General features: G+C 47.1%; 2 protein-coding genes and 1 long non-coding RNA gene across 4 annotated transcripts; 2 read left to right on the top strand and 1 right to left on the bottom strand.

Annotated features, from left to right (window-relative positions):
• The first annotated feature begins 7,129 nt into the window (after positions 1 to 7,129).
• On the top strand, positions 7,130 to 8,959 carry LOC123095915 (uncharacterized). Its single transcript, XM_044517487.1, has 2 exons — positions 7,130 to 8,593; positions 8,711 to 8,959. The coding sequence occupies exon 1, from the start codon at positions 7,343 to 7,345 to the stop codon at positions 8,591 to 8,593; it is 1,251 nt and encodes a 416-aa protein (XP_044373422.1). The 5' UTR covers positions 7,130 to 7,342; the 3' UTR covers positions 8,711 to 8,959.
• A 1,989-nt stretch (positions 8,960 to 10,948) lies between these two features.
• On the top strand, positions 10,949 to 16,092 carry LOC123095916 (uncharacterized). Of its 2 annotated transcripts, XR_006446375.1 has the most exons (3): positions 10,949 to 13,564; positions 15,440 to 15,638; positions 15,756 to 16,092. It is a non-coding gene; the product is annotated as an uncharacterized lncRNA (long non-coding RNA). The 2 variants fall into 2 exon arrangements; XR_006446374.1 differs by lacking the exon at positions 10,949 to 13,564 and having other exon boundaries at positions 13,571 to 15,638.
• Positions 16,093 to 22,419: 6,327 nt separating this feature from the next.
• On the bottom strand, positions 22,420 to 25,602 carry LOC123095914 (monoacylglycerol lipase). The gene is made up of 7 exons (XM_044517486.1): positions 24,724 to 25,602; positions 24,574 to 24,612; positions 24,397 to 24,467; positions 23,763 to 23,827; positions 23,587 to 23,676; positions 23,404 to 23,496; positions 22,420 to 23,318 (listed from the first exon to the last, which is right to left on the bottom strand). Exons 1-7 carry the CDS (start codon positions 25,113 to 25,115, stop codon positions 22,917 to 22,919), a joined length of 1,152 nt encoding a protein of 383 aa, XP_044373421.1. The 5' UTR covers positions 25,116 to 25,602; the 3' UTR covers positions 22,420 to 22,916.
• Between the last annotated feature and the right edge of the window lie 46,177 nt (positions 25,603 to 71,779).

Raw genomic sequence — 71,779 nt, 5'->3', positions numbered from 1 at the left:
CCAGGTGCGGGCCGACCCCTGGAGCATGAGGGGCGCGTAGCGCACGGCGAGGCGGTGGTTACTGCCGGCGATGCCGATGGCGGTGGTGTGGTCGGTGAGCCAGTCCTCCGGCTTCACGGTGCCGTTGTAATTGGGGGTGTCGCGGGGGAGCGTGAACCCTTTAGTAAAGGGCTCGCCTCGGATGCGTGGCCCGAAGCACACCGGCCCGACCGGGCCGGTCTCCTCCAGCTCCTAGGAGAGAGCGAGTCGGTCGAGGCGGTGATGGGCGTCGGTGCCGTCGATGGCGCGCGGGCCCAGGCGATCAGTGACCGCGCCGCGGGGGGGGGGGTCGACCGTAGTCGGACGTCGCCGGGTTGAAGCAGGGGGGTCGAGGCGGCACCGGACCTCGGAGGCCGGCTCGTCGCCCAAGCCGCCGGCAGCCGTCGGGGCGGGGTTGCGCCGGGTCCGGGTGCGGCCGGAGTGCGCCTCGCCAGGTGGTGAAGACGCCGTGTGCTGGTTGTCGTCGGGTCCAACGACGCGGACGGAGCCGGATCCGGCCGGTCTAGCGAGCTGGTTGAGGCGGTCCTGCTACGCGTTGGCCACAGCGAGGAGGTCGTTCACCCTCTTGAGGCAGTCCAGCAGTTACTCGCCCGCGAGCTGGTCCAGGCCGACCGCGGCCGCCTGGGCAGCGCGCATGTTTTTCATGGGAGTCTCGTAGATGGGAGGGAGAGCGCCGAAGGCACGCCCGATCGTGCCGCCCCGGGCCCGCACGTCGGTGACCCGGCTTGGCTCGGGTGCGTCTGGTATGAAGCCGTAGGCGGCGTTGCGCTCCAGCTGAGCGGAGTCGAGGCGGCGCTGTATGGCAGCAAGCGTCTCGGTGACGTCCAGCAGGCGCTGGCGATCCTCGTTGAGACAAGTCCGGTCTTCAACGATGTTGGAGGCGTCGATGTCGGTGCCGATGGGAATGCGGAGGCTCTGCATCATGGTGCGCAGCAGGTTGGGCGAGCCGGCCCTATCCGCCGCGGCCTTAGCTTCGGCGGCCTTCCTTACCGCACTCGACGAGGAGGAGGCGCCGGTGTCGGTGACAAAAACCTCCACTCAGAGGTCCATCGCTCCGGCGGGAGCGCCGTCGTTGATGGAGAGCGGGGAGTCTGAAAAGCTAAGTACCTCGCTGGGGTACTCGTCGGCCGTAGGCGCATCGGAGATGTGCAGCGTGGCGAAGGAAGCGGCGAGTGCGTCGATGACGTCGTCCGCCAGCGTGACGGGTTCGTCAGAGTCGGAGAAGAGCCCCGTCTGAAGCATGCTCCCGGCCAGGACCTCGAGCTGCCCCACGGTGGGCGCCAACTGTCATGGTGGGCGCACGACAGATGCCAAGGGATGGCTAAAGATAGGAGGAGGCTCGAGGGCACTGGTGGGCTCCAGAGGCGAGGTCGGCATGAGCGAGCGCGGGACGCAAGACATACCCAGGTTCGGGGCTCTCCGGAGAGATAACACCCCTAGTCCTGCCGAGTGTAGTTGATATGTATGGGTACAGAGATGCCCCTAGAGCTGTATGGAGGAAGAAGGAAGGCGGGCCAAGGCTCGGGCTGCTCCCTCTCCTCGGGTGTTGCTTGCTAGGTGTGTGAGTGGGTGGATGGGTAAGTGCATTGCCCGTATGCATGAGGGCTTCTGGGGGGTTTTATAGGTCAACCCCCGGGGTACAATGATAATGTTACAAGGCCGTAGTGCCGGGTTGTCAGTGTCCAGGGAACCCGGTGCTGGGACCCGCCGGGTACTAGGCCTCGCCGGGTTCCCCGGGCGCGGGCCCCATGCGCCTAGGGACGCTATGCGCTGTCTTGTCGATCGTCAGGGCATGGCCGAGTCGAGTCGGCTACAGTGGCGCTCCGTCAGATCACCGCTTGCCGGCGTCATGGGTGACGATCATTGCACTGTTGCCGCGCCAGCCTGGTTAACGAGTAGGTGGGGGCATTGTTGCCTCGTCCGGCTGACCAGAGGCATGGGCGGATCACTGTGGCTTCGGTCATCAGTTGGTGGAGACTCGTCCCATCGTACGGCTGGGATGGGACGGCCGCTGACCCTCGACCGGGTTGGAGAACACGCCAAGGGTGGATCTGGCTTGTTGGGGAAGTCTGGAGCTTGGTTGTTGGGTCCGAGTTGAGGAGTCTGGCCGGGTCGAAGGACTTGGCCGGGTTGAGCGACCCGGCCAAGTGCAAGCCGGATTGAGGGGCGATGCTGGCCCCATTGTTTTTGAAAAGGATCCGGGTTCCGTTGCCTGCCCGGGGTTCATCCCCCCGACATTGCATGTCCATGCTTTCCGAATATGGTCACTCAAGAGGGCCCACGGAATATCTCTCGGTATAGGAGGGGCAAATCCCATCTTGGTTAACCATGTATTGCGGCATGCCTCACGATCACCCGGAAGCTAACTTTATAACTACCCAACTACGGAGTAGCGTTTGATAGACCCTAAGTGAGCCATCCTCATCTCGAGAACATGCAAGTACCTCTGGTCTAGGACCTGGCATATAAATCGCACATGTGACCAACAGATGACAATATCTCATTATGTCTCAAAAGTGGGTCTGTCCGACTCAGTGATCTCCATCTCCGAGTCCATGCTATCGATTTAGCATCTCTATGCCCATGACTAGTGAAGCATAGTCATCAACTAAATAGTATACTAGTGGGTATGTGCCAACATAAACTTATCAATTAGGGGCCATTAGAACATCATCATACAATATATAGTTTCACAAAAAAGTCACATACTTATTGGTACATATCATTGGTGATGTTCAAGGACAATACATATGACTCATGAATACACGGGGAAATATCATCATCACATGATTGCCTCTGGGGCATATCTCCAACGGTAACTGGCCAAGCCTGTAGAGGGAGGACGCGACACTCCACCCACGTCCTCAAAATGTGCCCTCCCTTCAACTTACTACTCTTCAAATGAGTTGTGGCATCGGCCATAGGCTGGCATAGGAAGATAAGCGATCAAGTGGATCCTAGGAGCGTAGTTTCTTCGAGGGATCATTCACGAAGGCCGGCAAATTGTCACCAAGCCGGAAACGTAGAACTAGAACTTGTGCCACTCTCGGACAGACTTCGGGAGGTCCATCACGAAGAACTTGGTCTTGGGACAGAGCTGCATGCTAGCTCCCCCGAGGTTGCAGACGTCATTACCGTCCAGCTGAACCTGAACCTGGAAGAAATAGCGGAACAACTCGAAGTGGGGAGCCATCCCAAGGAAGCATTCACAGAAAGTCATGAATTTTCTATATGAAGGACTCTGTTTGGAGGGATGTGATGCAGCTGGCAGCCATAGAGCCGAAGTAGCCCACGCATGGAGAATCTGAGCCCTCTTCTAAATAATTATTGATGAATCACGTGCTCACCGTCGCGAGGGGCCGGTGGGATCTCCTTGTATGGAATGCGACACTTCAGATCCACGACCATTGACCCTTCCTTGATGAGCAAGTCGAGGTCTTCAGAGGAGGTTCGGAGGGAAACCACTTCCCCGTGGTCTTGTTGGCCACCCGTGGCTGGTTCTTCTTGGCGGAGGCCCTCTTCCTCTTTCTCTCCGTCGTGGCGGTGGGAGGTTCTTTGCTTGGGGCAGGTGCCCTGTCCCTCGCTCCTAGACTCCTAGTCTTGGCCATGACAGCGGCACGCAGCGGATCAAGGACTAAAAAGGCGGGATGTGAAACCTAGGTGACGGCAGCGCAAGCGAAGGAGCAAAGCACAATGGTAGAAATGGAGAAGACGAGGAAGCAGACTCAAAAAATCGTATAAAAATCTAGCAAGAAAACGGATGCGCTAACGCGCAACGGCTTTCGCGCTAGTTGCTCAATCCGTTGCTTGCTTCTCCTCTGTCTTGGAAAAGTGAGGATTTCCTATCTGATCCAAGGGAAGGAAGAGAGGTGGAAAGTGTTGGTTGTGTCTGAAGGAAATATGCCCTATAGGCAATAATAAAGTTATTATTTATTTCCTTATATCATGATAAATGTTTATTATTCATGCTAGAATTGTATTAACCGGAAACATAATACATGTGTGAATACATAGACAAACAGAGTGTCACTAGTATGCCTCTACTTGACTAGCTCGTTAATCAAAGATGGTTATGTTTCCTAGCCATAGACATAAGTTGTCATTTGATTAACGAGATCACCTCATTAGGAGAATGACGTGATTGACTTGACCCATTCCGTTAGCTTAGCACCCGATCGTTTAGTATGTTGCTATTGCTTTCATCATGACTTATACATGTTCCTCTGACTATGAGATTATGCAACTCCCGTTTACCGGAGGAACACTTTGTGTGCTACCAAACGTCACAACGTAAATGGGTGATTATAAAGGTGCTCTACAGGTGTCTCCAAAGGTACTTGTTGGGTTGGCGTATTTCGAGATTAGGATTTGTCACTCCGATTGTCGGAGAGGTATCTCTGGGCCCACTCGGTAATGCACATCACTATAAGCCTTGCAAGCATTGTGACTAATAAGTTAGTTGCGGGATGATGTGTTACGGAACGAGTAAAGAGACTTGCCGGTAACGAGATTGAACTAGGTATCGAGATACCGACGATCGAATCTCGGGCAAGTAACATACTGATGACAAAGGGAACAATGTATGTTGTTATGCGGTCTGACCGATAAAGATCTTCGTAGAATATGTGGGAGCCAATATGGGCATCCAGGTCCCGCTATTGGTTATTGACCGGAGACGTGTCTCGGTCATGTCTACATAGTTCTCGAACCCGTAGGGTCCGCACGCTTAAAGTTACGATGACAGTTTTATTATGAGTTTATGTATGTTGATGTACCGAAGGAGTTCGGAGTCTCGGATGAGATCGGGGACATGACGAGGAGTCTCGAAATGGTCGAGACGTAAAAATCGATATATTGGACGACTATATTCGGACTTCGAAAAGGTTCCGAGTGATTCGGGTATTTTTCGGAGTAGCGGAGAGTTACGGGAATACGTATTGGGCCTTATTGGGCCATACGGGAAAGAAGAAAAAGGGCCTCAAGGGTGGCCGCACCCCTCCCCTTGGTCTGGTCCGAATTGGACTAGGGAAGGGGGGCGCCCCCTTCCTTCCTTCTCTTTTTCCCTTCCTCTTTTCCTATTCCATATGGGAGGTGGAATCCTACTAGGACTAGGGAGTCCTAGTAGGACTCCACACTTGGTGCGCCCCCTCCTAGGGCCGGCCTCCTCCTCCCTTGCTCCTTTATATACGGGGGCAGGGGGGCACCCCAGAGACACAACAATTGATCCTTGAGATCTCTTAGCCGTGTGCGGTGCCCCCCTCCACCATATTACACCTCGATAATACCGTTGCGGAGCTTAGGCGAAGCCCTGCGTGGGTAGAACATCATCATCGTCACCACGCCGTCGTGCTGACAAAACTCTCCCTCAACACTCGGCTGGATCGGAGTTCGAGGGACGTCATCGAGCTGAACGTGTGTAGAACTCGGAGGTGCCGTACGTTCGGTACTTGATCGGTCGGATCGTGAAGACGTACGACTACATCAACCGCGTTGTGATAACGCTTCCGCTATCGGTCTACGAGGGTACGTGGACAACACTCTCCCCTCTCGTTGCTATGCATCACCATGATCTTGCGTGTGCGTAGGAATTTTTTTAAAATTACTACGTTCCCCAACAGTGTCAAATCGAGTTCCTCAGTTCTTTTATTTATTGCGTGGCGCGAAATCCATCATTGGCTAAACAATCATTTGGTTATGCCATTTTGGGTTTTGCTCCCACCGAAGCTATTGCATTGTTTGCCCCAATGATGGCCTTTTTGATCTCATCCGTTTTCCGATCGCATACAAAGTCATATAAGATAAAAAAAGAAATAATCTTTCTCCTTCTTCCCTCCTTATAGCCACCCTGAAACTGAACGAGCGTCTCTCCCGGTGTGACACGTGCTCCACGTTTTCTACGGTTTTCCTACTTTACATGGCGTGGGCGCGAGCAATCAAGAATTATCATCAAAGTGGAAGTGCTATTGCCATATTAGCTTCCCTAGGACAATGAGAAAAAATTATAGAAATAAAATTACGAGCTAAGAAAGAGCATTCTTCATAAATTGCTGCTGCCGGTCCAAGCGAATTTCCTCCGTTTTGCATGATTTCAATGACTTACATGCAATTACCTTCTACGCATATCTTGTTGCATCCAGTTTCACTTGCGAGGAGAAGTCCATCTCTTAAGCCTCATGCTTCCGCCGTAGCCGCTTCTTCAGCAAAAGGGATGTTGCTGCAAGATGCCGCCACAAAGAAACCGGAGTGGTCTCGAAGTATAGCACCTGTAGCGCCAGTGCCACTTTCAATGTCGAAACATGCGTCCACATTTAGCTTGATTGTGCCCTCTGGTGGTTTCTCCCAGCCATGTCTCCTAATTCTGTTGTGTTTGAATTTTGCTCTTGAGTAATTTTTTGCGAGTGCCCATATTGCTTGCGCTGATCTGGTAGGCTCGTACAGTTGCTCGCCGTGTGTATATCCGCGTCGTTTCCACCACAAGTACACACAGCCGTGTCAACAAGGTCATTGCGGTGAACACCATTAACCAATGCCTTAGTTGGATTTTTGGACAAGAGGAGGTCAGCCATCACCGAGCCACCCTCTCTTTCCAACATGCATACCTCATTCACCACCGCTGCCATACCTAGTAAACGCCACACCTCCGGTACTCGAGGGCACAAGAATAAAACATGCCGGATGCTTTCACAATCTGAACTGCATAAGGGGCAGTGAGAACTCGAAATTATATGTCTGTTTGCTTAGACTCCTTGACATGGAAGAGCTCCAAGCAAAGTTTTTCACACATGAATTTTCACTTTTGAAGGCACACGTAGTTATATATATATATTTTTCATAATGAACTGGTGAACTTCTTTAAAAGAAACTGGTCGACTCCTGAAGAGGAAAGAAACAATAAGAAGAGGAAAGAAAGAGTACGACCCGAGTCGTGCGGTTCATCGTGCACCTAGTCCAGGTGTTTTCATACCGGTGTGTTTCTCTGAGATACCGATCAACGCTCCAATAGCCCCTCGATCCGCGTCGCCGGCATCCGACGGTAACCCATCATCCGCTCTTCTTTCTTTAGCGCTCTTCTTTCTTTAGATAGAAGAGTCGAGAAACCGTCCCCGGTTGAGATCGTGCTTTGCTTGCCCTTGCCCCCGTCCTCCCCCCCGTCTCCTCATCATCCTCCCCGCCGCCGCCGCCGCCGCCACCGCCGCCGCCGCCGCCGGCGGCGGCTTCTCCATCAATATCCTGCCCCGTCCCCCACCCCCACCCCCACCCCCACGACACACGCACCAACAGATCAGCCGTCGAAACTTCAGTCATGACTCCGCCCTCGCCTTCCCTTTTCCTCCTGGATCCCTTCGTGGGCACGTATCTCCCCGGCGGCGAAACAGCCGACAACAAGAAGACTTTGCTGTCCTCTGGAGCCAAGAGGGCGTTCGGGTTCCCTGCGGACCTCGATTGCGATGCGCTCATGCGGGGCCTGGCGCTAGAAGCAGACCTTGCTGGTGCGCCAGATCTGTCCCGCCTGACCCTCCGAGGCGTCCGCCCGTTCTCCACTTGTATCCATGCCGTCGACAAGAACCTGATTATCATGATAACTTCCTTTCCTCAAGTTTACCCCCGGGGTATCTATCTCATCTACAACGCAATTGACAGATCGCTCCTCATGATCCCGTCTGCGCCCAGCACACCCCCTTCCGTCCTTACGTCCCGTGTTCTTGTGGCGCGCCGCCGGGACGACGACATCAGCTCCTACGCCCTGGTCTTTCCCGGGACCGTCTACGACATAGGCTGTCCTGGACGGCAGCCTGTTCTCTTCGTGTCGGGATCCTCATCTAAGTCTCAGTGGGAGATTGCGAAGTTCACTAATTTCCCCGACCATCTGCTCGCTGAGAAAAGCTCTTTCCTTGCCGAAGATGTGTTCTCCCACCGTGGCCGTGGTTACTGGGTGGATCTCTTGCTTGGTGGCATGTACTGTGACTGCGGTGATGTGTTCTCCAGCCAGCGTTACATGGACGCCCACTCCTTAGACCTCCCTGTGGGGTGCGAGAGATACTTAGGCTGTAGAGATTACATACCAGAGCCGAGGGCCTTTCGAGCTGTGGGCTGTGTTGGGGACTCCATCAAGTTTGTCTCCATCACCGGCTTCCTTGAGCGTGTGGATCTTGTGGATGACCGCATGGTGAGGGTCTGGAGACTCAAGGAAGATATGAGTTGGGATGTAGACTACGAGCTCAAGCTGGGGAGCCTGCGTGAAGAGGGGGCTTTCAAAGGGAACCACCTGCCGACCTCCATGGCACCCATGTACCCCTTCCTCAACATACAGGAAGACCGTGTCATATACTTTGCACTGGGTGAGTACATCTACCAGGACCCGGAGTTCTGCTTTCCATCCACGCCAAGCTTTTGGGTCCGTGTTGATATGAGCAGCAAGACTTTCAACTGCACACCTCTCTCTCTGACGGATGCCAGCATTGGCTGTCTTCTTGCTCTCTCCGGCAATGCTGAGGGCAAGCTTGCTTGGACTTCCCAGCCAAGCCAACTTCTGAAGCCATGTCCTGTTAGTTAGGTGATTTTACTACTTGCTGCTCCCAAATTGTTCATGTTTCACCTATCTTATCTTATTTATTAAGATGATCAACAATACATCCAGTTCAACTAAGTTTTAAATTGGTTTGTTTGGCAGGGAGGGGCAATATGGAAGCACCAGATCAAGTATCAGGAATCATGAAGTTTGGTTATCTTTTTATTTTGCCTATTTTTATTAACAAGATGTTTATCTGGCTCAAGTCAATCCCTTGTTTATTTGCTTTTGTTGGAGTGAGAAACTGTTGTGTTTGGCTGCAACTTGTCCCATGAGATTACTGTTTGATGACATTCTTGTGAGATCCTTATTCTCGTGCTTGTATTATCATGGATATAGTTTCTATCCTTATACCATTTTGTTTGCAAAGTACTGCAGTATTGTTAGTAAATATCATCATCTTATATCATGTACCTTGGACACTCAGGCATAGCCCATCCTTCCAAAAGCAATACACAGCACATTCAGAATATCTCCATCCAGGATGTTTATATCTTCCAAGGACCATACATCTAATCTCAATTCTTGATTCGTTTGCAATGGTGGCCGTAGGATCTTTTCGCTTGACGGCTAGCATCGAAGCGATGGCACCATGAGTGATTTTGTCCCGCTGAAGGGGCATCTCCGTCTTTTTCTAGCCAGCCTATATATTCACACATTGACAAACAGGTTAACCTTTTTCCCTATGTGGTGAAAACCCTAGCCGCCACATCCCTCGCTTGAGCCCCATCCTCTTCCTGCCTGCCGCCGTCGAGGTCCACCTCGGCCGCATCCATGCTCAATGATGCCTCCTCAATGTGTCGCTGCCTCCGGACGTGACGCCGGTCTCCTCTGCGGCCCCTTACTGCCACCATCCTCCTCTTCGCCTCTAGCTGCCCAGATGCCTGACGGCTGCGGTAGCGTGCCTATCATTCATGGGCGGCTAGACGTCCAGGTTCATCTCTCTCTCTCTCTCTCAGCAAACCATGAAGGATTTGGGACTGCTTGGGCGTGGAACAAAAAACCCAGTGTTTTGTTTTGGTGTTCAGCTAAAGGGGGAAGATCTGGATTTACATTGTTTTATCATGGTATGGCGTTCTTTATTTTCGCAGGAAGTGCTCCAGCGGAAACACATCTCAAATTCCAGGTGTGCAACCATCTATTATTGTTGATTTTAAGGTATAATTTGGCCAGCAAAGAGTTCTGAAGATTTTAGTTCATAGATCTTCTACCTCGATTTTCTGATTGATGGAGCTTGTCCATACAGTAATGAGCCATCTTTATTTGCTGAACTGTACTGTAAAATTGGTGTCTACACTCTTTAATTGGTTTATGACTTGCTCATATATTCATGTCTAGCTAGGTTCCTGCAAATTGGATTTAAGAGATGTCTACGTCTAGCTGGGCTCCAAGAAAGGAGATTCTTTGTTGTCCTTTTAGGTTTGTTGGCTACCTCGGTTAAGTTTTTGCATGTGAATTTTTGTTTGTTCCTATCCAATAGATGCTCATATCTAGCTAGATTCGTAGGATGTTTTGTTGCCTTTCTTAGTTTGTTTGGTACTTTCTTCTTTCTTTGGCGATGATGGGGGCAGATTTATCCGGGGTTCTTTTGATATTTGTAGATGAATCTTTTGTTCGTTTCTTGATATAGATAAACTGAAACTGCTCCTTTTAGGCTATCTATGTGTCTGAAGCGACTAACATTGAAATTAGCATATGTAGGCATTTATGCTACAATGCTCCCAATTTTTTCAATGGTAGCTCTTGCTCCAAAATGCACTTTCAAAGAGGTGGTGGAGGAAGATTTCTTCTTTTTGTATTCTTACTATTCCACCTCCCCATTTGAAGCTGCTATGAATCCAGGGTTCTTTTTTGTTTACATTATAAGCTCTTTTGTCATACGCTGATTCCGATTTTTATTTAAGTGTAAGCACTTGGAAGGATGGCTTTATTTTTCTTCTCAGGTGGGGAAATGCAATGATCGGGTGGTCACCTCCCTAGTCATAAGCATCATATAGGGCATCAACTTAAAGAACATCGTACTGTACTGAACTTATTTATATTCGTGTTCAGCCTGACTCATTTTTGTTTTTTTCCTCAATAAAGTGGTGCACCAGAGAGTTTTATTGCTTGGTGTAGTCAGTTAATTTCTTAGATAGTTGCATGCCCTTTCATGGCTTTCAAATAGTATATGTACTCATTCACGTTTTCACTTTGTGTTGCCTACTCACAGATGTCACTCAAAATGTCACGGTTATTTCTAATGCTCACTATTTTCCTGGCTTTCATGGGGTCTGATGTAAATCAGTAAATGGCTATATGACAAGATCCGTTTGCCGAAGAATGTGTTATTTGGTATGTCGACAAACTTCCTAGAACTCAGTTTCACTTTTGTATTACTTCTGCATCTGCTTATTTGATTTCAACCTTGCACGTTCAGTGTTCAGCTCGGAAAAGCTTCTTACATCGTAATTTATTGTCTTCCTTGATGCCAGACAATAGAAAATACTGTCGTTTCTTGTGATGATGAACATTGTATAGTTGTGGTAGGAGCTAGGGCCCTACCGGATCTAGGGCGTAGGTTGTAGGGGAAGGAGGGGGAAGGATGAGGGCTGGTGCGCGGCGGCCGGCGGCGTGGCGCTGTCCTTGCGACGGAAGCAGCGGCGGCGAAGGCAGGAGGCGGCTAGGGTTTAGGTCTCCCGGCTCCTTAAGGGAAGCCGAGCAAATTATGATTGCTTCTTGCTTGATTAGATTGATACATCTCCTCTCCTTATGTAGAGAGGTTTACTTGACTCCTAAGCAAACGATCCTAATACGATAAGATAATTGGGCTAAGCCCCTAATTAAGATACTTGGGCCATAACCCACTGGGCTAAGCCCCTATGCCGGTCATAACACTTCTCCCCGCCTGCACAAACAGCTCGTCCTCGAGCTGTAAGGTGGGGAAGCGCTTGCTGAAATACTTGAGGTGATCAACCAGCGTCAAACACCTTCGCAACAGCTGGGGCGGCAAGGTCGGCGGCGACGGCGTCCTCCGGAATGTAGTCTGCAACCTCGAGGTAGAAGAGTCGTGGGCAGGCGTGGCTGGGCGTGTAGGACTCGTCGCAATTGAAGCACAACCCTTGGCGGCGACGCTTGAGTAGCTCGGCCGAGGTGAGCCGGCGGAACGGGCGCGCCGCTGTCGCGGCGAGGGGTGCCGCGGAAGCCTGAACAGGCCGACACGGAGCGGGATCTGGCCAGGGTAGCGACCCAGTGGCCCGGGACGGTGACTCCTGCTGGACGGCCACCGCGCGGCGCTCGAACGCGCGGGCGTAGTACATGGCCGTCTGGATATCCTGGGGTCTGGGCTGCACCGCGGAGGTGGTAGGATGCCAGCCAAGTGCGCTCGCGTGCGCTGTTCACGGAAAAACTGCTCACACTGGTTGAGCCAGTTAAGCGGGTCCTCCGTGCCGTCATAAGTGGCGAAGTTGATCTTGGCGAACCGTGGCGGCGTCTGGGTCGGCGCGCCATGGCCGACTGGCTCGGCGGTGCAGAGTAGTGATGATGACGGCGCCCGGTCAACGGTGGGGAGACCGTCATAGGCCCCCGCGGAGCCGGACGAGGCCCCAGACTGCAGCATGGGTACCGGTGGGTTCCCGGCCTCCGTGTAAACTGGCGGTGGCGACGTCCCGGTTAGCCAGGCCGGGATCTGGGACAGTGACGGCGGAAACCGGACCTGCTGGATCGGGAGGTCTCCTGGTGTGGACTGGCCCAGTCCGGAGCTGGGCGGCGGCGGTGGGAGCTGGACCGGCGCGGCTGGGGCTAGCACGGGCCAGTGCGGCCACTGTGGCGCTGGGGCGGGCGCGGATGGCGCCGTGAGAACCGGCACGGGCCACTGCGGCGGCTGGAACGACGGATGGGCCCCGGCGATCGCCGCGGGTACTGAGGACCAGGGCAGATGCAGCAGCGGCAGAGGCGGCCCACTGGGGTGCCCCGCCTGGAACGGCGGCAGCGGTGGCCCGCCCAATGCAGGCGCCCCCTGGGACGGCCACGACAGCGTGGGGTGGCCGTAGGCGGCGGTAGTCGCAGCCGGTGGAGGTGCGGGCCCGGCCAGGTACCGATGGATGCCCTGGACGGCCGTCACGAGATCCTGCTGCATCTGCCCTGGTCCTCAGTACCCCCGACAGTGGTCATCGGGGCGGTGGTGATGATGGGCAACGGCGGCGTGGGTGTTGATGACGGCATGATCGAACCCGAGTCTCTGGATACCAAATTGGTAGGAGCTAGGGCCCTACCGGATCTAGGGCGTAGGTTGTAGGGGAAGGAGGGGGAAGGACGAGGGCTGGTGCGCGGCGGCCGGCGGCGTGGCGCCGTCCTTGCGACGGAAGCAGCGGCGGCGAAGGCAGGAGGCGGCTAGGGTTTAGGTCTCCCGGCTCCCTAAGGGAAGCCGAGCAAATTATGATTGCTTCTTGCTTGATTAGATTGATACATCTCCTCTCCTTATATAGAGAGGTTTACTTGACTCCTAAGCAAACGATCCTAATACGATAAGATAATTGGGCTAAGCCCCTAATTAAGATACTTGGGCCATAACCCACTGGGCTAAGCCCCTATGCCGGTCATAACAAGTTGTTTCAGTGGTATTAATTGGATAATGATATTGTTAAATGTTCAACAGATTCAAGGGAATAGCTTCACTTTTTAGTCTGAAGTTCTGCTTTTTTTACTCTATACTCGCTTTTGAAAGCTGCATGTTGTCATCAAAATGTTAGATTGGCATACCAGAGACTTTAGAAATAGTTTACGGGCCACAGTAAAGATTCTGTTTTTAGCCTGTTGTAGTTTTATACCTGTGCACCGATGCTTCCTTATGATTCGTATATGTTTGTCCATATCAGGAACTTTGCATTCAACTACTTCGGTTAAACTGATCAGAGTACCAGTTTGGTTTTAAGAGCCTGAAGTGAATCTTTAATCTAGACCCCTGCGCATGATTAGGTTTGTTTTTGTTTTCAAAAGGCAGATCCTTGCTACTGAAAATGTGGTTCAGGACCTTAAAGATGTTGATATGCTGAAGCAAACAAATAGGTTATTAATGTACTGTTGGTGGTGATAGCATTACAGAAAATGCACTGCTGCGACCATGTGTAGTGTTCAGTATTGAGGTTCATAAATTGAAAGTCAGTGTTGAGGCACCATATCTCCTTTTGTTTTCTTTCTTCTCTTCACATGTTTCTATTCCACACAAATACACAAGGGAGTTGTCCTATCTGCTAGCTCATCTCAAAGTTTGCTCAAGTGTAGGGTAGATGGGAAAGATATTTGCCGAGTAGCTTTGTTTGCCCAACAGTGTATTTTTGTACTGTTTGGTTTTCTTGTAACAAATTGTGTGAGACTCCTACACTGTTTATGCAAAGATTTGCTCAGTAGCTTTGCTCTTATCCAGAGCGGCGTTTCAGTGCCCGGGCAAAATAAAAAATTCATAAAAAATAGGAAAAAATCAAAAAATTCTGAGTTTTTTTTTTGCAAGCAAGATGCTTGTGTGCGCGATGTTTATGCAAAATTTGGTGAAGTTTCGACATTCGAGGAGCGCGCGACAAAAAAGACAAAATTCGGCTCTGTGAGAAAGTTACTGTTCACGCGCTGTTTTGTCCGGTTTTCTCTTTTTTGCCACGAGCTCCACAGATGTTCAAACGGGATGAAATTTTGCACGCACATCCTGCACTCAAACATCTTTTTGAAGCAAAAAAAAAGTTGATTTTTTTGTCATGTTACTGTTCACTGGGTTCATCTAGACCTGGGCACCGAATTGGATTCTCGTGCTCTTATATGCTTATAAGCTACAGTATCATTATGTCCGTCAAATTGTCTCCATGATGATTTCCTTGGTCGTTTGTTTTGGAGTTCGGTTTTGTGACACCCTAAACAAGGTGATGACTAGATGTATAATTTCTCAATGCGTGGCTTAAGATCACATAGCGCAGCTCGAAGGACAAGTATCGGTCGCCATCTTTTATCCCTTGTACCAATAATTCTTGTTTGTGAAAGGTGGATAAAAAATCAAATTTATTTTTAGAATATGTTTGTGTAATGAATTTTGCATTGCATTTATTTACAACAAACGTTTAAAATAAGTTGCATTTGGCCTGACTACTACATATGTAGCTATGCCAAGTCATTGCTCAACTGAAGGTGGAGAATGAAATAAAATCCCATTTAGAAGCTTACGTGAACGCCTTTTTCTTATTTATGTCAAAATAACATCCACATTTTAGTCTTACCAAACTGCTAGATACATCTGTTTTAGTTATTTCTATCAAAATTAGGTATTTTGAACCTAAAACATACAATGCCATGGCATATTTGGTTATTTGTTCCTCAGTAAGGACCTTCCTTCAGTTATAGCTTCCAGTGGCCTCTTTCAGATTTTGTGCGAAGTTGCTTTTTATCCTAAGGTTTCAGTATTTTTCCTGTGAATGACTGCCATTTATCTCTACATCAGTGTAGTTGTTTGTTTCAGATGTACTCCCAGTCTGCTAGCTATGAGCACACAAGTCTTTGGGCCCATGACTTTTTTTGTTCTAGAAGATATGCGACTGGTTTTTGTCCTGCATCGAACATAGTCTCTCTTAAGACAATAAGAGTACCACCGCATAATTCCTAATTTTCTATGAATTTAGTAAAATCATCAAAGTGAGACCAGCTAATGGTAGTGCAGGATCTGATCTCACAATTACATGTTAGGTTATAGTAAAATGATGACAATTACATATGTGCGTATTTAACATACATATAATTGTATTGCCATTTCTCCTCCAGAGTATTACTGTTGCCACCTTATCCATATAACTACTATTTTCCTTGTTCTCGCAGATTCTACTTTGCACTGGGTGAGTACATATACCGGACCCGGAGTTCTGCTTTCCATCCAAGAGCAACTTTCAACTGCACACCTCTCTCTCTGACGGACGCCAGCATTGGCTGTCCTCTTGCTCTCTCCGGCAATGCTCAGGGCAAGCTTGCTTGGACTTCCCAGCCAAGCCAACTTCTGAAGCCATGTCCTATTAGTTAGGTGACTTTACTGCTTGCTGCTCCCAAACTGTTCATTTTCCACCTATCATATCTTATTTATTAAGATAATCAACAATACATGCAGTTCATCTAAGTTTTAAATTGGTTTGTTTGGCAGGGAGGGGCAATATGGAACTACCAGGCCAAGTATCAGGGATCATGAAGTTTGACTATCGTTTTACTTTGCCTATTTTCTGTTAACAAGGTGTTTCTCTGGCTCAAGTCAATCCCTTGTTTATTTGCTACTGTGGGAGTGAGAAATTGTTGTGTTTGACTGCAACTTGTCCCATGAGATTGCTGTTTGAGATCCTTATTCTCATGCTTGTATTATTATGGATACAGTTTTAATTTTGTCTGCAAAGTACTGTAGTAAGTATCATTATCTTATGTCATGTACTCCCTCTGTTCACTTTTGTAAGTCGTTTTAGACAACTCAAAATGGATTGCTTTGCACATTGTCTTTAATGTCTCCAAGGTCATAAAATTGCAAAGAGGGAGTACCTTTTCCATGTATGTATATTTTTAGTGGCTCTCTAGCTCAATCAGTTCTTTTGCAAGGGAACTAGTAATCCCTATGGTTGGAGTTTTGAGCAGCTAGACACGTCCCGAGTCCCGATTGACTTTGGAGATCACTGTCTGACTTCAAGCGTACCGGTGCCTATTCAAACCCGACTAGCCTTGAGCTCTATATAAAATAATGACGGCTCCGCCTCACCGGACCGACCAGTTAGCGCGGGACGGCGGGCCTCGCCGGCCGGTCGACGGGTCCAGTCCAACGCCGGGACGGCCTGATCTATCCCGCTCCGTCCGTCAGCTAGGCACGTGTTCCAGTTCCACTCCATGTAGAACATACGGCGTGTTCCAGCTCCTGCACGTACGTAACTACTGGCGCGACTGACCGATCTCATCAATTTGAGAATGGACTTGTTGGCGGCCGCCGCCACGTACTACTTGTGGCGTGCGACTCGCGGCCGCTCTGCCTGCCTCGATATCTTCATTGCTTTGGACTCGGAAGCCTTGGAAACGCAACGCAGTTTTGCCTCGTCAAGTCCTCATCCAACAAAGCCTACTACTAGTGCGTTGATCCGACCGAGCTCCCGACGATGGATCCATCAGCACAGCATGCCTCTGAGTTGACGAGCCGCCGCCGCCGGCGGGGCGGACTCGCTCGCGTCCAACCGAGCTCCCCGATTTTGGCCGGGGCGGCGCTAGGCGAAGGCAGCTCGGTGCAGTGGGTTTTATCCGCTCCTCTCCTTGTCTAGTCTAGGACTAGGACTACAACTACAAGTGCAGCTGCTAGCTGGCCGGGTCGCCGTCCACCATGACGGACCGTTGGAACGAACGTGCCGCGCACATCACAAACCAACTGATACTACTCCCTCCGTCTAGGTGTGTAAGTCATCTTACAAAAATCAAATAATCCCAAAACACTTAGGCGCGGTACATTAACTCTCATCTCGTTTCTTGTTTTGTGACATATCAACCAATAAGAGATGTGGGTCATGCATGCTTTAAATGATTTGAGACTACCAAACACGACATGCATTGGTTAGTTCGTTGCATGCATTGTTATTAATTAGCAAAAACACATTAAGTTCTCTCGTTTTCCCCTCCACCTTGGTCACGGTGCGCAACGTAAGATGACTTACACACCTAGACGGAGGGTGTACGATTATTCTACCTCTATATGTCGACCGCATGGATATTTCTGCGCAGCTACTTTTTCCTAGGAGTAGTTAGTGCTGGTGATCACTGCCACCACATGCATGCATCTTCGGATATCTGCTACGCGACGCATGTGCCTGCCTGCTTATTGAAATAATAGCAGCAGCTAAACCCCGCGCAAGGAAGCAAAGATGATGCTAGTTGTGGATATACAGTATTAAAGACGAATGGCAAACTTATAACTAATCGTTATAGTTTTACTTAAATGAAGTACATTAACAATAGTACAACAACCCCGCAAAAAAAAAACAATAGTACAACAATATTTGGAATCTTGTGCGTTGGACGCAGCCACGACGTAAAGCCGTCGCCCCTAGCCTGCCACATCACTGCGAGGATATTTGTGTGCAGCTGGTTGAATATACACTGAAAGTTTTTTGTCAAACTGTCCATGATGATCACTAGCACCATGTTTTAGACATTTCTTTCCTTCACTCCAGCATGTGACTACCAGTAACTAAATGAACACTTTTGTTTTTTGCTAAATTATTTATACTCGTGGTTTTGTTCGATCTCAAGTAATACTCCCACATTTTTAAGCAGCTTGCTGGAATGGAAAGATTTATAAGTACGCGTGATCAGGGCCAGACCCACGGATCAGAGCAAAAATGCTAGACGTATAGGTTTTACAGGGGTTCTACAGGCTACTTTCAAACATTCTAAACATGCCCCCCCCTCCCCCCTGATTTTAATGGGGGTGGGCCCATGCGTCTATTAATGACCAATTAGAAACTGCCATGACAGTATGACACCCTATAATTCCCTCATCCTGTAACCCTCCTGTAGGTGTAGCAAAGCTCCGGATCAGAGTACCTCATGTTTTTCGTTCCATGGGTTCCAGTGAATGGTACGAGGTCTACGGAAGGCCAGCTGTTCCTCTCTTCAGTCCTAGGCTATGCAGCTAAGCAAAATGAAATAAACGATGCGATTATTTTAGCTCTCTAATCTAATATACGGTCGACGATTCCCAGTGCTATGCTAGTAATCACCAAGCAGGGCATTTTCATTTTTAATTAAATTAATTAATTAGGAGCGCACCGTCGGCAGCAACAGCCAGCGAGATATCGCAACAGTTGATTGCAGCTATTCTAACAGTTCTGCTTTTGGAAGCAATCTTGCAGTCCAGATTTTAGATGTATGCCTCCATGATTGAAACCGAGATTGGAGAGAGACAGAGACACTGCACATGCTTATAGCTATTAAAATTACCGAGCCTAGTTAGTTAAACTCGAGGTTTCTTGGTACAAACTGAGGCAGCAGGGGTGGATATACCGTCGATGAGACAGAGGCCAAGGAAAACCAGCAGTACAATTTTGGATTCACCCACATGGGTTGACTCGCCCCGTTTGGAATCTGGAGAACGAGTACAAAAACAATCTCGGTTTTATTGAACCAGTGTATTTTCTTTGACATTAATCTTTCAGCGAAAATACAATGTTCGTACAAAGTTTGACCGCTGACAGAACAACTACTGCATATGCTCCTATAGTCAACCTACGAACTATAACATGCCAACATAAATAAAGGAGACAAACTATTTTGATGTTGTCTGTGAAACCCTAAAATCTTCACGCACTTCTTTTAGATTTTTTTTGCAGGGTCACTTTTTTTTAGTTGGAGTGACAAACTATTGTACTACAAGTATAACATGTTCGTATACCATGTTTGTCTGTGAAACCTTAACTAGAGCCTTTTAAATGTTTTGTCTAGGTTTGATCCCCTGCACCTATCCGGTGTTCGAAGAAAAAAAAAACTCCAAGCAACCCAACAGAAGACGCAAGACTGAAGCCCTTGTCTCTCACATAATAATAAGAAGAAGAAGAAAAAGAAAAAAGAAAAAGAAACTCGTGCCCATGTTTTTTTTAAGGAATGCCTATTCGGCGCACTTTATTTCGAAGCCAACAGAGTTACATCCTGAATTACAAAGAGGTAGTAAGAAACTAGGAGGATCATCATCCCAAAAAACAGAAGACTTCGACTCATAAGTGTTTTGCTAAGTGATGTGCGACCAAATTTGCATCCCGCTTACAGTGTTGGAAAGAGATACCAGCAGCGTGCTTTGCTCTAGCAAAATTTTCTGCCAAGGTAGCCGAGGAGGGGCCAAAAATTTCAGTGTCACCATTGCATGCATTAATCAACTCCAAACAGTCATACTCCAAGGTAACCCACGAGCATCCTAGTCGTTCCAGTAGATCCATTCCTTTAAGCATGGCTAGAGACTCCGCTGCCATTGCATCCAAAGCATGAGTAATTGGCTCAGCAGCGCCAGCGATTGCCTCCCCAGAACAGTTGCGGAGGACTACTCCCATAGCTCCTGTCCCATCCTCATAAAAAGCCGCATCCAAATTAAGTTTATAGGACCCCGGGCTAGGCTTTGTCCACATGATTTCAGGTGGTGCACTAGAGATCAAGACGACACCAAAATTTGATGTTAGAGCTTGGATTGCAAAGGTGGTTCGAGTTGGGGCGGCCACCTGTTCGCCTTTAGCAATCTCTCTTCGTTGGTACCAGATGTACCAACATGCAACAGCGATTGATTCCTGTAGCCCTAGACCACCAAGGACCGGTGATTTCTTGGTCTTACTACACAGCAACTCTTCTAAAATTACAGATCCCGATCGGTCAGATGGCAGCGCTTGGTTGATCACCTCATCCAGCCCAAGTGCCTTCCACACAAGACGAGCACGCCTGCAAGTGAATAGGAGATGGCGGATGTCCTCGGAACCAGAAGAGCAAATCGGACATTGTGCAGAAACTGGAATATGCCTTGACGCGAGCATCCCATAACAAGCAACAGTACCATGCAGCGCCTTCCATATGAAGATCTTGATCTTGCTCGGGATTTTTAGCTTCCACACAATATCCCATACTGGGTTTACCTTTGAAGACCCTTGTCGTGCCCATGTTTGAGTTCCGTTACCCCGTGCGCGGCAGGAAAATAACTGATGTTGCGCCATATTGGAATGGACGCCCGAGATTTTTTACCAGTCTAACACAAAAAGCAAGGCCTGTTCATAGAGTTGCCACGACCACGCCTAGAGCAAGGCAAAGAAGCAAAGCAGGGCAGAGAAAGCAACAAACACAGCACATGGTATATTGTTTTCGTTTCTGCCATGGTAATTTATATTTTGACCATGGAAAAAATTATTTTTTGTCCCATGGCAAATTTTATATTGGACTATGCCAAATTTAGATTTAAACCATGGCAAATTTATTTTTTGTACCATGGTCAATAAATGTTTTTTTGAACATGGCACATTTATTGAATAAGCCATGGTAATTTGTAAACATTTGTTGAACAAATCATGGCAAATTCCTTTTTTACACCATGGCAAATTTATTTTGAACATCCCATGGTAAACTTGTTTTCATAAGATTTTTTTTCATAATTTTCATTTTCATTTTGTTTGCCATCATCTTAGGGAACAATGGCAACTTAGTTTCAAACATAATTGTTAAGTTTTTTTATTTGGTTTTAAGATATGGCAGATTTAGTTTCTCTTGCTTGGCAATGTGTAAATTTTGATGTATGGCATATGTACGTATGGCAAACTTATGTTGAAGTGTACATCCAATCAGCCGGTTGATTGTAACTTTTAGCCACTGCAAATTGCATTATTTTTAAGCCATTGCGAATTTCATTACTATTTAACGATAGAGTTAGCCGATGTCGATACCTGACCTCACACATGGCGATAGAAAGAAGCAGCGGGCCATCCACTCCTAGATCGGGGAATCACGACTCTTGGCCGCATCCCATTTCCGGGCCGATTTTTGCTCGTGTTGCCAAGTTGTCCACTCTCAGCTCTCAGCTCTCGCCGTCGTGAAGCAGTGGAGCGCGACCCCTCTGGACAGAACCGCGAGTCCGGACAGAGAAATCGTGACAACGCTGTGCGCCGAGTGAGACACAGGGACGCGGCCAGCCACCGGCGTCAAGATCGCCGAAGCCGAAAACTCTACTGCGGGTCTGCAGCAGTGTGCAACACAATAATACACCGTGACACAGGAGAAGGCAAGGGAATTCAAAGAAATCAATCGATTCTGCCGCAGATTCTGATTGAGAATCTTTCGAGGCGCAGAAAAACGACCCCTGCGAGAGGGGAGGAATGCGTCTACATTATTGAGATGTCCCATTGCAGATGTCCCAAGACGACCAGAGCTTTGATCTGGACATCGTGCGACCCTGGCTATGTCCTCACTAATTTGTTATGTTCGGCTGGTAGGATTGCTGATGGATGTTGTTTCATTTTGTGCTTCCGTTTTACTTTGTGATGCCAATGTTCAGAACTCTATGGATTATGGCGACAAGAAAACCCTTCTTCTTCTTCTTCTTCTTCAGAAAGAAGAAACTTTGATGAGTGTGTTCGAACTCAATCAAGCGTGTAATAATTTGTGGTGCCATTGAAGCATTCCGACAAGGACTGCGGTTGTGGCATAGAGAAGCTGAGATAATCAGTCAATGTTCCTGTTTGGATCCATCCATGGATTAGAGCTAGTTTGGGCTCAAATAGGCCAAAAGTATCTAAACATTAGGACCAGTTAGAGCTAGTTGCATCTAACCCACCCAAAAAACTATTCCACCTAAAAAATGCTAATTGGAGCTACTTCTCCTAATGCATTTATTGTCAATCTAACCGTGTCATACAAACACTCCTTTGCTTAATTCAGGATTAGTCATGAGCTAGAGCCAAAGAAAACCAATATCCGATAGCCGACCTCGCACGTCACAGTAGAGTTAGCCGATGCCGATGCCTGACCTCACACATCGCAGCGGGCCATCCACTCGTAGATCGGGGAATCACGACTCTTGGCCGCATCCCCATTTCCGGGCCGATTTTTGTGCGTGTTGCCAAGTTGTCCACTCTCAGCTCTCGCCGTCCTGAAGCAGTCGAGCGCGACATCTTTGGACAGAACCGCAAGTTCAGCCAGAGACATCCTGAGAACGCTGTGCGCCGAGTTAGACACAGGGACGCGGCCAGCCAGCGGCGTCAGGATCACCAAAGCCGAAAGCTCCACTGCAGCAGTCAGGATCACAAATACACATTGTGACAAGGAAATTCCTTCAAAGAAATCAATCGATTCTGCCGCAGATTCTGATTAGAATCTTTCGAGACGCAGAAAAACGACCCCTGCGAGAGGGGAGGAATGCGTCTACATTATTGAGCACGCACCACACCGGGCGACTCCAAGGAACGATCGAACGTTTTACCCTACCGGACAAAAATATGGGTCAAAAACATAGCTCGGGGACACACTGAGAGCAGAGCAAACTTGGCCACCACCAGTCGTCACCCTTACCGCACCACACGTACTAGTAGTAGTGGTAATTACTAATGCAGCTTCCGCGCTCGCAAAACTGCCTCCTCCGCCGGGAGGGAGGATGAAGAAGATCATCATCATCCTCGCCGTCCTCGCTCTCGGGCGCAGGCGATCAGACCGACCGCGTCATCACCGGCAGGGACGGGAGGTTTCTCCCGTCCCCGACGAGCTCGGCGGATGTGGCCCGACCCGCCTGCCTCAGCCCACGGACCGGCCGGCGCGGCGACCCGCGTGATCAGATCCTGGGGCTCAGCCAGTCCACGATGTCGCCGAGCACCACCTCCTTCTCGGGCTCGATGAGCAGGTCGTGCAGCAGGCCGTCGTAGAGCCGGATGGCCTTGTCCGGGGTGGAGGCCTCCCGGTGCAGCCGGCGCGAGCCCTCCGGGTCGGTCACCATGTCGTCGGCGCCGTGCAGCACCAGCAGCGGCACCGTGACCCTGCGCAGGTGCTGCTGCAGGTACGCCGTGAGCCGGAGGATCTCGTAGCCGGTGCGCACCCGGATGGACCCCGTGAACACCAGCGGGTCCGAGTACTTGACCCTCAGCGCCTCCGGGTCGCGCGACACCGCCGGCCCGTTCTTGCTCGAACCCGTGAACTGGTACCGAGGCGCTATCAGGGCGAAAACTGGGGCAAGCGCCTGCAATTCACAACACAATCTGCATAAATACAAGTTGCTTCTGAAGATGTTGTTATGCAATTCTTTCGACAAAACAGCAGCATACCGCAACGACAGGATGCGCGGGTTGAACACGGACAGCCGGCGATGTAAGGATGATGCCATTGACAAGAGCATCGACCTCCGGATCAAGCACAGCCTATAGCCAAAACAAGAACACTATAAGATATACGTCCTGGTTGCATACACAGTTCATATGGAACAGGCATGTCACAGGTGATGGTAGTACCTTGAGGATGATGCCTCCACCGGTGGAGTGCCCAAAGCAGAAGCATGGGACGCCAGGGTTCTCGGCTGAGATCTTCTTCAGATACATTTTCTGCATTGAATAATGGAAGCCTTTGAATAAGAATTTGTGCAGATGGTCTCAGATATCCCATACAAAAAATAGTCTATTTCTCATACCATGTCCTGGACAGCAAGATCAAGAGATTGGACGTATCCATGGAGACCATCACTTCCACCATGGCCTGTATTACACCAAAAATTGCCAGGTCAGACAAAAGATACGTATCATGGAAAATTTTATTACACCCATGTAGTAGTTCATTTCATTTACAAAGATGTATAGCTCATTGTCTATACAAGAGAACACTATTGTAAAGAAAAAGGTAACCATTGGTTGCACGTCACCAGAAAATTTTATTGATCTTTAGAGTCCATAAAATCCGCATGATTAGTACGAAATTTAAGCTGACAGCTTGAGTACTTAACTGTCGACGACAAAAATTAGCCGACCTTTTTATTTAAGATTATGCTTTGAACAGTAGTAGAAATCCTTGGATGGACAAAAACCAGAGTATGGACTATTCATCCAATCCATTGAGTGTTAAGATTCATAAGTAAATCGCCTTAATTCATTAAGTCTAGGGGAAACTTAGAAGAGAATTCAACATCCTTGGTTTGTTGTTTTGTACGCAATTCATAAAATAAATTGCCTTGAATAGTTGCCGTGAAGCGATGTTAATCACTAACATATACTCCTAGTAAGCATCATGCAAATAAAATTAAATGAGAATAAAAGGAAGCAGGAACTCACCAGTCCAATCCATGCCATAAACCTTGACATCCATGGCGTTCAACCGTTTGGCCAGATGATCATACCTCCCACTGCCAAATCGATACAAGCAAGGTGCCCAACCATCAGCTACCAGCCACACAAGTTACTGTAATTATTTTTCTAAGAAACAGAGAAGGAAGGGAACCAAATTCTCACCTGTGCTCGTTCAACCCGTGCATGACAAGAACAAGCGCCCTGCATCCGCAAAAAAAGACAGAAAAATGATCAGCACCGCGAAAACAGAGGACACCCGGGCTGAAGAAAGGACAAATTTTGCGTGGATTTGTTGAATGGATGGATTCCTACCTGGGCTTGACGGAGGAGGCGTGCGGCCACCAGGACTGCGTGAAGAGCGTCTCGCCGCGGGCGGTGGGGATGAGCTCGTAGTCCCGCCCGGCCTCCCTGGCGCGGCGCATGGCGGCCTCGCGGCGGGCGAGGGCCTGCCTCCGCGAGCAGACGGCGGGCACCCGCAGCACGACGGCGGCCTTGGCCTTCTTCCCGGAGGAGGCGGAGGCCGAGACGACGGCGTCCGCCGCGGACGAGGCGGCGTCCCCCTGGCGCGCCGCCCGCCAGCGGAAGGGCAGGAGCAGGAGCAGGAGCAAGGGCTGGAGCACGGCGAGGATCCGGCGCAGCGCGAGCAGCGACAGCAGCGCGCTGATCCGCCCCGCCGCGTCCGCCGCCTGCATGCTCCCGGCCATCCCTCCCTCCCTCCGCCCCTCCTCCTCCTCGGCTCGCGCGGGCAGGGCAGACGCACAAGGACCGCGGGGGCTCTGGCGCCGTGCGGGCTCGCTCCAACAAAAGCTCTCCGCCTGGCAACGATCGCGCTAAAAATGGGCGAAACCCCACGACCGACCGCAAGAATCTATTCCGGAACAAAAAGGAACGCGCCGGCGTCGGCGTCGATCGGGCTCTGTCAACTGTGCTATATCCTTCCTGCCGTCTTTCGGCTGGGCTGGATGCTTCCGGACCGGATGCGCACTACGTGCGGCGCCGCTGCTCTCTCGCTCGACGAGCTGGGGATAGATTAGATTGTGTGTGTGTGTGTCCCGAGCGTCCCGGCGCCGGAAGAGGAGGAGAAGAAGTCGAGTCTGGTTTGTGCTTGGAGAGGGAGAGCGGGGAAGGCGTGGCTTTATAGCCACGAAGCCAGTGGCCGGCTCGGCCCGCCGCGGCGATGAGAGGGCGCTCGCGCGCGGGGGGGACCCGCGCAGCAGCCTCGCGCTAGGGGACGGGGGGCGAAAAGCGCAGGACGGGGGGCGGCGCGGGAGCGGAAGCGGGGCGCCGGTACGCGAGACGTGTGGCGTGCGCCAGGGGAGAGATTCGTGGAGAGGGAATACGGCGTGGGGGCCCGGGTGTCAGCGGGATAGCGGTCGCCGTCCCTTATCTTTTGGTGATCGGGATCGCGTGGCTCGGATCGCATCGGGTGGAGGGCATTGCATCGTGCGTTGCATCGTGGTGGTGGGGGAGGAATCCAACAAACGGACGGACGGACGGAGAGAAACGGGCGGAGGGGTCTGGAAAATTCGGGAGAGCTGCGGCATATGCGAGCGAGCGAGCGAACGTTTTTCTTTTTAGTATTTTTTGGAACGGGAAAGGACGGCCGGTGAACTCGGGGCGGGGGCGGCGCGGCAGATAAGGTCGAGGGAGGCGGAGGCGTGCGGCGTTTGTTGCTTTGCTTCGCTTCCTTGCTCTAGGCGTGGTCGTGGCAACTCTATGAACAGGCCTTGTTTTTTGTGTTAGATTGGTAGTAAAAAAAGTTCGGGCATCCGTTCCAAGATGGCGGAACATCAATTCTGAAAGTCGTGCCGCGCCAGGGGTGATCACAAGCTTGTCTCACTTATTAGCCGGCGCAAATGCACGACCAACACACAACCTACGAAGGAATGATCAAAGTGTCGCATGATCGTTTGTCGTTGCTCCTTAGGTTCACAACAACACGACTATTATGAATGGAGAGTAAAAGATATGGATTCGAGCGTATAGTATCCACTTGATTTTTTTATTTTTATTTTTTGCGAGCACAACATCCACTCGATATTTGTGTACGTAAACTGAGAAGTGGTTCACATTGTGAAAAGGAGAGATTAATAACCAGGCGAGTTAATTGAACGAAACAAGTTCACCTATACGAGAGTGAGGAATAGAAATTCTACAATCAACTTCCCCTTTTGATGTCCCGTTTGACGATTCTGCTGCGTTCGATAATTCAAAACTGGCCCAGGCTCATCTGCTCCTGGCGAACAGTAATTTCGAAAAATAAACGCAAACAAAATCCTAACTTTTTACACATGAAAGATGAATGAATTTTCTATGTGCGTGCAAAATTTCAAGTTGTTTGGACATTTGACAGGCCAAATTTGTTATTTTTTGCCACGAGCTTCCCAAATGTCCAAACACCTTGAAATGTGGCACGCTCCTAGAAGATTCTCTCAACTTTCATGTGTAAAAACTTGTTATTCTTCTTTTCCACCTCCTCTTGCACGAACATAAACATTGTATTTTCGCTGAAAGATTAATGTCAAAGAAAATACACTGGTTCAATAGAAATCCGAGATTGTTTTTGTGTTTACGCAGCAGCCAGCAGGCATCCAAAGGACACACTTGGTATGCTCGTTCCTGGGAGGAAGATCCTGTCTCCAGATTCCAAACGGGGCGAGTCAACCAATGTTTAGCCCGGGTGAATCCAAATTTGTGCTGCTGGTTTTCCTTCGCCTCTTTCTCATCGACGGTATATCCACTCCTCATGCTTCCTCAGTTTGTACCAAGAAACCTCGAGTTTAACTAACTAGGCTCGGTAATTTTAATAGCTATATGTAAGCACGTGCACTGTCTCTGTCTCTCTCCAATCTCCGTTTCAATCAGGGCGGCAAACATCTCAAATCTGGAAGATTGCTTCCAAAAGAAGAACTGTTAGAATCGCTATCAACTGTTGCGATATCTCGCTGGCTGTTGGTTGCTGCCGACGGTGCTCCTGATTAATTACAGATGTAAATGCCCTGCTTGGTGATTACTAGCATAGCACTGGGGATCGTGGACCACATTGTTATTATTATTTTTGCGTGTGTAATTCCTTTTCCAAAGCAAAATAGAGTTATAGTCTGCTGATACAAAATTTAGAATAAAAGGTGGCTAAACCAACAAGCGGTACTGCATAACCTAGGAACGTGGACGCAAGAGAGGAACACGTACGACTGGCCCTCCGCGGACCTCGTATTGCCATGGATTCCCTCGTCCTAGTTTCTTTCACCGGAACCCATGGAAAACATGGGGTACGTACTCTGACCCTGCAGAGCTGGCTGGATCAAGCACGGGGATGCACGGGCTCGGTTTGGAGTTTGGTACCGTCGACCGAGTTGGCCGGCCCCGGCATACTGTAGTATAAAACATGGCGCTAAGTGATCCTGGACACTTTGGCAAAAAGCTTTCAGTACTATATATATTCAACCAGCTGCATAGAAATATCCTCGCAGTGATCTGGCTGGCTAGGGGTGACGACTTACGGGATTAGTTATAAGTTTGTCATTCGTCTTTAATATATTCACAACCAGTACCATCTTTGCTTTCTTGCGCGGGGTTTAGCTGTTTAACTAAGTGATACTACTACCGTTTTAATAAGCAGGCAGGCAGGCACATGCGTCGCGTCTCCGCGACTCCAGATCAAAGGAAACAAATATCCGAAAGATGCATGCATGTGGTGGCAGTGATCACGATCGAGCACTAACTACTCCTAGGAAAAAGTAGCTGCGCAGAAATATCCATGCGGTCGACAGAGTCAGAATAATCGTATCTCAGTTGGTTTGTGATGTGCGTCGCACGTTCGTTCCAACGGTCCGTCATGGTGGACGGCGACCCGGCCAGCTAGCAGCTGCACTTGTAGTTGTAGTCCTAGTCCTAGACTAGACAAGGAGAGGAGCGGATAAAACCCACGGAGCTGCCTTTGCCTAGCGCCGCCCCGGCGAAAATCGGGGAGCTCGGTTGGACGCGAGCGAGTCCGCCCCGGCGGGCTCGTCAAGTCAGAGGCCTGCCTATCGATCCATCGGGAGCTCGGGTGGATCAACGTGGTAGGCTTTGTTGGGTCAGGAGGACTTGACGAGGCAAAACTGCGTTGCGTTTCCAAGGCTCCCGAGTCCAAAGCCATGAAGATATCGAGGCAGGCAGAGCGGCCGCGAGTCGCACGCCACAAGTACGAGGTACTAGTACTAACTGGCGGCGGCCGCCAACAAGTCCATTCTCAAATGGATCGTTCCGTCGCGCCACTAGTTACGTAGTACGTGCAGGAGCCTAGGACGCGACGTGTGTACATGGATGGAGTTGAACACTTGCCTAGCTGACGGACGGAGCGGGATGGATCATCAAGCGAGATGGCCGTTCGGGCGTTGGACTGGACCCGCGCGAAATGGTCCGTCCGGTGAGGTGGGCCAGTCATTATTTTATATAGAGGCCAAGGCTGGTCGGGTTTGAATGGACACTTTTTTCGGCCAAGAAATGTGGTGGCAATTCCGGAACATAACTTCAAATGTGGTGGTTTTTTGCAATTCACTCCTGATACTTAGTCTTGTAGTTCCATATTGCCCCTCCCTACCAAACAAACCATTTACTGTAGATGAACTGGACGTATTGTTGATTATCTTACTAATAAATAGGATAAGATAGGTGAAGCATGAACAATTTGGGAGCGGCAAGCAATAAAATCACCTAACTAATAGGACATAGCTTCAGAAATTGGCAACTTCTTCCTCTTGGCTTGAAGTCCAAGCAAGCTTGCCCTGAGCATTGCCGGACATAGCAACAAGACATCCAATGCTGGCGTCCGTGAGAGATAGAGGTGTGCAGCTAAAAGTCTAGCTGCTCATATCAACACGGACCCAAAAGGTCGGCGTGGATGGAAAGCAGAACTCCGGGTGCTGGTACATGTACTCACCCAGTGCAAAGTAGATGACACGGTCTTCCTGCATGCTAAGGAAGGGGTACATGGGTGCCATGGAGGTCGGCAGGTGTTGGTTCCCTTTGAAAGCCCCCTCCTCTTCACGCAGGCTCCCAAAGTTGAGCTCGTAGTCTAAATCCCAACTCATATCTTCTTCCTTGAGTCTTCAAACCCTCACCATGCGGTCATCCGCAAGATCCACACGCTCAAGGAAGCCAGTGATGGATGCAAACTTGATGGAGTCCCCAACACATCCCACGACTCGAAAGGCCCTCGGGTCTGGTATGTCGTCTCTATCGCCGAGGTACCTCTCGCACCCCACAGGGAGGTCTAAGGAGAGTACTTCCACGGAACGCTCGCCGGAGAGCAGATCAGCGCAGTCACAGTACATGCCACCGAGCAAGAGATCCACCCAGTAACCACGGCCACGGTGCGAGAACACCTCTTCGGCAACGAAGTCGCTTTTCTCCGCGAGCAGATGGTCGGGAAACTCGGCGTGCTTGGCTATCTCCCACTGCGAGTCGGACGAGGACGGCGACACGAAGAGAACGGGCTCCTGTCTAGAGCCTACGCCGCGGACGGACCCCGGAAAGACGAGGGCGTAGCACATGTCGTCGTCCCGGCGGCGCGCGACGAGGAGACGGGCCGTAAGGACGGTGGTGCGAGGGGGCGAGCTGGGCGGAGACGGGATCATGTGGAGCGATCTGTCGATCGTGTTGTAGACGAGATAGATGTCCCGGGGGTAAACTTCGGGAAAGGACGTTATCATGAGGATAAGGTTCTTGTCGACGGCATGGACACAGGTGGACAACGGAGGGACGCCTCGGAGGGTCAGGCGGCACAGATCTGGCGCGCCGGCGAGGTCTGCCTCCAGCGCCAGGCCCCGCATGAGCGCGCCGCAGTCAAGGTCCGCGGGGAACCCGAACGCCTCCTTGGCTGACAGCAAATTCTTCGGGTCGTCGGTTGTTTTGTCGCCGGGGCGGTACGTGCCCACGAGGGGATGCAATAGGAATAGGGAAGGCGAGGGCGGAGCCGTCATGACTGACGTTTCGTCGGCTGATCTGCTGTGTAGTGCTGGTGCGTGTGTCGTGCTCGTGGGGGTGGAGGCGGCGTCGGGGAGGATGACCAGGACATCGAGGAGCCAATATATGTGTAGTACGTGCGCAAATCCTATGGCATTGCAAACAATATATATGTACGTGTGCAATCCTATCCCAACTCCAATTCCTGATGGCATACGGCCGGTTTCTTTTCTTTATTTACACGTACACATCGTCGACGATGGTCTTCGATCTAGGAAAGGGCCAGGACTCGATGCGTGGCTTTAGAGGTATGTAGACCGTCGTCATCAGCACACGCAGCAGCATCGTGGCCGCCAGTGGACGAGAGCACCTCAACTGAGTAGCGGTCAGGGGCTCAGGGCTAGCCGGATGTTGGGGGAAAGCCCCGGACTCCAGGTTACCTGAAGATCACCAAGGTTGCCGCCGTCGATTGGAACCTAGAGGCCAGGTTGCGGGAAGCCAAGGACTCGCGTACGTCTGCATCCATGGGAAAACTGCTCCAGGGACGACATTTCTGCCTCATGGAATCTCTGGCCGGCTAGAAGAAGATCCATGCAGCGAGAATGGCCGGCCTCCGTTGGAATTTGGAACCAACCGGCGCGAACTAGTCAGTCGAGGCGGACTCGTCACTTTCTTTTGTACGTACTACTAGTACTAAATTGCAAGACCCGTCATACAAAATGGACGGACACTGTGATTGAACCAGCAAGTCAGCCAGGACTCGGGACGTATCTGGCCGGCTGCGCCTGCTGCTGCGGCTGGGTGGAAGATGGTAGGGTAGTATGCTATTGGCAGCAACTGGTTCCGTCGCAAGAGGTCAAGTCTCCAGCCGCGCACGGCAGCTAGCCATGAACCCGGACGCCGCCGCGTGCTTCCCGTGCGCGCGCACGCCACGGAGCACACGGTCCAGCGCAGCGCAGCGTTCGTGCACGCACGCACGACACGAACGAACGAGGCGATGGCGTAACCAGGGGCGCGCAATCTGATCGGATGGACCAATCGCTGTATGTACTCCGCCGCTAGCTAAGCTTTGCTCTCTTCCACGCAAGACCATGCATGATGACTTTGGGTGGCCGTGGTTACGTTACGTACCGTGCCACGTAACGTCGTCTGCGGCCCACGTGCCTGACCGGCCAACGAACGTCCTCTGTAGAGTACATTATTTCAAGTGCGCTCACGTTCGCCCTGGCTCGTCCCACATCGAACGAAATGTTCCCCATGGCAGGGGGAAGGATCGAACGAAAATCATTCACTCCCTTTTGAAAAAAAAAACATTCACTGTGGGAAAGCTCGCACCATCAAGCGCGCCCCACCCTTCCTCCGTGCATGCTTTTGGGGCGAGCTATGTGCGGCGCGTGCTCCTGCCTTTAAAAATGCATGGCATTTTATGAAAATAATCCCGCTTTGGAAAAAAAATCTGACAATTAAAGTAAATTATATACAATTTTGAAAAAATGTTCGCATTGGTTGAAAAATGTACCTGAAACTTTAAAAAAGTAATCACCTGTTAAAAAATGTCTCAAAAAACCTATTTAAAAAAATAGTCGTGATTTTTTTGAAAATATTTATACAATGTAAAAAATGTTCGGGTAGGTTAAAAAATGTACTTGCCATTTTGGAGAAATAATCACATGTTTCCAAAAAAAATATCCGTAAAATTTTCAAAATTTTATGGACACGACTCGGTGGCACCCGTTGGCCAGGTAGTCAACAGGGCACACACCCGTAAAAGGAAACCCATTGCCAGCTGTCATGTATAAAAGGAAAGTGTTGTCCCCCCCTAACAGAAAGATGCCAAAAGATCCGGCCCCCACCAAATCAAGGACTGAATCAAAACGCCCCCACGCACCCTGGACGCCGCTGCCCAAAGCAGCGTCCACCCTACGCTAACCACGCAAATATCTGGACCCTTCTCCCCTGCTTCTCCTTCCTCCCCCTCGTTTCCCCCCAAGAACGCCATTGACACTGGATCCAGATCTCCATGGCTACACCTAGAGTTTGACCAAGCCCCAAAAATCCATAAGAGCACCTCACAGAGAAACTCTTGCCCCCCCTACCCTTACCCCCCACCACCTCCCTCGCCAGGCCTGCCCCTTCTCCTACTTTTGGTGGTATGTAAAATCTTCTTTCTTTCCCTCATGGCCTCCCCATTGCTGCAGGAAGAAAAAAGGAGGATGCATAGAATTGTAGACAAGTTCCATGCACAGGGTTAGCAAGTCAAAAAATACATCTGCTAAGTCACATAATTTGTTGGGTTAAAATTGGAAGAACATAGGGACAAAAGAGGAGCATGCATATAATTGCAGACAAGCTGCAAAGCAGGTTCTGTTTCCCCCTAACAACACAACATTGTTGGGCAGTTTGAAGTTACACTAGTTTCTTGTCAGGCAAGTTGATGTTGCAACCTATGCATTAACAGTGTTAATTTCGAGCAGATAGTGTGTTTTAGTTAACAAATACTTTGTCAATTTCAACTCTCAAGCAAGTTTGTGTATAGGGGTGGCAAGTCTAACAAAGATTTCCTAAGCAGGTTTTGTTTAACATACCCAGCCACCCACTCCTAGATTCCCATGAATTTTCAGGGTGTGTTGTGTTTGTCAGGCAAGTTCATAATGCAAAAGTAGGCAATAACAAATGTTTTCCTCGGGTAGAACATGCATTTTGAGTAATAACGCTGTTACATTTTTGAAGATGTCATGACAAAGTTTCATCTATGGGAGGGGGGTAGGCAAGTTGATTGGATTGAAAATTGAGGTTCTTTTGCGCCTCAACAGCACGGGATTGGTTAAGAAGTGTTTTATCGAAACAACATAACTGTATAGGAGCTAGGATCTAGCTAGGTTATTGCTATGTAATACAATGCAAAGCTGTTTCTGAAAAATGTAGGCAAGCCATGTTCTGTTTCCAGGCAAGTACAGTAAATGTAAAATTTTGGGCAAGTACTGTAATGTACTGCAGGCAAGTCCTGTTCTACTGCAGGCAAGTGCTGTAAAAAAGAACTTCTTAATTCAGTAATGCAGAAAAAGATAGGTAGAATAATAGATAGTAGTACCTAATAAGATGCCTTATTTTGGACATTGTGAAATGTTGAAGATCACTTGTAAAATTTCATGTATAGGGGGGTAGGCAACTTGATGAGATCAGCAGGCAGGTCCTGTTTGGCGTCAACAACACGGGACTTGGTTAGAAAAACTGTGAAAATGTACATAACTGTAGGACAGCTATGTTCTAGTCAGGTTTTTTGCCGTGTAGAACACTAGTAGAATAAAAAATACATTTTCCAGGCAAGTACTGTAACATAGAGAAAAATTATGCTGTATGCAAATAAGTGTACTCCTTCCATCCCAAATACTTGTTGGACAGATGTATAAAATTGGATGTATCTATAACTAGTATACGTCTAGACATATCAATTTCTCTGACAAGTATTTTGGGCCGGCTGGGGTATAATGCAGACAAGTCGTATCCTATTTGTAGGCAAGTGTTGTGATATAAAAAATGTGGGCAACTACTGTAATACAAATGTAGGCAAGTCCTGTTCTACTGCAGGCAAGTGCTGTAAAAATAAAAGTTCTTTATTCAGTAATGCAGAAAAGATATGTAGCATGAGAGATAGGTAGAAAGAAGTAAAAGTTGCCTTCTTTTGGACTTCTTTGCCAGCTTCACAACCTTACTACCAATAAAAAATGGTACTTAGTAATTGTAAAACCTGTATACAAAACATGTGGCAACCCTGATAGAACTTTGGCAGAAATGAACCAAAAAGCTATGAGACATTAGGCAAGTGAACAACATAGTAGTATAAGGATGTTCTGCAAACGAGTCATACAAAGCTATGTCATGTCCAAGCACACATGTTCGAAACACATATCACATATGGTCCACGGCATCACAAAATGCTAACGAAAAAAGAAAAACATTAAAGAACAAAGTGGAGATTATTCTTCTGCCTTCTTCATATTTGTGCATTTGGAAAGTGGAGGTATATCTGCCACTGTAACTTCAGCAAACACGAAGAAAATGGAGAATCATAAGCCATGTCTTTCGCTTTTTCGCATTTCTTGATAAAGAACAAAGGATAAAAACAGAAAACATAAAAAAGAGCCACTGTTGGAGAATGAAGGGCATTGAAAGATATTAATGCAAGACAGAAAATGAACATTCATTATTTCATGAAATCTGTATTGAACATTTGCTGAGTTGCCTTCATTTTTGTTATTAGTTGCTTGGAAAATCATTATTTGCTTTTTTTGTCAAACAGGTTGGCGATGATTGACTTAAACGAATTGCCTGATGATGATGGTCACTCTGAAGTGCGTTTTACGGGTGGGATTGGAGTTGAAGACCCCATGTACTGCACGCAGCCTAATGCCCCACAACCTGGTGGAGTCTACAATGAGGTTGTAGGGGAATCGCCTAATCCCATGAGTACCCAACATGCTCCCGTTGCGCCTCAAGAAGCTATGCAAACAGAAGGCGACACTTTTGATGACACAACAACGTTTGCTGAAACAGGTGGAACTATTGGACAAAGGGTTGTGGAAAATGATAATGACGATGAAGCTTGGTCCCAACCAGGAGAGCCTTTCATAGGCATGAGGTTTGATACTCTTGAGTGTGCTCAAGAACACTACAATGCCTACGCTCTCCGACTTGGGGTTTCAATCAAGATGAACACTTCTAGGAAATCCACAAAAACTGGAAAGTTGGAGAAGCAACAATTTGTTTGCAACAAGTTCCGAAAACAAAAAGTTGATGATGGAGGTGCGGAAACTGTCCCTGCCCTAGATGTGATTGAGGACACTAATGGAGATGCAGAAGATGGTGCGAACGATGAGATTGTCTTCCTTGATGATGAGTGCAGGAAAAAAAGAAGTCCAAGAAAAGAAAGCGAGATACAATAGTGTAGACAGGGTGCAGAGCAAGGATGGTTGTGAAGCTAAAGGATGGTCGGTGGGAGGTGGTTTTCTTTATTGCTGAACACAATCATGCATTGGTTGATAAGCCATCACTAACTAAGTACCTTCGATCACACCAAGGGATCCCTCCAGAAGAGAAACTGTTCCTGAAAAATCTTCATAATTGTAATTTGACCACAGGTGTGTGCACTTTTCAAAAATACATTTTGCATTACTACATTAGCATTCCAAAAATCTCATTCATTTCAAAACATTGATTACTACACTTGTTTTAGTGCTCCAACATAGTCACCTTGAGAACTTGGTAATTTATGGTTACAGGGATAACACCCTGTAGGTTTCTAAAAAATGCAGGCAACCTGACAACTATATGGTCAAGCAAGACATGTAGGCAAACTTGAGCAACTTCTGGTTCTAATAGAAAAAAACTTGGGAAGCACAGCTGGAGCAACTAGTTGCAAACCAAAAAATACAGACAACCTGGCAGCTATAGGTTAAGCAAGTTGGGTATGCAGCCTGAGCAACTTGTGGCTTCTACTAGGTTGGCAACCTGACAGTTATAGGTCAAGCAAGTTGTGTATGCAGCTTGACCAACTTGTTGTTCTCTAGTAGGTAGACAACCTGACAGTTGTAGGTCAAGCAAGTTGTGTATGCAGCCTGAGCAACTTGTGGCTTCTACTAGGTAGGCAACCTGACAGTTATATGTCAAGCAAGTTGTGTATGTAGCTTGAGCAACTTATGGTTCTCTAGTAGGTAGGCAACTTGCCAGTTATAGGTCGGGCAAGTTGTGTATGCAAATTGAGCAACTCGTGGTTCTGCTAGGATAGGCAACCTGATAGTTATATGTCAAGCAAGTTGTGTATGCAACTTGAGCAACTTGTGCATTGAAGCCTGATTTTTTGGGATGCCTTTTGTTGCAGGTCGTATGATGAACATCATGTCTGAATTTTATGGTTCAGAGCTAATTGTGCCTTACACAACTAAAGCGATATCAAATCTGAAATCAGGCTTGAATAAGTTTGACACAAAGGAGGGAGATATGATTGAGACAGTTGCCTACTTCAAGGATCAACAACAAAATGACCCTGATTTTTTCTACAAGGTCAAATATGATGAGGAGGATAGGGTTGTCAATATGTTCTGGGTTGATGGAGCAGCATGTAGGGCGTATACTGAGGCTTATCACTATTGTGTCTCTTTTGACACAACATACATGACAAACATGTATAACATGCCATTTGTGCCATTCATTGGTATCAATCGCCATGGACAGTCGATCATGTTGGGGTGTGGGTTTGTTAGGCAAGAGTTGGAAACAAGCTTCGATTGGTTGTTTGGGGCATTTCTTGAAGCAATGAATGGTCGAGCACCTGACAACATCATAACTGACCAAGATATTGCAATGGCTGAATCAATTAAGAACATTTTCCCTACAAGTGTGCATCGGCGATGTCGTTGGCACATCATGAAAAAATCTCAAGAGAAGCTCGGGTCAATGTTGGGCAGGAACCCTGGATTGTCAAAGGATTTCAACACATGTGTAGACTTTAGCTTCACACCGGAAGAATTTGAGGCAAATTGGGCTGCTCTAATGATGAAATATCATGCTGCTATTGGCACACACTTTGACAAACTCTACAAGTACCGTGCAACATGGGTGTCATGCTACTTCAAGCACCGGTTCTACCCATTCCTGCAATCGACACAAAGAAGCGAGGGGTTCAATGCTGTGCTGAAGCGGTATGTGAACCCACATGGCTCTATCCTAAACTTTGTGAAGCAGTATGAAAAGATTCAAACACATGTGCTTGTGCGGGAGGGTGCGCAAGATTATAGGACAGAGCACTTGCAAACTGATTTGTGGTCACCTTTTCCCATTGAGAAGCAGGCGTACGAAACATACACTAGAGACTTGTACCAAAAGTTTCGTAATGAGTTTGAAGTGATTGTGAGGTACAATGTACGCCCCTGGGGTGCACATTTATATGAGCTTGAACCTAATCAGGAATGTGTTGCTAAATATGGGGACAAGAACTACTTTGTGTCAGTTGAAAGTGATGCAGGCAACTACACTTGCGAGTGCTGCAAGATGGACAGAGATGGTATCCTCTGCTGCCATATCTTGAAGGTATTTACCCACCTTGGAGTGGATAAAATACCAGCGCAATACATTCTTTGGAGGTGGACTCCCCAGCAGTTCCTGATGCGCCCCCCGCTGTCCAAGAACAAGCAGATGAAATGCCCCCTTTGTCAAAGAGGCAAATGCGACATACGAACCTGCAGATGGATTTTGCAAGCTTGGCCAAAGTTGCCCGTGCATCCGATGCTGCTGCACAAGTTCTGAAGAGGCATATGCGTGCAGCTCGGACAGAGCTTACACGCCTAAAATTGACCAAGAAAAAGAAACCTAGAGCGGCTACGCGTGCCATACGCACTCAGCACAAAACAACTACTGATGCTCCTCCTCAGCCACCATTGTCTTCGGCACAAGCACCTGCTCCAGCTCGTAGTGGGAATACACAAACAACTACTGGTGCTCCTCCACCGCCGCCGCCCTCAGAGGGTGCTGGAGGCTCAGGTGCTCCTGTTCCACTGCAGCCTGACACCCCTCGAGGTTCTGCACCTACTCCAACTATTCCAAGGGACCCACCGAAGTCCAACACGAAAGGGAGAGCGAAGTCTAAACGAATTGAATCAGCACTGGAACTACACCCCAAAAGGAAGAACAAATGTAGTTTCTGGGGTTATGTTGACCACAATGCAGCGAGCTGCGAGGCAAGGTTGGTGTGAACGCCAAAGAAGGAAGCAAAAAAACGGGAGCCAAATGAGGATGGAGTGAAAAAACACCCCCAAGTTTTTTTGTCATTGTTCAATGAGAAAGCTCATGAAACTGGATTGACATTTTGGGCAACTTAGAACTGATTTTTGGTGTGGTTGATACTTGGTGTTGATTTTTCATTTGTCCTTGCTGCGACCATATATACGTTTCTTTCCCTTGCTTAAGCAAAGTAGTAGTTGGTAAACATTTGCGCAAAACAGAGGCAATATTTGCTAGCATTTCTATAACTACTTGCCTGCTCTTCTTAAATGAGTTTGTCTAGTTTCAAAATATTTCTTGCGTTCCAACTTTGGCCAAGTACATGAACTATGATCCCATAGGTACTTGATGTTCAAAAATAGCAAAATTCACTGAATGGGTGCAAAAAAAGGAAGGTGTGATAAACATACCTACGGTAGTTCCAGGATTTCCTTCCAAGGAGCTTTGTTGTGAATATCTGAGACCCAGATGCTTGTGAGGTGCTTCCTGATATTTGGAATATCACTTGGTTCGTATTTTGGAACAGCCCTAGCAACCCATTTGTTGGTGTTCATCAGCCCGTAAATGCCACAGTCAGTGCTGTTTGTAACACACAGGAGGCAAGAAAAACTTGTTTAAGAAACTACACATAAGTAAAAACTGGTTTCCGAATAATTGATATTGGGAAAAGTTGCTTACTCTTTGTTCTGCCTCGGGACATCGATGTTGACTAGCGGATACTTATCCAGCACAACACATGAGTGGTGATAATGATGCTCCCATAAACTACGAACAGTTGCTGCTATCAACCTGGCGTTCTTGTCCAAGACAAGATTATCTAGTGTCCTCCAAGAATCAAGGACTTCAAACCTCTTGTCTCTTATGTTCAAATTGAACACCCAGTAATGATTCCCCGATACTGGTTTTTCTGGTTCAATGTTCTCTAGGATAGGAAACATAATCTGGATAGAAAAGCATTTCCAGAAAAACAATATGAGATGCTTGTAAAAAATATGAGGCAATTTGAGAAGAAAGTACTCAGAAAAGAAAAGAGGGCAAACACTTTTTGATGAGGCAACTACTGGTTCAGGTAATTCAAGCAAAAAATAAAAAACAAGCAACTTACAGCTACAACTGAGGCAACTACATGTTCCATAGCAGGCAAGTTTGTGGTTTTCTTAAGTTTCATGTTACACAAGTTCTTCTCCGAAGCAAGGTGCAACGAATATAAAAAGGTTAAAACTGAGGCTATCTAAAAAATTGAGCTAGACTTGTCATTCTATGGAAAAGAACATAAACAACTTGCCAACTATATTTGAGGCAAGAACTTGCAAGATGATGAGGCAAGTACTTGTAGTTGATGAGGCAACTACTAGATCAGGTAATTCTTGCCTCAAAAAAAGCAAATAACTTACAGCTACAATTGAGGCAACTACATGTTTCATAGCAGGCAAGTTTGTGGTTTTCTTGAGTTTCATGTTACACAAGTTCTTTCCTGAAGCAAAGGTGCATCGAATAAAAAAGGTTAAGTCTGTGGCTCTCTCAAAATTTGGGCTAGACTTGTCATTCTACGAGAACAACATAAACAACTTGCCAACTAGATTTGAGGCAAGAATTTTTGGAATATGATGATGCAAGTACTTGCGAAAATGATGAGGCAACTAGTGGTTTAGGTAATTACAGGGCAAAGAAAAAGTCGCAGCTTGTTAACTTCTATTTTTTGAAGCAAGTAGTCGCAACTTGTTACAACTTGCCAGCAGACTAAAAGAAGGAAAAATTGTGTACTCACCATGTCTTTTCGGTCCAAGTGATTTGACTTGTTAAACCTGGCAGTAATCTCTTTTGTATTCCATATCATCTGTTGTAACCTGACCTGTAGAAAACAGATAGACAAAAATGGAGCGAATGATGAAATTTCCATTGGTTGTAGTACAAATCACCATCAAGAAGGGGAGCAAGGGCAAAAAGACACTATAGGGTGCATCTCTTACCGAGAATTTAACTGGCATGATAACCTTCTTTGAGTCTGCTGGCAAGTTGTAAATTATAGACTGTAACCCAACTTGGAAAACATGCGAAATGACGAAACCACCACACTAAATGGACTCTGCGAGCTCCCTCACAGTTACAAAGTATCCATCGAAGTCGATGAGTCTTGGGCTGTACAATAAATTTGCACAGGACAAAAATAAAGCATGAAAAAGTAAACTTGCCTATACATGAGTATTGTAGCTGCCTGAAAAAACCAACAATGAAGACGGTGACGGTACATACCTGTTATCTGTATCAGGTGATTCTTCTGCACTGCTCCTTGCATGCAAAATAACAGATGCATATAAGCGGTTGACTTCGGGTTTGCAATAGAATTCATTTTTGTTGTCAATGCCCGTGAAAGGTGATCTCAAAGATGCTGATGGCTTGATGAGCCTCCTCTCAAATTTGTTGGTAATTACCTCCCCTGAACTGCTACTGATAGAAAACTTACCACCTGACCCCACATCTATTTCATTGATGATTTTCTCTGGTGTACTGAACATAGCACAATTAACTGATTCTTTCCCCCTTCGCTCTGCTTCAGCACACGCTGCCTCTAGTACCTCTGCATCCCACACAACATCATCAAGGTTTATTACTTCTCTTATGCTCGCTGTTGCGATATCCTCTGTTTGCACGTTAAGAACTTCATCCCATTTGTTGATGTCCTTATCTCCTTCCTCAAGGCCAAGTTCCAACTCATCGAAAATCACTCCAAAACTTGGAGCTGGGCAGTAGTCATCGCACATCCCGGACACCCTTCTACTCTTGAGTTTGTTGGCTGGCTCTTCAACTATTCTCTGTGGTGGGATGTGGATGGGAGCATTTGTTGGAGCAACACACTTGTCTATAATTTCATTTATTTTGGTTATATCAACAGTTTGATGCTTCTGTGGTACCGGTGGCCAGTTCTCCTTGTTTGCATCACCTTGGAGGTGTGTTGGAGGCAAACTCAGGTTAGTCTTCAGTAAATTTTCTACTGGTCCTACATGTCTTACATCAGTCCCTGCAGGCATCATCCGTTCAGTGCCATGCAGCTTGTTCTCTGGCACTGCTTTTTTTCCACCGGTCATATCTGAGGTGGCAGGTTGGTGGTTCCTTGCAGGCAAGTCAGCAATAGTATTCGGCAAGTTCTGGTTTGGCAGTGGCACTGTTTGTTTCCCAGCCATCGTAGTTGAATTGGAAAGCTGAGGGGTCCTTGCAGCCAAAACAGTAACAGGGCTAGGCAACTTCTCCTATGGTGTCGTGGTTCTAAGTCTGATAGTAGAATGGGGGGTAGGGATGTAGAGGCAAGATCCTAGCTATGGAGAAGTTGTACGCACGAGTTTTACGAGTTCAGGCCCTTCTCGGAGGAAGTAACAGCCCTACGTCTCGGAGCCCGGAGGCGGTCGACTGGATTATATGCATGTGTGTTGCAGGGGGGTGCGAACCCTTGTGCATGTGGAGGGGGGTGGCTTATATAGAGTGCGCCAGGACCCCGGCCAGCCCACGTTACAAGGGATTTAAGGTACATCAAGAGGGGGGCGTTACTGGTAACGTCCGTAATAAAGTGTTATAAATGGCTATTAAGTCTAGGAGTTAATGCTCGACCGTTGCTGTGTAGAGTGACTTTAGGTCTTCTGTCCGTCGAGTGGTTCTTGTTACGGTTGAGTGATCTTGATTCCTCCAAGTGGAAATGTTTCTGGTCGAGTGGGTGATGGTACCCCTCGAATGCTTCTGGCTTTAGAGTGATGTCCTTGGGGAGGGTATTTAGGTTAGGCCTGTGACCCTACCCTAGGTACATGTCCTCATCATAAGCCCCCGAATGGATCAGGGTTTGAGTGGAGAAGGAGTTGAAAATACTTCCGACTCATTTTTCGCGCTTCGGGTGTGTCTTGTTTTGGATAAACGAACCGAGGTGGTGACACCAACTTCTTTTTCAGTTGCCTTGATCCATTCCTGGTTTTGTCGAGTGAACTTTTGCTGGAAGAGGTCCGAGTGCTAATGTGGTGGAGATCTTCCGTCTGACAAGTTGTTCTGCTGCCCGCGGATCTCGCGGGATTCGAATTTCGGGAAGCGCGCGTGGCGGAGGAGGCCGCAGTAATCGGGCTGGATAAGGCAAGGCCGCCTCGATTCCCACGCCGCCTTTTTTGCCATGTATCACGCGCGCGACTGTTGCGGGATTTGATAAGATTGCCCGGGCCTACAGGTCAGTCACTCGGAAGCAACCCCATATAAGGCGCCGGACCGGGGTTTTTGAACAGTGCGTCCTCATTCTTATTCTCTCTTCTTAGTTTTCCCCACTGCGCCTGCTCCTTCTCCAGCGCCGCCGCTCCACTCGAGCTCTGTCCGCGGCGATGGGGAATGAAAAGACGGTGGCCCTGGAGCGCGCGAAGAAGGCGACGGCGAAGGCGAAGGGGAAAAAGTCCAACCGGGGCGGATCCTCGTCGCGGTCCGGTTTGCCGCGCAGCTGGATCCAGGGCGACTGGATCCGGTCAACGATCAGTCAGGATGACCTCGATGATCTGGCGGAGGAGGGGCTGATTCCTCACGGATCGGCGCGGCTCCCGGAGGATGAGACCGAACCTCGACCGCGGGAGGGTGAGTGCGTCCTCCTCGCCACTCACGTCGACCGTGGATTTTCTCTGCCTCCGCATCCTTTTTTCCGAGCTTTCTTGAATTTCTTTGGAGCACAACTTCATCACTTTTCCCCCAACAGCATCATATATCTTGCTGCTTTCGTGTCTCTGTGCGAAAACTTCTTGGGTTGTCGACCACACTGGGGTCTCTTCAAGCACATTTTCACGTGTCGCTCCCAGTCGGTCAAAAAGGCTAACCCGAGTGACGAGAGGACTCAGGTGATCCAGATGTGTGGGGGTCTTGGGATTCCGATGAGGGGTAAGAGCTCTTTCCCAGCCATAACTCTTCCTGAGTCAGTACGAGGATGGCAGTCGACCTGGTTTTACTGCAAAGAACAGCCGACTCCAGGTCAGTCGACTGGACTTCCTCCTTTTTCTATGGCTCGCGTAGAGAAGCCCTCCGCCTTGAAAGTAACTCCAGGGGAGAAAGCGGAGGTGAAAGTGCTGGTTGAGCGAGTGGTCTATCTCATCCGTGAGGGTGTAACTGGAATGGATCTGCTGGAAGTCTTCCTCAGACGACGCATTCAGCCACTTCAAGCCCGCGACCATCCGATGTGGATGTATTCGGGCATTGAAGATTCCACTCGGGTGCACCCAGAAGAAGTCGACGAGGATACGGTGGAGAAGTGGTTGAGGAGTATCACTGGCAACAAGGATAACCCCAGAGGAGCCAGGAGAATCCCTCCACTTGACCAATCCTACGAACCAGACAAGGTCCGATTCTGAATTACCGAGTGTCATCTTGATTTAACATGCAACTGTTTATGCTTCACCGACTGACTTTGTCTTGCTTGTTTTCTTCTAGGCCCTTACTGAAATGTACTCGATGCCCAACGGAGAGCAGGAGCAGGACCTGGAGGGGGAGGCAAGCAGAGGTGAAAGCGGCGAGTGACATTCCGATGGAGAGGGGGACGAGGAGAGCGACGACCCGAGTGACGAAGAAGAGGTCGACTCTCCTCCCCGCAGGGAAAGGCGATCCAAACTTACTCACGACCCGGCGAGCGCCCGTGACAAGGCGACCGTTCAGACCGGGTAGTCGTCAAAGCGTCCTCGGATGTCCTCTCCGGCACCAACTGAAAAAGCTCCAAAGCAGTCCAAGGTTGTAGTGCAGAAGACTCGGAAGGCGCTGCCGAGAATCAAAATTGACGTTCCTGTTGCTTCTGCGTGAGTGTTTTTCTTTCGCTTTTACTCGACGTTCTGTGCTGTTTATTTTTCCCTTGGTTTGACCGAATGAATCTTGAAACTGGCAGTGCCGCTACCTCTGGGACCTCTGCTTATAAGAACGAGGATGAGGAAATGGAAGATGCGGTGACCTCCAATCCGGGTACAATTCTCGTGATTTTGTCTTCGATTTGTCGATTGAACTGTGCTATATCCAATCGGGTGATTAAACTTTGGCGACTGATCTTTTTACAGCCCTCAACGTCATTGACCTCCCCGACGACGACGAGGACGAGCCACAGAGGCCCTTGGGGAGAAGAAACAGGAAAACGTCCACTGGCAAGACGCTTCAATCGACACCGGTGGCGGAACCGGTAATTCAGGACGCCGGCGATGCCAATCGGACTTCCGTCTCCTTCGCCATACCGCTGTCGAGTGCTCGGCCTTCCTCGTCAGCTGCACAGACTCCCACCGATCCACCTTCACTTTTTGCTACACATCACGTCCCAGAGGACCAAGTGGGTGCTGCAAAAGAGGCTATACGCCAGGCGGGCATTATGATGGAGAAGATGAAGATGGTGCGGGAAGCCAGCCAAGCTGCTTATGATGCCAGCTCCGCTCTCCAGAGCAACGTCCAGGTTAGTAGATCGTTGACTGACTCTTCTAGCTTGTTCTGTTAGGATATGGTACCTGAAAACTTTCTTTCCAAGAATCTTTGCATCTGTCCGCGCCTTGCATCTGTACACCCACTTGGTGTTTTGATTTGTCACTGAACAGATTCGCACTTTGAGCTGATAATGTTGTTGTCAATTGAATCTTTTGACCAGTGGGGGCACGCTGAGTGCACCCACTGGGTGTAGTCCCCGAGACCATAATTGACTGCGGGCAGTCGACTATGGTCTGAGCATCAGAATTTGAATTTCTTCACTCGGTCTGGTCGGGCCATGTCGAGTGGAACTTTGAACCAGTGGGGGCACGCTGAGTGCACCCACTGGGTGTAGATCTTTTGACCAGTGGGGGCATGCTTAGTGCACCCACTGGGTGTTGTCCTCGAGACCATAATTGACTGCGGGCAGTCGGCTATGGTCTGAGCATCAGAATTTGAATTTCTTCACTCGGTCTGGTCGGGCCATGTCGAGTGGAACTTTGAATTAGTGGTTTTTTTGCACTCGTGCTGGACAGGCCTTGTCGAGTGTAAACTAAACCAGTGGGGGCACGCTGAGTGCACCCACTGGGTGTAGTCCCCGAGACTACTGTTGGATGTTTGATTCGGCAGTAGTCTTAGAATTTGTTGGCTTTATCCTTTTACCTCTCCGAAATAACCAATCTTTTCACCAGTCGACTGACCTGTTCTTTGGTTGCAGAAATCTTGTGATCTTGGAGCTCGTTTTGCTGACCTGGAGAAGCAGCAGATTCAGCTCAACCTCGATCTGGAGCTGGCCAAGACAGAACTGCAGAAAGCCAAGGATGACGCCGCTGGTAAGGAAGACCTGTCGACTGAGTTTTCCCTGAACCAGATTTCATTCTGCTTTTTCTGAATCCAACATTATTTCTTTCAGAGAAACTGAACCACGCTCTGGCAAAAAAGGATCAAGATCTGGCGGCCGCGCAGAAAAAAGCTGATGAGAAAACCGCGCTCGCTGAACAGAAGTTGGCTTCGGTCGGCAAGTTGGAGGACGAAAACTCCAGGCTAAAAACTGCCCTTGACGAAGCAAGGAAGCGACTCGCCTGAAGAAGGACAAGGAAAATCTGAATGAGAAGATGGAGGGTATTGCCCGCAAGAGGAACGATCTGGAGAGTTATCTGGGAAGCCTTGCTAAGAAGTTGTTCGTCATGCTTGAAGGTATTTCCTTTGACCCGACTGGTTTGTTCTTGTCGACTCGACATATGATCATTGGCTTACCCTTGAATTGTGTATGCAGAGTTTTGCCGGGACTTTGAGGAAGAGACCGGGCGAATTGTCGATTATCTCGCCCGACTGAAAGTCGCGATGTGGCGGATTGACACAGCTCTCTGGCCCATGGCAACACTTCAGAATGACCTCAAGTCTATGATGGCTCGGCTCAATGAAGCTCCTAGTCGAATTCAAGAATGGAAGAAGTCTTCTGCCCGGTGCGGCGCTGATGTGGCTCTATCTGTGGTTCGCGTCCACTGTCGAGAAGCTAGGGAAGAGAAGCTGGCGGCGATTAAAGTTGCTAACACCAAGAGGCACGACTTCCAGTCCTTCATGGGGACTTTCATTGCTGCCGCCACTCGGATTGCTGACGGGATCGACCTGGACGAATTCGTCGAGCCTACCAGCCCTCCTCCTGCGGAGTGAACAAACTTTTATGCTCTGCCTTAAATTTGCCTCAGAATGCCGAGTGATTTTGTAACCGTTAAACTCCTTCGGGCTGAATGCCCGAGTACTTTGATCCATGGTCTTGAACTTTAGGATTTATCTGAACTTGATTTATCTCTGAATATGCTTGTATTTGTCTTCGAGTGGAATTTGTTCTTCACACGGAATAATCTTTGTGCTTGAGATGTAGCTATGAGGTTGATGTTCCAGTCGACCTGCACCTCATCGTCCTTGCAGATAAGGGTGGAGCGCATGTTGTACTTGTGGCGCAGCTCCGAAAGAGAAGGTTGCAGTCGACCTGCACCTCGTCGTCCTTGCGGATAGGGATGGAGCGCACGTTGTACTTGTGGCGCAACTCTGAAGGAGAAGGTTGCAGTCGACCTGCACCTTGTCGCCCTTGCGAATGGGGATGGACTTCAAACTTAGGCGAGTACTGGACTGCAGCTAAGCCCCCGAGTGGGAGGGTTGCTCACCACTCGGTAGGATTTTACAAACTTAGGCGAGTACTGGACTGCAGCTAAGCCCCCGAGTGGGAGGGTTGCTCACCACTCGGTAGGATTTTTCAAACTTAGGCGAGTACTGGACTGTAGCTAAGCCCCCGAGTGAGAGGCTTGCTCACCACTCGGTAAGATTTTTCAAACTTAGGCGAGTACAAGACTGCAGCTAAGCCCCCGAGTGGGAGGGTTGCTCACTACTCGGTAGGATTTTACAAACTTAGGCGAGTACTGGACTGCAGCTAAGCCCCCGAGTGGGAGGGTTGCTCACCACTCGGTAGGATTTTTCAAACTTAGGTGAGTACTAGACTGCAGCTAAGCCCCCGAGTGGGAGGGTTGCTCACTACTCGGTAGGATTTTACAAACTTAGGCGAGTACTGGACTGCAGCTAAGCCCCCGAGTGGGAGGGTTGCTCACCACTCGGTAGGATTTTTCAAACTTAGGCGAGTACTGGACTGCAGCTAAGCCCCCGAGTGGGAGGGTTGCTCACTACTCGGTAGGATTTTTCAAACTTAGGCGAGTACTGGACTGCAGCTAAGCCCCCGAGTGGGAGGGTTGCTCACCACTCGGTAGGATTTTACAAACTTAGGCGAGTACTGGACTGCAGCTAAGCCCCCGAGTGGGAGGGTTGCTCACCACTCGGTAGGATTTTTCAAACTTAGGCGAGTACTGGACTGCAGCTAAGCCCCCGAGTGAGAGGGTTGCTCACCACTCGGTAGGACTTTTCAAACTTAGGTGAGTACTGGACTGCAGCTAAGCCCCCGAGTGAGAGGCTTGCTCATCACTCGGTAGGATTTTTCAAACTTAGGCGAAACGGATTCGCGGCTAAGCCCCCGAGTGAGAGGCTTGCTCATTACTCGGTAGGATTTTTCAAACTTAGGCGAAACGGATTTGCGGCAAAGTCACCCACTGGGGGATTTCAGACGCAATCAAAAGCAACAACAACCATTTAGGAAGACTGTAAAGCTCTTGTCTTTGATGAACAAACTACAAAGGTATTTCTTATTACATCTCATTCGAATGAGTACTTAAGTATAAAAGGGGCGGAGCAGCTCCGCGTTCCAAGCCCGTGGCTCGTCTTTCTGATGCTCGACATTGTAAAGATGGTATGCTCCATTGTGGAGAACTTTGGTGACAATGAAGGGACCTTCCCAAGCAGGGGCGAGCTTGTGTGGTTTCTGCTGATCCACTCGAAGAACCAAGTCTCCCTCTTGAAAGGCTCGGCCCCTCACGCTTCTGGCGTGGAATCGACGCAAGTCTTGCTGATAAATGGTCGACCGGATTAAGGACATCTCTCTTTCCTCCTCTAGGAGATCGACTGCGTCCTGCCGGGCTTGTTCTGCTTCATCTTCAGAGAAGAGCTCGACTCGGGTGCATTGTGAAGCAAGTCACTCGGTAGAACAGCTTCAGCTCCATAAACTAAGAAGAATGGAGTTCGGCCAGTCGAACGATTGGGAGTTGTCCTCAATCCCCAAAGAACTGATGGAAGTTCATCGACCCAGGCGCCTGCTGCGTGCTTGAGATCACGCATCAGTCGGGGTTTCAGTCCTTTGAGAATCAAGCCATTTGCTCTTTCTGCTTGTTCATTCGACTGGGGGTGGGCGACTGAAGCATAGTCGACTCGTGTGCCTTGGGAAGCACAGAAGGCTCTGAACTCATCAGAATCGAAGTTCGACCCATTGTCAGTGATGATGCTGTGCGGAACTCCATATCTGAATGTCAATTCTCTGATGAAGCTGATGGCAGTACTGGCTTGAAGATTCTTGATAGGCTTGGCTTCAATCCATTTGGTAAACTTGTCGACTGCTACAAGCACATGAGTGAAGCCGCTCCTACTAGTCCTCAGGGGTCCAACCATATCCAATCCCCAGACAGCAAAGGGCCAGCCGAGTGGAATAGTCTTCAGGGCTGATGCAGGCTTGTGGGACATATTGGAGTAAAACTGGCAGCCTTCACATTTGTCGACTATATCTTTCGCCATTTCATTTGTTCGTGGCCAATAAAATCCAGCTCGGTACGCTTTGGCCACGATGGTCCGAGAGGACGCATGGTGACCACAGGTCCCCGAGTGGATGTCGTTGAGGATCACTCGACCTTCTTCTGGTGTTATGCATGTCTGGCTGACTCCGGTTACACTTTCCTTGAATAGTTGTCCTCTTATCACAGTAAAGGCTTTGGATCGACGGACGATCTGTCGAGCCTCTTCTTCATCCTCTGGGAGTTCCTTACTAAGGATATATGCAATGTATGGCACTGTCCAGTCGGGAGTGATGACCAAAACCTCCGTGATCAGGTCGACCATGGCTGGGACTTCGACTTCAGTCGGATCTGTGGCACTCTTAGGCTACGGGGGCTCTTCAGTGAAAGGATCTTCTTGAACTGAAGGTGTATGAATGTGTTCCAAAAACACGTTGCTGGGAATGGCTTCGCTCTTGGAGCCTATCTTTGCCAAATCATCGGCTGCTTGATTTTTCAGTTGGGGTATATGATGGATCTCTAACCCCTCAAACTTCTTTTCCAACTTCCTAACCGCATTGCAGTAACCAGTCATAGCTGGGCTTCTGACGTCCCACTCCTTCATCACTTGATTGACTACCAAATCTGAGTCGTCGTAGACCATGATGCGACGGACGCCGAGTGAGATGGCCATACATAACCCATATAAGAGTGCTTCATATTCCGCTTCGTTATTGGAGGAATCAAAGTGAATCTGGATAACATATCTGAGTTTGTCTCCTCGGGGGGATACCAGTACCACCCCAGCACTGGAACCATTCAGCATCTTAGAACCATCAAAGAACATGGTCCAGTGCTCCGAGTGGACTTGAGTCGGCAGTTGCTGTTCGATCCACTCGGCGAGGAAATCTGCTATTGCTTGGGACTTGATAGCTTTCTTTGCCTCAAACTTAATATCCAAGGGAAGGAGTTCAATCGCCCACTTTGCCACTCGACCAGTTGCATCTCTGTTGTTCAGAATCTCTGATAATGGAGCGTCGCTGACGACTGTAATGGAGTGGTCAGAGAAATAATGTGCAACCTTCTTCGTGGTCATATAAATCCCATAAACAAGCTTCTGATAATGTGGATATCTTTGCTTTGATGGAGTCAAAACTTCAGAAACATAATATACTGGGCGCTGAACTTTATAAGCTTTTCCTTCTTCTTCCCGCTCGACCGTAAGTACTGTACTGACGACTTGTCCAGTGGCTGCAATGTAAAGCAGTAAAGGCTCTTTGCTGATTGGGGCAGCAAGCACCGGCTGGGTGGAAAGCAGGGCTTTGAGCTCTGCAAATGCTGCATCAGCTTCAGGAGTCCACTCGAACTTATCAGACTTCTTCATCAGTCGGTAAAGAGGCAATGCCTTTTCACCGAGGCGAGAAATGAATCGACTCAAGGCGGCCAAACAACCTGTAAGCTTCTGGACATCGTGCACACGCATAGGGCATTTCATTCGGAGAATGGCACCAACTTTCTCTGGGTTAGCGTCGATCCCCCGTTCGGAAACGAGGAAACCGAGTAATCTTCCGCCCGGAACTCCGAATGTGCACTTTGATGGATTAAGCTTGATATCATACCTTCTGAGGTTGGCAAAAGTTTCAGCAAGGTCAGCCAACAGGTCGGAACCTTTACGTGACTTGACCACAATGTCATCCATGTATGCTTCCACATTCCGACTGATTTGAGTGAGTAAACACTTCTGAATCATCCTCATGAATGTGGCTCCAGCATTCTTCAGGCCGAATGGCATGGTGACATAACAGAAGCACCCAAATGGAGTGATGAAAGCTGTTTTTGTCTCATCGGGTCCATACAGTCGGATCTGATGATACCCGGAATAGGCGTCCAAAAAGGACAAGCGCTCACACCCTGCAGTCGAGTCGACTATTTGATCGATGCGGGGGAGAGGAAAGTGATCTTTCGGGCAGGCCCGATTGATATGCTTGAAGTCAATGCACATGAGAAGTGAGTCGTCCTTCTTGGGGACCATGACAACATTAGCTAGCCACTCAGAGTGGTAAATCTCTCGGATAAACTCAGCTGCTAGGAGCCAAGCCACTTCTTCATCGATTGCTTTTCTCTTCTGTACGGCGGACCGTCGAAGATGTTCTTTGACTGGTTTCACTTTTGGGTCGACTCGCAAACGGTGCTCAGCCAGCCCCCTGGGAACACCCGGCATGTCAGAAGGTTTCCATGCAAAGATATCCCAGTTCTCACGGAGGAACTGGATGAGCGATTCTTCCTATTTGGAGTCGAGTGTTGTCGAAATGTGAGTCGGAGCAGCATTGGGATCGGTCGGGTGAATATGAATCGGCTTCGTTTCACCAGACGACTGAAATGCTGAATCCGTGACAGGCTTCTTAGCTTGCAACAAATCACTCGGATCTGCATTTTTTGATACTCCTGCAATTCCACTACTGCCATTTGCGCATCGGCACTCTTCTGCCTTCTTCCGATTGCCAGTGATAGTGATCACTCCTTTAGGACCAGGCATCTTCAATTTGAGGTAAACGTAACATGGTCGAGCCATGAAACGTGCATAAGCCGGCCTGCCCAGAATAGCATGATAAGCACTCTGGAAATCCACAACTTCAAACGTCATCTTTTCTTTGCGGTAATTCTTGGAATCACCGAAAACCACATCGAGGGCGATCTGGCCGAGTGACTCAGCCTTCTTGCCAGGAATAACTCCATGGAAACTCATATTGCTTTCACTGAGTCTGGACATCGGAATGCCCATTCCTTTCAAGGTCTCCACATACAGTATATTAAGGCCACTGCCACCATCCATCAGAACCTTAGTCAACCGAGTGCCTTCGACGACTGGGTCGACCACCAACGCTTGCCTCCCAGGGGTGGCTATGTGTGTTGGGTGATCAGACTGGTCGAATGTAATGGCAGTCTGAGACCACTTCAAATAACTGGGCGTCGCCGGAGCGACCATGTTCACTTCTCTGTTGATGACTTTCAGTCGACTTTTGCTCTCAACATCAGCAAAAATCATCAGAGTTGAATTGACGTGGGGGTAACCATCATCGTTCTCTTCCTTATCCTCAACTTTGTCTGATTCTTTCTCCTTCTCTTTGGGCTGTTTCTCTCGGAATTGCTGGATTAGGAGCCGACATTGTCGAGTGGTATGTTTCGGGTAAATGAGATTGCCCTCCTAATCTTTTTTGGTGTGAATGTGGCATGGTAAATCCAACACATCATTTCCATCTTGATCTTTTACTTTCTTGGGGTTCCATGGCCCTTTGGGCTTCCCCTTGAACTTTCCTTGAGTCACGGCTAAGGCTTCTCCGGGAGCAGCTGGCTCGGCTTTGCGCTTCTGCTTCCGACTGGAGTTCCCTCCCCCGGTTTCGTGGGCGAATGTTTTGTGCTTGCCACTCCGAAGCCGATCCTCCTCTTCACCATTAGCATACTTGGTGGCAATTTCCATCATTCGACTCAGAGACATATCTCCGGTCCGACCGAACTTCAGATTCAATTCTCGATACTTGACGCCTTCCTTGAAGGCACAAACTGCTTGGTGATCAGACACATTCTCCACCGTGTGGTGCAACGTGATCCATCTCTGGATATAATCTCTCAAAGTTTCATTCGACTTCTGCACACAAGACTGTAGCTCTGTTAGCCCTGCTGGCCATTTGCATGTACCTTCAAATGTTCTGACAAACACTCGGGCAAGCTCTCCCCAGCTATAAATACTGCCAGGTGCTAACTGATTCAACCACGCTCTGGCCGAGCCCTCTAACATCAGAGGAAGGTGCTTCATGACCACTTCATCATTGCCACCACCAATCTGCACAGCCACTTGGTAGTCCTCAAGCCAAGTGTCAGGCTTGGATTCACCAGTGAACTTGCTGACTCCAGTCGCCAACCTGAAGTTGGGAGGAATCACTGCTGCTCTGATGGCTCTGCTGAAACACTCGGGACCTGAAACATGCACCCTGCTGCCAGTCAGGTAATCTCTATCGTGGCCATCTCTGTGTGCTCTGTTCCTGTCAACCAGACCTTGAACGAGAATGGATCTCGCGTCAAAGCCCGGCTCCCGGGGGTCGACTGGAATCCTTCGCCCACCACTGTGAGGGCATCTATCATCGTGTTGCCGAGGCGCGTATGACCCACTTCTTGGGGGAGGCGTGGGTACTCGACGACGATCATACTGCTCACGGTTTCTGTACTGAGCCTGTCGATCTCCACGTCCCTCACGCCTTGGAGGTGATCTTGGGCTGTGAGCCGACTGAACTGTGTCTGCCATTACAGATCTACTATGAATCCTATTCCGAGACTGTGACACTGCTGTGTTCTGCTCCCCCACCGCCCGGAGCAAAGCCCGGATCTGCATCAAACCCCTACCAGCCTCCGACTGGGAAGGCTGAATCGACTCTGCTATTCGGGCAGCAGCTCTGAGATTCTGGATCGGAGTTCGATATACCTGGGTTGGAGGCGGAAAAAGTTGCCGTCGACTCGATTCAGGAACTCGCTGCCGAGCACGCTCGTCGAGTGCGTGCTGGAGATTCTCCAGCCGAGTGCGCTCAGCCAAGTTGGCCAGGTGCACCTCCTCCAAGGCCCAGGCCTCGGGGGTTTCTCCAACGATAGGAGTGTGAAGTGCATCCATGTTACAGCGGCGAAGCTCTTCCCTCTGCTGCGAAGAGAGGGGCTCGGGGCGGTACTCCTCGTGGACACGCGACGGATCGCCTCCGCCATCACCACCATCGTCGCGGGGGAAGCCAGGAGGACTGCGCGGTCCATTGACCATCAGGACTTCCACCGCGGGGTCACTGCTGTCGCACTCGGATGCGGTCTCAACGGAGCCAGTCGAACAGGCCGTAGAGAGTTTCGTCGGGCACGATTGCCGCAACTTGGGGGGTGGCCGACTGGCGAGCCACCGCGTGCCTCACCCACCGCTGGAGCCTCGACCAACTAGAACGCTTGTGCCGGCGGGCAGCAGGGAGTGAAGACGCCACCGGAGCCGACCGATACTGGGTTGACGGCGGCCGTAGGAGGACGCTGCGGACGCACGCGCGAAAGTGCGTTGCCCTGCGGACGGGGAGCGCCTCGACGTCGAGTGGAGCTTCTTGGAGCCAAGCGGAGTCGTCGGCGACGAACACGAGCGCGCCGAGACGGATCTCGCGGCCCTCAGCCAATCCTCCGCCTGAAACCATGCTGATGGGGATCGGAAAAATTGCAACTTGTCCAACAAGTCGCTAAGACACCTGCCCCACGGTGGGCGCCAACTGTTGTGGTTCTAAGTCTGACAGTAGAATGGGGGGTAGGGATGTAGAGGCAAGATCCTAGCTATGGAGAAGTTGTACGCACGAGTTTTACGAGTTCAGGCCCTTCTCGGAGGAAGTAACAGCCCTACGTCTCGGAGCCTGGAGGCGATCGACTGGGTTATATGCATGTGTGTTACAGGGGGTTGCGAACCCTTGTGCATGTGGAGGGGGTGGCTTATATAGAGTGCGCCAGGACCCCGACCAGCCCACGTTACAAGGGATTTAAGGTACATCAAGAGGGGGGCGTTACTGGCAACGTCCGTAATAAAGTGTTATAAATGGCTATTAAGTCTAGGAGTTAATACTCGACCGTTGCTGTGTAGAGTGACTTTAGGTCTTCTGTCCGTCGAGTGTTTCTTGTTACGGTTGAGTGATCTTGATTCCTCCGAGTGGAAATGTTTCTGGTCGAGTGGGTGATGGTACCCCTCGAATGCTTTTGGCTTTAGAGTGATGTCGTCGGGGAGGGTATTTAGGTCAGGCCTGTGACCCTACCCTAGGTACATGTCCTCATCATCTGGCACTGGTTTTATTCCACCAGTCATGTATGAAGTGGCAGGTTGCTGGCTCCTTGCAGGCAACTCAATAACATTGTTGGGCAACTTCTCGAAAGGCACTGGTTGTTTTGCATCATTCCTTTGCACAGGATCAACCTGAGGACTCTTGGCAGACAACTTAACAACAGACCTAGGCAACACATCCACTTGGCCTTGTTGTTTTGTACCAGAGTCTGGAAAGTTGTCAAGGTGTCGGTTCTCATCAAGCAACTTCACTCCTGTGGTGGGCAACTTCCCCATTGAACTTGCTTGCTTGATAATGCCAGGTTTGCTGCCTTGCTCAACCAGCTTCTGAACACTGTAAGTTGCCTGACATTTTGCTTGACTTGCCTTGTTAGCCAACATAGTTGCGTGTTGAACTTTTTCAGTTTGGCCTCTATGTTTGAGTGATGGTGTCAGTGCCTTGGGCTCCATCCTTTCTGCAGCTGCAACAGGGTTTGGATTCTGGTTGAACGACACTCTCTTTTGCTTCCTTGGTGCAATTGACAGTAAATCTTTCTTAGAAAATGCTTGCGGTAGATTTATTCCATAAACTGCTTGCATGAGTTCAGTATGTCTTTTTGGGGGGGGGGCATAAATCCTCAGGATTGAATTTGATGCCTGTTTCTCTTTCCTCCTCGCGAAACACCATCTGATCAAATAATGTGCTCGCATATGAGTGGGGTTTCCGCCCATCAAACACTTGTGGCACTTCAAGTTCCTTTTGAAAGGGGTCCCACTGCTTCTTGAACTCCATCTTGACAATATCTATAAGGGAAAATGTTTCTGTAGCATCTCCTGCTTGCTGTTTGCTGTCATTTTGCTTGATAAAGAAAGTTGATCCAGAGTCGCCGTCCCTGCTATTGCTTGAACTTCCTCCTCCTTCATCTCCATCAGAATTGTTTGTCCTGCTGCATCCTCCTGTATTGGCTCCTCCGCCATGGTCCTCATCATCTCCATTTCCACCATCGTTTTTCTTGCCTCTACCCTTCTCGACTTGGTCCTCACTGTCCTCATCTTCACCAACTTTCTCTGCCTCATCATCTTCAGCTACCTCGCTTTCCGGCACATCGGCCTTGTTTACCTCTTCCTCGTCAACTTGGGGGGCACTGTCGTTCCTTCCTTGCACATTGCCGCTGTCCTTGCCACTGTCGTCCTTGTTTTCTGTTGTTTCATGTGGCTCCTCACTATCCTTATCGGCACCATCCTTGGCAGAATTGTGTCTGACATTGCCTCCATGACTGGTGTTGTCATCATCATCATCTGAACCGTCATCTCCGCTGTCATCCCCCGAGTTACCACTGTCTGGTTCTGATTCATTGTCTTCGTCGTCGTCCTCATCCTCGCTCTCTTCGTCCGACTTGAACGATTCCTCATCCTCACTTGAGCTGTGTTCAATCACTCTAGGTATTGCTCGCTTCCTCTGAGAACTGGTATGTTCACTTGCCTGTGGGTTAATGTCTATGTTCTTGCTTGAGCCAGGTTCCCCCTCGTCAAGCTTCCCTATGCCCACTACGAGCTTCCTGATAGCATGTGACATTTCAGTGCACATTTCATGAACCGTTTCTATTATCCTATTTTGCTTCTGCACACCAAAAAAAACATAAATGTGTGTCAGATACTAAACTCATTGGGATCAGAAAAAAATCCAAAATGCAGTGAGAAAACATATAAAGGACCTTCTTGCTATTGGAACTTACATAGCTGTCGTAACTTTCAGGCAACCTAGTTGCAACAAATTTTGAAACGTGGTCCAAGCTTCCAAACAAACTGTCGTTTGCACACCGTGAAAATTCAGTCTTGAGCTGTTTTCATCAAAACCAACAAACAAGGCGAAAAAATAAATGAACCCCGTATGATCAACGTCGTATAGGTCAGAGTATAACTTGCCTATGTTTATAGTATAAATTGCCCTGGATTTCACTTTGGATTTGCCATGTTTTGATCAAAGAAAGGAAAGTAGTACATTATGAAGGTTGCCCTATTTTGGACTGGAAAAACTGACAGAATGAACTACACATTTCCCACTATTGTATACAGATTTCCCATTATTGTCTGAAAAAAGGCAAAAACATAACAGTCATAGTTTCAGGATCTAGCTAGGTTATTTGCTATGTACAATGCAGAACTGTTCTGAAAAAATGTAGGCAAGTTATGTTCTGTTTCCACGCAAGTACTGTAATGTAATGTAATGCATGCAAGTCCTGTTCTATTGCAGGCAAGTACTGAAATATAATTTTTTGGGCAAGTACTATAATGTAATCAACATCCAATGTGTTGTACTACTTGGAAAAGGAAATCTATTACCCCAATCATATGTTTCTTCCACACGCAAGTTATGTTGGTCCTAATACTATGACTTGCCTTGACTTGTAACAATGTGTTTGGCATAATTTGTATAAAAAACTGTTTCTGTTTTTATCCTATAAATTGTTTTTTGCAAATTAATGTGTGTTTTGATATTGAATAATTCTTGAACGAAAAGAACTTACTCGCAGCTTGCCATACACTCCTGGACCCTTCCTGTCTTTCTTCATGACTTTGGTTATTAGATCATCATTCCAAATGCGTGCCCTTGGAAGTGTAGCAGGTATTGGTTCATGAACATCCAATGAATCCAGATACAAAATAGGTAGAAGTTTTAAATTGCAAAAACTATTAGGAAACACATGGCTCTTTCATGCTTGTATTGAAAAGGAAAAGCTATAGAAAAGAAAACACATTAGAAATAATTTTCCTCATACTTACAACTAGATGGAAAACACAGCAGCAAACAGCCTTCTTCTTGTCACCAAAATCCATGAATGCCAATCTTAGTTGATCAATAACAAAGTCGCATATCTTGGTGTCTTTTATAGCACTTGTGTCGAGAATAGCAGTGTAACACCTTGGTGAGATGCTCAAGCTTGTGGTTGGGGCAAGGAAGCAGGAGAATGCAACAGCCAACCAAGCACGGAGGAAATTGTCATCGCACGCCCCATTCATCTTCACAATCATTTTACACCATGAAGTCAATGTAGGGGCGTTTTTTCCCTCGATCTTGAAAATACTGTTGAATTCCCTTATAACATCTGGATTCATTTCAAATCATACTTTCCTGCCACTGTTGGGCAAACCCCATATCCTCCTAACACTTTTTGCATCTACTGGTATTTTGCCTCTATCTGGTATAACAATTTGAGACTTTTCTGGGTCGTAGTGTTTCATGATCCACTGGCTGAGATCACCGGGCATGCTTGTAGCTGTGATATCCAACAAGCCCCCAAAGTCTATGTCTCTGATAACATTTTTTGGGTCTTCGTCGAGATCTTTGTTCAACTTAAAAAGCCTTGTAGGTGATGACCTGTTCCTAGGACCCTGAAAAATTGACAAACTAAAGTTATTTCTACTGCAAGAGCAAAAAACATGGGGGGGGGGCACTTTCGAAAAGCATATACAGGAGTTGCTTACTGGCGACACTGATTTGCTTAAGCATACCTAATAAGTTAAAAAAACATCAACGGGTTTCTCTCGATATACATCAGCCAATAGTTGGAGAAAAGAAAAATCGAAACAATTATCATGTACTGACACGACTTGCTTATTGAAAACATTTGATTTGCTTAAAAAACCACTATAGTTGCACACACTTTCCCACTGCATACATCAAGTTCTAGCGCGAACAGACACACAAAAGTTGCTCACTGCCAACACTGTTTTTGCTTAAACATAGCGTAGGACTTGGCTACTCTTTTTTGTTTTCTCAAGAAATTGCTAGTACAAAAACTTCTGGCGCTTTTATGTGTGCTTAAACTTCTGGCGCTTTTTTGTTTGCTTAAACATACACTGATTTTATCTGTACCACATGGCACATGGGAAAAAGGCATTCCAATTCCTTTTTTCTTAATTGACAAGAAGGGTGCAAATTATGTATGCATGGATCACATAAGTTGCCTACCACCTACACCTCCTAATATGAGATTTTGGGATGGTACTGTTTGCTAGGTGTGCATGCAGCATGAGTTGCCGAGACATGACCACGAAAAAAGTTGCCTCCCACCTAGCTTACAAAAATAAAAAGGATTTGAGATGCATGTACTGCATGAGTTGCTGCTACATGGAAAAAATGGAGGCAACTTATGTGTGAAAACTAGAACATGAAATGCAACTCCACATTTTGTTCCCATGGTACTGTTTGCTAGTTGCTAGTAGCTAAAAAAACGCAAACTAACATGCTGGTCAGAAAACAAAGACTTTGTAGTCATATGGTCGCGGAAGGAGGAGGGGCAGGGGGAGGGATACCTCATTTTCAGTCACTTTCCGGTTTTTTTTCTTTGGTTGTTCATCTTGTGTAACATCAGCTTCATAATCACCTCCTACTGGTTCTGCTTCGTTGCTTTCAATATCCGCAGGCCGCTTCCCCCAGTTTATGACCCGCTTCTGGTGCTTGCGTTTGTAAACATGAGTTGTTGAACCACCTTGCTCTTCTGCTGTAGGTGCCTGTAATAAAATCACAAATTTCTTTAACAAAAAAAAGTAGCAACCAAAGCAAAGTGCTATTTACGTAGCAAAAATCAGAAGGAATAGCCCCCGTTCAGCTTCGGGAGAGGGAGGTGGAACCGAGCCAAGCGGTGACTCTGCTGACTGCTGTTGATCACGCTTTTTACTTTATTTAGTCATCTTTACCTTAAAAAAAAGCAGCTTAAAAAAGCAGTTACATACCAAAAATATTGTCACCATGGAAAAAAGTCTGATTATAAGCATGCAAATTGCCTGATTATTAGGATGAAAATGCCTTGTTATCTAGCAATCATCTGATTATCAACACGAAAAAAAGTTTGATTATCAGCACTCCTATCAACAAAAAAAAACCATTGCCATAAGTTGCCTGACTGTTGACATGAACTTGCCCCGGACTAGTAAAACACAAAAAATAAAACAACCATGTGCACATAAGTTGCCTGACAAATGGCATTAACTTGCCTGGTCCAGAAGAAGAGTGAGAGGAACGTGGATATAAATAGGTGGCATGGTGAGTATGGTACAACTCGGGTCCCGGCCAGGACGGCAGGGCCCGTGCACCATGCTGTACAAACCTCGTAGCCTATCGAATTCTGATTGCAAGTGAGCGGTGAGGTTGATTCGATCTCACTCGCGCCACCGCAGGGATCCTGGTCCCTTGGTTGGTCACCTACCTATGTGATACTATAAACATAGGAGGAGTAGCTCCCTTTTTCCGTTCATTGAACGTGAAATTTTGGCAATCCAACTCGGCCAAGCATCAACCTACAAACAATTGATCCTACTTTACTTCTCACCTTGCTGTAAACATTTTATCTGAATCTCGTTGGAAGATTTCATGACACTCCTATCAACAAAAAAAACCATTGCCATAATTTGCCTGACTGTTGACATGAACTTGCCCCAGACCAGTAAAACACAAAAAATAAAACAACCGTGTGCACATAAGTTGCCTGACAAATGGCATTAACTTGCCTGGTCCCAGGAAACACTAACAAAACACCCGTGTGCCATAAAATTGCCTGACGGTTCGCATGAACTTGCCCGCTCACGAGAAACCCTACTAACACCCCGTGTCATGACTTGCCTGGTGGTGGTGATAAACTAGCCTGCTACAAAAAAAATCACCAGCAAAAAACGCTGAAATAGCATCTACACGGGGTGAAGTGAGGGCTGAGGGAGGACACGAACCCTCAAACTAGTTCGACCACGAAATCACACGAATCCGGCGCTCACATTAACAAACATGGACGGATATGGAGATTAAGGGGGGGGATTTCATACCCAGTACCTAACCTAACCAACGCCGCTGCCCAAAACATCGTGATCTACGGGGGAAAACCTACCTCGACCATAAAATAGACTAGCAAATCGATAGAAGCACTAGTTGCTCCTAGACAGAACGCCACGAACAGGTGAAACTCCCATCGCCAGAAATGGAGAGATGAGAGCAGGGGTGGGGGTTAAAATCGCGTCAACGTACCTTCTCCTTCCTTCGCCACCGCACAAAATGAGGTCAGCCTCACTTCGCAACCGTCCGCCACCCCTGCGAGTCGAGCACTGCGCGGTCGCCGAGCTCACGAGCGAGAGCCGCTCCCCGCGGCCAGCGTGCCGCGGGGTAGAGCAACTCCAGCCGCCGGCCACCTGCGACGCCGAACGCCTCTCGAGAGAACCGATGTGTGGCGGACTATGACGAATTTGGGCAGCAGCGAGGCTTCGATTTGGGGCGATTTGGGCGAGGGAGAGGGGAAGAAGGAACCGCCCACACCGCCGAATGAGGGAGAGAGCCGTTTGCGGGAGAGGAGATAATGGCGGGCCCCACCCAGGCAAGTCGCTTCGTCTCGACCGTATTCCACCTACGCCCACCACCACGCGACGAAACGCTCGCCCTCGCCCCGACCATGTTATACCTGGGCCCGACCGCGCGCGGATCGCGGCGGATCGGACGGCCATCACGGCGTGTGCTCGAGTCTTCGTTTTAGTGCACACGCACTTTTAAGAGTTTAGGAAATTTTATACATTGTAAAATATTGTTTGCGTAGTTTAAAAATGTTTGTTGCCATTAAAAAATGTATTTAGAAAATGTTACTATATATTCGAAAAATGTTGACATCATGTATTTTAAAAATGTCCAACGTGTATAAAAAATGTTTCACGTGGCTATAAAAATGCACATTGTGTACTGAAACAAAAGTAGACATTTTTCCAAGAATAGAAAACTGATAAAAACCAACAAAGAAACAAAAAGGAAAGCAAAAAAACCTAAGAAAACGAAGAAAACCAAGAAAGAAAGAAAGAAAACCTTAAGTATAATGAAAGAAAAATTAAAACAAAAAAGGATAAAACAAAGAAATCAAATTAAAATGAAGAATAAAACGAAAACCTCGGAAAGACAAAGAACATAAAAGAAAACAAAAAGAATGACCGAGCGAAACGTACAGCAACCGCTACAAGCGGCAGCGACTACCGCGCTATATGGGCTACGTTACGCTTAGGCGATGCCACTAGCGATCGCTGTTTTTATATTTCAGTTTTTTTGGTTTGCCTCGTAAAAATGATCAGGATTTAAAACAAAAATTGAGTTTCAAAATATTGACGAATTTTAAAATTTTAGCGAATTTAAAAAATATTCGGGAGTTTGAAAATATGTTCACGAATTTTATAAATTCATAAATTCAAAAAATATTCGTCAATACAAAAATGTGCACGCTTTGAAACAATGCTGATATTTTTTTTAAATCCTAAATTTATGAAATGTTCATAAATTCAAAAATCATTTGTGAGTTTTTTAAAAAAAATCAAAAATTTCAAAAAAAAATGAACACGAGTTTCAAAAAATGGTTGCGATTTCAAAAAATGTTCGTGACTTGCAAAAGATTACAAATTCGAAAAAGCTTTAGAATTAAAAATTGTTCATTATTTAAAAAAATATTGGTGGGTTCTGATTTTTTCAAGGTTTGTAAAAATGTTCGTGAATTAAAAAAATGTACAAGATGTAAAAAGTGGTGCGATTTATAAATAATTTTTTTGTGTAAAAATGTTAAAAAGGTGCGAATTTTCGCATAACTAAGCTAGGAGTTATTACACCAGCTGTAGAAACTCAAGTTAAAGACTGTAACTGAACCACGTAGGTTAGGAAGAGTTAGCAAACCTACTAAGTGGTTTCACAATGAAATATTCAACTTAGAGGAAGATGGACCTGCACACTACAGAGAAGCAGTGGCGGCGCCCAACTCAAAAGAATGGCTTAACATCATGAAATTCAAAATGGAGTTGATACATGAGAATCAAGTTCGGAACCTGGTTGAGCGTCCGGAGGGTGTAAAACTCATACAATGTAAATGGGTCCTCATAAGAAAAACGGACACAGATAGTATTCCTATTATCTGCAAAGTAAGGCTAGTTGCGAAAGGGTTTTCACAAATTGAGGGAGTTGATTATGACGAGACTTTCTCACCAGTAGCAATGGTAAATCCCTGCGGATTATTGTCACAATTACTGCATATTTCGATTACGAGATATAGTAGATGGATGTCAAACTAAAGGTTTGGTCGATCCTAAGGATGTCGGGAAGGTGTGTAAGCTTCAAAGGTCTATCTATGATTTAAAGAAATCATTGAGGAGATGGAATCAACATTTTGATGAAGAAGCTTGTGTATACAAGAAGTTTAGTGGGAGCTCTATAGCATTTCTAATTTTATATGTTGATTATTAATTGAAAATTATGTAAAGTGTCTTAGCGTAATAAAAGATTCATTGAAAAAGTGTGTTTTCGATGAAAGACTTGGGCAAAGCAGCTTATATATTGGGCATATTTTTTTTTATAAAAATGGATCAAGACATCTAATTGCGCTAGGCCGAAGGATGCATATTGACAAGCTTTTAAAGAGGTTTAAAATGGAGAATGCTAAGAAAGATTTTCTCCTAATGTCACATGGCATGACAATTAGCAAGAATCAATGTCCCAAGACAATTGATAAGCGCGTGTAGATGAGTGGAGTTCCATTTGCTTTGGCAATTGAACCCATCATGTGTGCTATGATATGTACAAGACCAGATGTTTCATATGCACTAAGTGTTAGTAGCAGGTACCAAAGTGATCCCGGAGCGGCTCACTGGGCAGCTATTAAAATATTCTTAAGTACCTAAGAAGGACAAATGACATGCTCCTTGTATATGGGGGAGATGAAGAGCTCATTGTAAAAAGTTACACCAATGCAAGCTTCACGACTGATATAGATAACTAGAAATCTCAACCACACTATGTTTTCATCATAAATGGCGGAGTTGTGGTTTGGACTAGTTTCAAGTAAAATATATTGTTGCTTCAGTAGCTTCGAAAGGAGGCAGTCTGGATCAAGTAGTTTCTTGAAGGGCACCAGACATATCGAATGCAAGTAAAAATACTCATCAAGATTTGTATGTGTCCGACCCAACGAAGAAGCCTCTACCATGAGCAAGACATGAGCAAAATTAAGCCACAGTGGAACCAAATTGCATATAGTAAATTTTGGTATAACCCTGTCACCGGGAGTTGAAGTTCCAAAGGATAATGATCGAGAGAAGTGTTTGAAAGCCATGACTAGGAGGTACTTGTGGATGTCAATGAAATGCTTGAATTATTTGCTCTCTTAAATTCCGAAACCCCCTAATTTATTTGTTTTGTAAAGAACTTAAGATGAATACCCATCCAAGAAAGAAATGATTACGCTTGCCTAAATAGTTGGTTAACTATGAAAATTTGGTTCGAGAAATTATAACTAGTGGTAGAAAACTACACGTGGTTAGGCAACGAGCTTAAGTGCAGCTATTCAAATGTGGAAATTTTCTTGAATGAAATTGCAGGATAAGAGAAGATGGATATTATATATTCTCTCAAGATGGTAAAACTTCTTCCTAGTCAATCAAGCTCCTTTTTCATTCCCTTGATTTCTCGCTTGCTCGGGAACGAGTGATACGTCTCCGTCGTATCTATAATTTTTGATTGTTCCATGCCAATATTCTACAACTTTCATATACTTTTGGCAACTTTTTATACTATTTTTGGGACTAACATATTGATCCAGTGCCCAGTGCCAGTTCCTGTTTGTTGCATGTTTTATGTTTCGCAGAAACCCCATATCAAACGGAGTCCAAACAGGATAAAAACGGACGGATAATATTTTTGGAATATTTGGGAAATATGGGAGGAAGAATCAACACGAGACGGTGCCCGAGGTGGCCACGAGGCAGGGGGGCGCGCCCCTGACCCTCATGGGCCCCTCGTAAGGCGGTTGCTGCTATTCTTTTGCCGCAAGAAAGCTAATTTTCGGAAAAAAATCTCGGTGAAGGTTTCAATCCAATCGGAGTTACGGATCTCAGGATATATAAGAAACGGTGAAAGGGCAGAATCCCAGAGCGCAGAAACAGAGAGAGACAGAGAGACAGATCCAATCTCGGAGGGGCTCTCGCCCCTCCCACGCCATGGAGACCAAGGACCAGAGGGGAAACCCTTCTCCCATCTAGGGAGAAGGTCAAGGAAGAAGAAGAAGGAGGGGGGCTCTCCCCCCTCGCTTCCGGTGGCACCGGAGTGCCGCCGGGGCATCATCATCACCGCAATCTACACCAACACCTCCGTCATCTTCACCAACATCTTCATCACCTTCCCCCATCTATCTACAGCGGTCCACTCTCCCGCAACCCGCTGTACCCTCTGCTTGAACATGGTGCTTTATGCTTCATATTATTATCCAATGATGTGTTGCCATCCTATGATGTCTGAGTAGATTTTCGTTGTCCTATCGGTAATTGGTGAATTGCTATGATTGGTTTAATTTGCTTGTGGTTATGTTGCTGTCCTTTGGTGCCCATCATATGAGCGCGCGCGTGGATCACACCATAGGGTTAGTTGTATGTTGATAGGACTATGTATTGGAGGGCAAGAGTGACAGAAGCTTCAACCTAGCATAGAAATTGATGCATACGGGATTGAAGGGGGACCAATATATCTTAATGCTATGGTTGGGTTTTACCTTAATGAACGTTAGTAGTTGCGGATGCTTGCTAATAGTTCCAATCATAAGTGCATAGAATTCCAAGTCAGGGATGACATGCTAGCAGTGGCCTCTCCCACATAAAACTTGCTATCGGTCTAGTAAAGTAGTCAATTGCTTAGGGACAATTTCGCAACTCCTAGCACCACTTTTCCACACTCGCTATACCAACTTTATTGCGTCTTTATCTAAACAGCCCCTAGTTTTTATTTACGTGCTCTTTATATTCTTGCAAACCTATCCAATACACCTACAAAGTACTTCTAGTTTCATACTTGTTTTAGGTAAAGCGAACGTCAAGCGTGCGTAGAGTTGTATCGGTGGTCGATAGAACTTGAGGGAATATTTGTTCTACCTTTAGCTCCTCGTTGGGTTTGACACTCTTACTTATCGAAAGAGGCTACAATTGATCCCCTATACTTGTGGGTTATCAAGACCTTTTTCTGGCGCCGTTGCCGGGGAGCAATAGTGTGGGGTGAATATTCTCGTGTGTGCTTGTTTGCTTTATCACTAAGTAATTTTTATTTGCTGTTCTTAGTTGTTCTTTATCCTTAGTTATGGATATGGAACACGAAATACCAAAAAAATTAGGTTTACTTGCTACTCATGGAGATGGGGAACCTCCTAAAACCCTCGATGCTCGTTATGTGACAGATATCATGTACTACTTTGATAATCCTGAGAAAACCCCATTCAATCTGGTAATGGGAGACACGTTGGATCAACGTGAATACTTTAGGGATTATCGCTTAACTCAAAAAGAGAAACTATTATGGGATCAAATTTATATGTTGAAGTGGTATGCTCGGCAAGTATGCTTGAGTTATGATTATACTTGTTGCTCTAGGGTGAAGGCTCCACACCTTCCCTTTTTATGCAAATTTAATGATAATAAAACCTTGGCTTCTTATGCTAATGGTATATATGATTACTATGATGTGGAATAAATAGAAGAATTTGTTGCTTTTATGGGTGCTTATGAAATTGAATCTTTGTTCAAAGAGTGTGAAAATCTTTATGATGCTGTTTATAGACCTGAAAATTTAGCTATCCTTAAATATTGCTATGAGAATTATGAATTCAATTCCAATATTGATGAATTTATTGAGAAAGTCTCTGCTGTCCAAGAAGAGACTAATATTTTGCAGGAGCCTATGGAAGAAGAAATTAATAACATTGTGAGCTCATTGGATGAAAAAGATGAGGAGGAGAGCGAAGAACAAAAGGAGGAAGAGCGGATTGATCACCCATGACCACCTTCTAATGAGAGTAACTCTTCAACTCATACATTGTTTAATTTCCCTTCATGCTTACCGAAGGATGAATGCTATGATGATTGTTATGACCCCGTTGATTCTTTTGAAATATCCCTTTTTGATGTTGCTTGCTATGCTTGTGGCCAAGATGCCAATATGAATTATTCTTATGGAGATGAACTTGATATAGTTCCTTATGTTAAACATGAAATTGTTGCTATTGCACCCACGCATGATAGTCCTATTATCTTTTTGAATTCTCCCAACTACACTATATCGGAGAAGTTTACCCTTATTAAGGATTATATTGATGGGTTGCGTTTTACTATTACACATGATGATTTTGATAGATATAATATGCATGTACTTGTTGCTCCTACTTGCAATTATTATGAGAGAGGAACTATCTCCACCCCTCTATGTTTCCAATATGATAAAATTGCAAGAAACTGTTTATACTATGCACTGGCCTTTACTTTGTGTGCATGAATTGTTCTTTTATGACATGCCGATGCATAGGAAGAGAGTTAGACTTCGTCATTACATGATATATGTTACTTTGTGCTCACTACTAAATTACAAATCATTGTTAATCAAAATTGGCTTTGATATACCTTGGGATCCGGGTGGATCCATTACTTGAGCATTATATGCCTAGCTTAATGGATTTAAAGAAAGCGCTGCCAGGGAGACAACCCGGAAGTTTTAGAGAGTCATTTATTTCTGTTGTGTGCTTTTATAAAGTTTAAAAACAAAACAATAAAGAGGGGAACCCAAAACTTTTTCAAAAAGGAAAGTGAAAGTGAGAGAGACAAACATTGTTGAAGTGGGGGAGCTCCTTGAACTTTGTTCATGCTCACGGAAACTTTGTGAATCTTGATTACAGAAACTTTCCAACAAAAATAATTATCCCCTTGTACAATTCCATTGTATAATAAAAATAATGTGCCAAGGTTTGCCTTTAGGATATTTACAATGCTTGTTTGTTTGTACGGTGCAGGACAGAAACTTTGGCTGTAGTGCGCGATTTTACATTTTTACTGGAACGTCAAATGGTTCTGAAACTTTTTGCACTGTCTTTCTATAAAAATTGTTTATTTTTCCTAATTTTGGTAGAATTGTTGGAGTATCACAAGTATGGTGATTGTTCAGATTGTTACAGACTGTTCTGTTTTAGACAGATTCTGTTTTTGATGCATAGTTTACTTGTTTTGATGAAACTATCAATTTCTATCAGTGGATTAAGCCATGGAAAAGTTATATTACAGTAGCTACAATGCAAAAACAAAATATGAATTGGTTTGCAACAGTACTTAGAGTTGTGATTTGCTTTATTATACTAACGGATCTTACCGAGTTTTCTGTTGAAGTTTTGTGTGGATGAAATGTTCGAAGATCGAGGATGTTTCGATATGAGGATAAGGAGGAGAGGCAAGAGATCAAGCTTGGGGATGCCCAAGGCACCCCAATTAAATATTCAAGGAGACTCAAGCGTCTAAGCTTGGGGATGCCCCAGAAGGCATCCCATCTTTCTTCAACAAATATCGGTATGTTTTCGGATTCGTTTCGTTCATGCGATATGTGCAAATCTTGGAGCGTCTTTTGCATTTAGTTTCACTTTTATTTTATGCACCATGCTGGTATGAGATAGTCCTTGGTTGATTTATAGAATGCTCTTTGCACTTCACTTATATCTTTTGAGTATGGCTTTATAGAATGCTTCATGTGCTTCACTTATATCATTTGAAGTTTGGATTGCATGTTTCTCTTCATATAGAAAACCGCCATTTGTAGAATGCTCTTTTGCTTCACTTATACTTGTTAGAGCGTGGGCATATCTTTTGTATAAAGAATTAAACTCTCTTTCTTCACTTATATCTATTTAGAGAGATGACAGGAATTGGTCATTTACATGGTTAGTCATAAAATCCTACATAAAACTTGTAGATCACTGAATATGATGTGTTTGATTCCTTGCAATAGTTTTGCGATATAAAGATGGTGATATTAGAGTCATGCTAGTGGGTAGTTGTGGATTGTAGAAATACTTGTGTTGAGGATTGTGATTCCCGTAGCATGCACGTATGGTGAACCGTTATGTAACGAAGTTGGAGCATGAGGTATTTATTGATTGTCTTCCTTATGAGTGGCGGTCGGGGACGAGCGATGGTCTTTTCCTACCAATCTATCCCCCTAGGGGCATGCGTAGTAGTACTTTGCTTCGAGGGCTAATAAAATTTTGCAATAAGTATATGAGTTCTTTATGACTAATGTGAGTCCATGGATTATACGCACTCTCACCCTTCCATCATTGCTAGCCTCTTCGGTACCGTGCATTGCCATTTCTCACCTTGAGAGTTGGTGCAAACTTCGCCAGTGCATCCAAACCCCGTGATACGATACGCTCTATCACACATAAGCCTCATTATATCTTCCTCAAAACAGCCACCATACCTACCTATCATGGCATTTCCATAGCCATTCCGAGATATATTGCCATGCAACTTCCATCATCATCATATACATGACTTGAGCATTTATTGTCATATTGCTTTGCATGATCGTAAGATAGCTAGCATGATGTTTTCATGGCTTGTCCATTTTTTGATATCATTGCTACGCTAGATCATTGCACATCCCGGTACACCGCCGGAGGCATTCATATAGAGTCATATCTTTGTTCTAGTATCGAGTTGTAAGTAAATAAAAGTGTGATGATCATCATTATTAGAGCATTGCCGCAACAAAAAAGAGAGAGGCCAAAGAAGCCTAAATAAAAAAAGGGGGCCAAAGAAGCCCGCCAAAAAAGGGGGCAATGTTACTATCCTTTTACCACACTTGTGCTTCAAAGTAGCACCATGTCCTTCATATAGAGAGTCTCTTGAGTTATCACTTTCATATACTAGTGGGAATTTTCATTATAGAACTTGGCTTGTATATTCCGATGATGGGCTTCCTCAAATGCCCGAGGTCTTCATGAGCAAGCAAGTTGGATGCACACCCACTTAGTGTCCAGTTTGAGCTTTCATACACTTATAGCTCTTAGTGCATCCATTGCATGGCAATCCCTACTCCTCACATTGACATCAATTGATGGGCATCTCCATAGCCCGTTGATTAGCCGCGTCGATGTGAGACTTTCTCCTTTTTTGTCTTCTCCACACAATCTCCATCATCATATTCTATTCCACCCATAGTGCTATATCCATGGCTTGCGCTCATGTATTGCGTGAGGGTTGAAAAGGCTGAAGCGCGTTAAAAAGTATAAACCAATTGCTCGGCTTGTCATCGGGGTTGTGCATGATGTGAATATTTTGTGTGGTGAAGATGGAGCATAGCCAGACTATATGATTTTGTAGGGATAACCTTCTTTGGCCATGCTATTTTGAAAAGACATGATTGCTTTATTAGTATGCTTGAAGTATTATTGTCTTAATGTCAAATGATAGACTATTGGTTTGAATCACTCGTGTCTTAATATTCATGCCATGATTAGATTACATGATCAAGATTATGCTAGGTAGCATTCCACATAAAAAATTATCTTTTTTATCATTTACCTACTCGAGGACGAGCAGGAATTAAGCTTGGGGATGCTGATACGTCTCCGTCGTATCTATAATTTTTGATTGTTCCATGCCAATATTCTACAACTTTCATATACTTTTGGCAACTTTTTATACTATTTTTGGGACTAACATATTGATCCAGTGCCCAGTGCCAGTTCCTGTTTGTTGCATGTTTTATGTTTCGCAGAAACCCCATATCAAACGGAGTCCAAACAGGATAAAAACGGACGGATAATATTTTTGGAATATTTGGGAAATATGGGAGGAAGAATCAACACGAGACGGTGCCCGAGGTGGCCACGAGGCAGGGGGGCGCGCCCCTGACCCTCGTGGGCCCCTCGTAAGGCGGTTGCTGCTATTCTTTTGCCGCAAGAAAGCTAATTTTCGGAAAAAAATCTCGGCGAAGGTTTCAATCCAATCGGAGTTACGGATCTCCGGATATATAATAAACGGTGAAAGGGCAGAATCCCAGAGCGCAGAAACAAAGAGAGACAGAGAGACAGATCCAATCTCGGAGGGGCTCTCGCCCCTCCCATGCCATGGAGACCAAGGACCAGAGGGGAAACCCTTCTCCCATCTAGGGAGAATGTCAAGGAAGAAGAAGGAGGGGGGCTCTCTCCCCCTCGCTTCCGGTGGCACCGGAGTGCCGCCGGGGCATCATCATCACCGCAATCTACACCAATACCTCCGTCATCTTCACCAACATCTTCACCACCTTCCCCCATCTATCTACAGCGGTCCACTCTCCCGCAACCCGCTGTACCCTCTGCTTGAACATGGTGCTTTATGCTTCATATTATTATCCAATGATGTGTTGCCATCCTATGATGTCTGAGTAGATTTTCGTTGTCCTATCGGTAATTGGTGAATTGCTATGATTGGTTTAATTTGCTTGTGGTTATGTTGTTGTCCTTTGGTGCCCATCATATGAGCACGCGCGTGGATCACACCATAGGGTTAGTTGTATGTTGATAGGACTATGTATTGGAGGGCAAGAGTGACAGAAGCTTCAACCTAGCATAGAAATTGATGCATACAAGATTGAAGGGGGACCAATATATCTTAATGCTATGGTTGGGTTTTACCTTAATGAACGTTAGTAGTTGCGGATGCTTGCTAATAGTTCCAATTATAAGTGCATAGAATTCCAAGTCAGGGATGACATGCTAGCAGTGGCCTCTCCCACATAAAACTTGCTATCGGTCTAGTAAAGTAGTCAATTGCTTAGGGACAATTTCGCAACTCCTAGCACCACTTTTCCACACTCGCTATACTAACTTTATTGCGTCTTTATCTAAACAGCCCCTAATTTTTATTTACGTGCTCTTTATATTCTTGCAAACCTATCCCGTTACACCTACAAAGTACTTCTACTTTCATACTTGTTTTAGGTAAAGCGAACGTCAAGCGCGCGTAGAGTTGTATCGGTGGTCGATAGAACTTGAGGGAATATTTGTTCTACCTTTAGCTCATCATTGGGTTCGACACTCTTACTTATCGAATGAGGCTAGAATTGATCCCCTATACTTGTGGGTTATCAACAAGCGAGTTTTAAGCTTGGGGGAGTTGATGGCTCGAGAATTTGTGATGTTTTCCGAGTGATTCTTATTTGGTTTTCACCGGATCTTTGCCACTTCTCGGATATTTCTAATGCTAATACCTTGAAAGAGAAGAAAATCCATTTTCCATTGTTTGGCAGGAAATGTCATATATGGAAGGAAACCAAGGAGAAACACTGCAAATCAAGCCAACTGGAGCAATTTCCATGTATACACTCAAGCCACCAGGCGCAGCGCCTCGAAAGACGGCGTTCCATATGACCACAAGTGCTCGTATGAATGGTTGTATGGAG

This window comes from Triticum aestivum, chromosome 4D, assembly GCF_018294505.1.
Source record: "Triticum aestivum cultivar Chinese Spring chromosome 4D, IWGSC CS RefSeq v2.1, whole genome shotgun sequence".
NCBI lineage: Eukaryota > Viridiplantae > Streptophyta > Magnoliopsida > Poales > Poaceae > Triticum > Triticum aestivum.
This window is presented reverse-complemented; position numbering and strand designations above follow the sequence as displayed.

Excerpts from the sequence above, each read along its gene's own strand:
- LOC123095914 (XM_044517486.1), bottom strand. The coding sequence starts at position 25,115 with ATGGCCGGGAGCATGCAGGCGGCGGACGCGGCGGGGCGGATCAGCGCG. Across the intron at positions 23,497-23,586 it reads GTGGAGGCATCATCCTCAAG|GCTGTGCTTGATCCGGAGGT; the intron begins GTACTACCATCA and ends TTTTGGCTATAG. Across the intron at positions 23,319-23,403 it reads CCGCGCATCCTGTCGTTGCG|GCGCTTGCCCCAGTTTTCGC; the intron begins GTATGCTGCTGT and ends TGTGAATTGCAG.
- LOC123095915 (XM_044517487.1), top strand. The coding sequence starts at position 7,343 with ATGACTCCGCCCTCGCCTTCCCTTTTCCTCCTGGATCCCTTCGTGGGC.